Here is a 72,089-nt window from a genome sequence, read left to right on the forward strand (position 1 = left end):
TGTGCGATAGCTTCTTTGAAATGGACGATGCTGGAGTGGTGCACGATCTCAGCAGGAAGATTGTTCCATTCTATTGATGTCTGCGCAAAAAATGAAGAGTGATTGGCAGTGGTATGCGCACGGGGAGGATAAACCGCTTTCGAATCGCTAATACGGCATGAAAGACGATGAGCTGGAATAATACAGGGGTTTAGGTGGAATGCATGATAAAATTCATGAAACAAACACAGTCTTGAAATTTGGCGGCGTGAAGCTAAGTTAACCATGTTAGCTTGAGATTTTAGTTCAGTGACGCTACTTTGATAGGAGTAGTATGAATAAATGAATCTGGCTGCGCGATTTTGGATGGAATCAAGTGTTTGAATAACAGAGATAAGATGGGGATCCCAGATGGCACACGCGTATTCTAGCTTCGGGTGAACCAGTGTTAGATAACTTAAAAGTTTAACAGAAGATGGGGCTAGACGTAAGTTTCTACGGAGATAGCCAAGAACGTGGTTAGCGTCATTAGTGAGGTTCATTATGTGGGGCGACCAGGTGAGATCTGAAGTTAGAGTGATACCAATATATTTACATAAATTTACTGCTGTAATTTCAAAATCAAACAGGAAGTATTTATTGGAGGAATAAGATTGTCGGCGATTGAAAGAAATGAAACAAGGTTTCTTTATGTTAGGGGATATCAGCCATTTTCCCACCATGATTCAATCAAAGAAAGGTCAGACTTTAGGATGACCGAGTCGCTTGCATTGTGAATAGGACGATACATGACACAGTCACAGTGGCACAGAAGGAAAGAACGGATCACGCGCCTCCTTTGGCCCAGAGACAAAGCCGATAACACAGACCGCTGCTGCCGGGCGGCAAAAGCGAAACACAAATAAACAAACCCAATGCCTGGTTCGCGGCCTTACCTCCCTCTAACAGTGCATCGATCCGATGCTAACATAAGCGTCAGTCCGGATAAACAAAAAAATAAAAGTCCGTCATCTTGCGTAGAAAGGTTTTAAGTGAACCACGTGAACGACTTCAGGCCGCGTGCGTCGTCGTGATGTTCCCGAATCACCATAGAAGATCACCTCGCAAGTAAGGTGCCCAACATGTTGTAGAATCCGGTAAGGTACGAAGTACCGTCGTAGAAGCTTCTCACTGAGTCCACGTATTCGCATGGGAGTCTAAACCCACACACGATCCCATGGGCGGTACTCGGTGTCTCGGCGTCGGAGGTTGTAGCGTCTCGCATCCACCAGCTGCTGGTCCGTTGTGCGAACTCGAGCGAGCTGGCGGATCTCCTCTGCACGCTGAAGGTATCCTTGGACGTCAGCGTTCAGGTAGTCGTCTTCCACGTGGGGAAGCATGGCAACAAGCATCGTAGTCGGGAGTATACCGTATACAAGCTAGAACGGTGTAATCTGCATAGTTTCATAGATAGCTGTGTTGGACGCAAATGTGACATACGCTAGGACTCTGTCCCAAGTCTTATGTACAACTTCGACGAACATAGAAAGCATATCCGCGATTGTCTTGTTCAGGCGTTCTGTTAGCCAGTTCATTTGGGGGTGGTACGCCGTCGTTCTTCGGTGATCCGTGTAGCTGTAGCGTAAGATTCCTTCCATGAGCTTAGCAGTGAAGGCCGTTCTGCGGTCTATGATTAGGACTTCAGGGGCTCCATGTCGCAGCACAACTTGGTTTAAGAAAAACTTAGCGACTTCTTGTGCAGTCCCACAAGGAAGAGCGGCGGTCATTGCGTATCCCGTCATGCAGTCTGTTGCTACGACAATCCAAACGTTCTCGCGTCGTGAAATAGAGAACGTGGCCAGAAGGTCCATTCTAATCTGTTGGAAGGGATTCGATGGGGCGGCGATTGGCTGCAAAATTCCGGAGGGTCTCATCTGTGGCGTATTTCGTCGCTTGCAGTGACGACAGCTCCAGACGTAGTGGGTGAGTTCGGATGCAAGGCGGAGCCAGTAGTACTTCCTCTTGATTTTTCCAATAGTGCGAGCTGTGCCGAGATGTCCAAAGACGGGTCGTCATGGCATGCTTCGAAAATTTCATCATGAAGGTGTGTAGAGATGACAAGAATATCATTCCTTCTTGTTCTGGAGCTGAACGTCTTCTTCACGAGGACGGAGTTTTTCAGGCTGAATGCTGTTAAGTTCCGTTTGAAGGCCCTAGGCACGGCGACGTTTTGTCTTTCGAGATAGTGGATCATTACGCGTAACTCGGGGTCGGCACGGCGCTGGGCGGCTAGAACGCTTTCCGTCACGACTTCGAAGAATGCGCTGTCTTCGTCAGTGTCTTGCGGTGGTGGGTCAACGGGGGCATGAGACAGGCTGTCGGCGTCGGAGCGTTTCCTCACGGATGTAAACACTACTCTAACGTCGAATTCCTGCAGGCGCAAGCTCCACCTACCAAGACTTCCAGAAGGGTCCTTCAAACTGGCGTGCCAACACAGCGTATGGTGGTTTGTCACAACTTTGAACCGTCTTCCTTACAGGTATGGACGAAATATTGAAATGCTCTATATAATCGCGACGCTCTCTTTTCCAGGGGCTGAGTATTTTTTTTCTTCCTTGCACAGACCACGGCTCGCTTAGGCGATTACGTCTTCGCCCCTGCTTTGCTTTTGGACGAGGATGGCACTCAAGCTTATATCACTGGCATCCGTGTGAATTTCCGTTTCGGCGTTTTCGTCGAAATGAGCTAGCACGTGCGGGCTTTGCAGGCGTTGCAGTTCGCAGAACGCTTCCCTATGGGCACTTTCCCAGCTGAAAGGTGTGCCATCTTCCGTCAAGCGTGTGGGTGGCTCTGCAATGCATATGAAGTCTGCGATTAAGCGCCGGTAGTATGTGCACAGTCCGAGAAATCGGCGCAGGACATTCTTATCTTTCGGTCTTTGGAAGTTCGCAATAGCTGAAGTTTTCGCCGGGTCAGGCAGGACTCCAACGGCGCTGACGACATGGCCCAAAAACTTGAGTTCCTCGTACGCGAAGGGGCACCTTTCAGACTTCAGCCTTAACCCCCACGTATGGATGGCTTTGATTACTGATTCCAACCTTGCCTGGAGTCCAACCTTGCATGCTACTTGAGGCCAGCTAGCACAGTGTCCATGACTCTTTTCAACGTTAATGGTGCCGTGCATAGCCCTAACGGCATCACCTTATACTCGTATCGGCCTTCCGGGGTTATGAATGCAGTCTTCTCTCGATCTCTCTCGTCCACTTCAATTTGGCGGTAGCCTATCTTCAGATCTAACGATGAGGAGTACTTTGCCTTGCAGAGGTGGTCGAGAGCGTCGTCGAATATTGGCCGGGGGTAGACGACCTTTTTGGCGATGTTGTTCAATCGCCGGTAGTCAACGCAGAACCTCAGTCTGCCGTCTTTTTTATTCAGGAGTACCACCGGCGCATCCCACGGACTTTTTGATGGCTGCATAATTGCGCCATTGAGCATGTCCTCGACTTGCGTCCGGAGGACTTCGCGCTCGTGTGAAGACACGCGGTACAGTGACTGTCGGGTACGTCGGGCTCCATCCTCGATTATTTTACGGTGCTTCACCTGAGCTGTATGATGTACTTTGAGTTCAACAAAAAACACTCGCTGTAGCGGCGAACCAAAGCCAATAACTTGTTCCTTTCTTCTTGCGGTAGCAGCGGATTCACGTCGAAGGGATGCGGAAACGTGGAGGTATCATCGGGTGCGCGTTCAAAGTCGGCGACTGTGATCACTTCACTTGCTTGTTGCGTTTCTTCGAGGAATGCAATTTCAGTGCCCTTGTTTAAATGCTGGTACTCCTCTGTGAAATTGGTGACTAAAACGTGGGATTTGCGGTGCTTAAACCGTGTAATGCCTTTTGCGACAGAAACACCGCGGTCGAGCAGCAACCTTTGGTCACTCTCCACGATAGCGTCTAGGTCAGGAGCAGCATCTTCACAGTATACGGTAATCATCGAGCTTGCGCAGGTGTCAGGGTGACATGATCATCGGCGATCCTTCAGCTGCACGGTGTTCGGGGTTCGAATCCTGCGTCATAGAGTGATCGGAGGAAAAATTCTCAACTTGGTCTGTAAATTGAGTATTGCGCCATTCTCCCTCAAAAAGTCCATTTTGAGAATTACGTCACAGTAGCAGTTAAGCAAAATGACGAACGCCGCTGGGTACGTCACGCTGTCTATGGTTACACGCGATGTGCACGTTCCACTTGGCGTCACGAGGAGGCCTCCGGAAGTGCGTATATGCGGACTATCCCATCTTGTCTTAACTTTTTCAGCTTAGATGCTAATAAACAGCTCATTACTGAGTAGTCGGCTCCCGTGTCTGAGGGCGACTACGTCAAAGCCGTCGGTGGACAACTGGACGTCCGACGCCACCTTCCTCGAGTTCCGGGAGTGCCCTGGCGTCGCATCTCGGCTTCTGCATGTTGACGGTCGGGCACTGTGCGTCGTTTTGTGGTTGTCTTCTCAGCGGCAGCCTCAGTCATGTTGGGTACAGGTCGCGCCGTGTAGCTGTCGCGTGTTCGGGAGTCTCGTCAGGATTTGGTCAGGTCATCGGGATGGGGGAACGTTGTGAATCACGGACTTCAGCGCGCCGTTGCGCCGTTGGAGGGTTTTCTTTTTTCTGCCCTTGTGCAACTGCACCTGCAGAAATTGCCGCTCTTAATTTCCCCAACGTGGGCGGGTGGACCTTCCACGTGCGAAATCAGCATTTCTACGGCGGTTGGGCGACTGGAATGGGTAGGGCGACGGCGACCGGTTAAAAGGGGTTGGTCCGCGGCTGGTGTTGGAAAGGTATTCTTCGATCTCCGATGCGCGCTGGCCAGGTCTTGGGCGGGTCACGTCGACGGAGAACCCTCGCAAGCCGAGCCTCTTGTAGGGGCAGCGACGGTACATGTGGTTGGCCTCTCCGCAGTGGTAGCACAGCGGACGATTATTGGGGGTTCGCCAGACGTCCGTTTCCCTCGGGTTCTGGTTTTGGGCTGCAGGGGGTTGTGCGGGCGACACTGGTTGGCGGGGGTTCTTGACGACGGGTTGGATCAGGGCGGGGTAGACGAACAGCGCAAAGTAGGTCATAGCTTCTGGATCGCGGGGTGCTTCTGATGGCGTAGTAGTCCCCAGTGTATTTTGAACTTCTCGGGTAACATCATTCAGGGAGGCGACTTGGGGTTGCGGCGTTGTTGGGAAACGTTTCCTGAGTTCTTCGCGAACGATGGCGCGTAGTGTTTCCCATAAGTCTTCTGTCACGAATCCAGAGGCATTGACAGGGTGCGCAAAAACGCGTTGTGTGGTCGATCGTACAGCCTCTAACGCATGTCCAGTGTCATCTCGATCATGGACGCCTCGGTCACGAACTGGGCGACGGTTGTTGGGGGGTTGCTTTACGCCTCGCATGAGAAAGCGCAGCTTCTTCTCTTCCGCATTTCTGGGTGACCTCGTCGTAACAGCATCTTCATCACCTCAACGAACACTAAAACCCATACATTGGGGTGTTGGATTCGCATCTGAAACAATAGCTAAGCTTGCCCTTCACGCACCACAGTTGTGAACGTTTTCGAAAATTCTGTTTTAAAGATGCCTCTCGTGATGCCTTTCGAGCTGTCGTGATTTTCAAAGCAGACTCATGCCGGGTCTCCAAGGTAGCAAAACACTTGTCTCAAGGTTTCTTCGTCATCCTATTGGTTGAAATGTGAGACGTGCTCTAGCTTCTCCAGCAACTCTGCGGGGTCTTCCCCAGGAGATCCTCGGAATGATGGGGGCTCCCGAGACTGCTGCAGAACGACGGGAGGATTGGCTTAGTTGACATTGGTGTTGGTAGCGACGTCTTCCCTCACCTTCGTCGGTAGTAGAGCGAGTTCGTGTGGAAGGCCTTCCTGTCGCGGCTGGTACTAGTGGGGCTTGCTTGCCGACTTGCAGATGGTTTAGGGTGCATGTAACACGCACCTCCTCTAGATGTCATGAAGCCAAGGACGACTTGTTTTCTTCAAGGAAAACAAGTTTATTGGAGCGAACCTGTGATCCCCTAACGACTCAAAGAATACAGGCGGCGAAGCAGCACTCAACAAAGTGACGTGCGAAGGCGAGCGCGACGATTCGAACGCCGCGGCATCTGCTCTGTGGGAATTTATCCTCGGCGCAGGGGTTTCTTGAATAGTCGAATTGTATCTAGAACACTGGATATCAACGAAGATTATTCTAAGCTGTTCAAGCTAGTTCAGAACGCTCTTCATATCAGAAGAGATAACGTACATGCTGCACACAAAGAAAGAATGAAACACGCGCCTCCTTTGGGCCAAATAAAGCAAAGCACAAATAAACAAACTCAATGCATGGTTCGCGGCAATATTTTGTTTTCTTTTATGAATTCAGAAGTGCAGGAGAAGATAATTATGAATCATTTTTTTACTATTTGCCAGTACGGAACAACATTGAGATTGCTATGTTTGTCGAAAAGTCGTTGTAGGGCATGATTGGAACACTAACGAATATTTTGCTTAAAAATCCTATATCAAACAATGGTAGAAAATATTGGCCCTATATCAAAAACGTTTTTGACAGCTTTTAATTGTTTGTACTTATTTCTGAGCCGACATAAAAAGTTATATCTTAAGTCAAAAAGTGATGTCAAAGCGTTGGCTCGAACTCTCCAGGTGATTATCCATTTATAGTCAAAACCCTAGTAAATTGACGTTAACATGCTCTGGCGCGGTTTAACCGCGACTAAAATTACTCTAAACCTGGAAATGTTTAAAAGGAGACTTTACAAGCTTCACTTAGGGACCTAGTGACCGAGACAGGCAGATTTTTAAAAAACTCTTTTTAAAGAACTTGTATGACCCACTCCTCTCTGCAACGCCCTCGAGGCCCTGAGAGTATTGTAATAAATAAATAAATAAATTTAGACAGGAGATGAGCATGTGGGGGATTTTTTTCACACTTTTAAATAGAAATCCGCGTCCAAAAGAGGTTTTCTGCCACCCGAATGCTCTTTCCGGCAGGCATGTATTTTTTCTACGCCATTTTTATCAGCGCCGGTCTCTGTAACCCTGCATGTTTCGCGAATATATTGCTGGATACATAACAAAATGACATGGGGATCGGGCTCATCATTTGATAAAAAGTTTGAAGCTGCAGGGCATGCAAAGTGCTTATAGCAGAGTACCTATGAATAGCGCTTAACGCTCACCATACCCGGTTTTTTTTTTGTTTTCCAGCGACTATATTAGAATGACAAATTTTGGGCGGTCCGGTTCGTGTCCACAGTTAAGTTTACAGGGCCTAGACGCGAAGAATGCTGAAAAAAAGGGCACATCAATAGCCCCAATGTGCTGCCTTTTCTTCGTCATTCATGTCTCTGGCGTGCAAACTGTTCAGCTTGTTTGAATGGAGATCTAAGAACGTTCAGCGTGTTTTGGCGTAAAACGCAATTTTTGAAAGATTTCCTTTACGCTATTTAGAGGGCCTAGCCTCAGCAATAGCAATCTCCTATATGCCACTTCTTGTTGACTGCAGATGCTCACTGGCATGGGTCACATTTTCCGCCATAAAAACCTATCACCAACCCCCGCGTACGGCGCTAAAGCTATTATTATTGGTAATATTGTACGGCGTCAAAGTCTTCTTCAACATTAGTTCGATTGACTCAATGTTCTTTCTTTTCGTCTAGCGGAACACCCTGTAACGTTCTGGTATGAGGCATAGATGACCGCCGACTCGCCGGCTCGGGGGCAAAGTAAATACAAAAAATGAACCGCCGCTGCTAAAGCTTTCTTTGACGTTTCCAGCGCTCTCGAGAGGCTGGCGTAGCGTTACCACTATGAAGGCGCACCGATCATTCCAGAAGGAGGAAAAAGAGAAGTTGCACACTCGACCGAGGCGGCCGCTTTGTGTGTTGTTCTGTATGTCTCCGGGCTGCCATGGTTACAAAAATGAGCAGGCGCCGAGAAAAATGAGTTGCGTATAAACTCAAGTATTGATGGGAAGTGGTGATGTCGCGCCGATTTAGTATTTCTCTCGTACTCAACACCGTTGCAGGGGAACTTTACGAACATATTTTTCAGACATGAATACCGTTTGCTGTGACGCTGTAACAGAGCAAACTTCTAAAAATGTTTCACTACCAAAAACTAGCGCCGTATTTACTCACTTTGGTAGAAATGATATCTAAACAGGATTATCTTCCGTCGACGCCCATACATGAATTTCTTTATCTTGTCCCGCCCACATCTCCCGTTTTTTTATTCGCCGTATCAACCTTTAAAAGGTATATTTGGTGGCGTTTGCTCAAGCCAATTCAATTTATCTGCATCCCACTGTTCAAGCGCAAGTACTGAACATTTCGTAATCTTTGGTCTTCGAATACTGCGGCGAAATGCAGATTCTGGCGCGTCCACTTCAACTTTGTTATTTAACGATACATTACGTATCATAACAGAACGGAGAGTTGATGTTACCCCCATCCTCACATATCGCTTACAGAGACCAGCAAGTGAATTATATGCAAATACCGCAAGATCTTTCCACCACCCGTACCTTCAAAACAAGATGTACCTTCAAATGTATAAGGGGGAATGTTTTTCGGCAAGATTGAGGTAGTCATGCTCCTAAGCTTTATTGGAGTATGCTATTTTGTGAAGGCAATCCCCCACTTCTTATATTTTTTAAAACGGTGGCCGATCGCTCATCCTTTCTACCGAGCGATGGGAGAGCTTGCTAACCAGCCCCTGCCTAGAATACCAGCTCCTCCTGGCCTCCAAAGGCCAGGCAGCTTGGGCATCGCATTGGTCCTGTGACGATAGAACCACTTTTATCGACGGCGCCTCAGAAGACGTCGTAGTTATCTTGCTTCAATAAATTTGTAAACAGTGGATCTGTTGTTACGAGACGTACGTTCGGGGTTCGTGTGTGCCGAAAACTCCCCTCGAGGAACGCTATAGCGTAAGCGTCACACCGCAGTGGCAATACCCACTCCACAAGTGAAAGACGCGTGATAGCGGCCGTCGCAGCACTCAAGAGGACCGCGCGCATGCGCTTAGTATAGCAGGAGAGCCCTAAGCCCGGGAGCCAGTGTCGTCATGCGCATGCGCTCACTATAGTACAAGACACCTTACGCGAAGCTTCTTCACAGTTCTCGGTATGGCCCGGCAGCGGACAGTTCGCATGGGCGAGGAACAGGCCGTGGTCTCAAAGGCAGGGCGTTCTACTGAAACTATGTACCCGTCCTTGCTCAGCTACAACAGCTTCGCAATCCAACTCTTCCGCATGAGGGCTAGCTCCTCTACATTTGTTTTCTCTCCCTGTAAAAAAATAACATATCCAAGTACTGTCCTGTTTCTCTTATTTCTTGCATATGACTGCGTTTGAAAAAGACTTACATGCTGGCAAAAATTTGATCTTAGTGAAGCACGATTTACTGAAGAGGCATCTGTATGTTCTTATTTTAGAGGCGGGCACAGAAGCACTTGTTGAAAACGTCTCTGATTGATGTTATGGTACCTGGGGAAAAATGACGTAGCCTATGGTTTCTTTCTTGAAGTGGGAAATTGTTTAAGTGCTCTGAATTCAGAAATTTTTCGTAATTAGTAGTGTAAAACAGTTTGTAGCGGACGAATTGTACCTCACCTGCGTGACAAAATATCTACACGGTCTTGAATTGTACATGATAGCCCTGAGCAGGGTGCAGAGCTATTTTTAAAGACGGTAGTCTTTTTCGAAACGTGGTTCCGCAGAGCTCTATTTTGCCCCCACTTTTGTTTAAAAGTGATCCTAATAATATTGTTCACGTGATCATATTCGATAAAATATATCACTAAGCGGAATATACTTTTTTTGTAACCGCACCAGTAGTTGTAGTATGATTTAAGACCTTCCGAAAGATGCTGTTAAGCTGAATGATTGGTTCGAAGCAAAATTGAACAGAGTTAACTATCCAAAAAGCAAAATAATATTTTTAGCTAACTCCAAAGTTGTCAGAATGACTGTGTTGACACGCACATGTTTCAGGGCAACACATTTTCTACTCTTGCCGCCTGGTAGCATAGGTACATTTGCTAAAATATTTTGTGTGTGCAGCGTGGGTGACCCTCCCTTGAACACAATCATGAAATATATCCGTAAACATTATGAAGCGTGGTGTGTTTACTCAAAATTTGGAAGTTATTAGTGGTTTTCTGAGTTAGCCGCATAATGAACTAATTTATAGGTTACAGTATTGGTTCCTAAACATGAAAAAAGGGTTACTCACAATATAAAAAGATCTTGCAATACTTGTTCCTTATGTCAGTTGAGATGAATCAATCAGTGCCTATATTTCAGGAGGATCGCTTAATTTTGATAACGTGTTTGATGAATGTTTTCTGTATTTTTTTTCCAAAGAGGGTTGGTAACATAATATATCTACCTCTAAGGCATCTGTTTCGTTATGTGATACCACGAATTCAAGCACCCTACTCTAGAGGCAAACAATCATTTTATATGCCAGTATAATTATAGAGCTTCCAGATGATCTGTTTTTGATAGCTTCGCAAAAAAAAAACGAAGAGCGGCCACACTTTCCATTCAAGTGGGGTGGTCTGTAGTGCTCAGTAATATTTCTTTATTGTGCAGCTGTGTTTTTGTTTTTTTAGGTGTATTGTTTGGTCTTTCTTTTAGACCTCCCTACGTTTTTCTTGTTTTGTAATTTCTCTGCGAGTAATAACTGCACATAGTACGCAATCAGAATGAGAACTTATCGCTGCTGCAGGATTTCGCTACACAAACCAACTGAAAGCTGACACTAGTCTTCGACTATAGTGGTGTGCATTGGTGAGGAAAATAAATTTTATAATATTATCATAGTAACCCATAACGTTGACAATAATGAAGCGTGTTTACAAGTGAAGTCGTGCGGAATGGGTTTACTTACCCAAACCTCTCACTTAAGTATTCCTTTTCAATTTGGCCGGTAAGCTCAATCAAAGCAGGAACACAGAGAAAGAGAGTCGGACTGAGAGAACAACATTTTTAGGTTAAACTAGCCCGAGTAAATCCTATCCTCCACAGAGCAGTCAGTGACGGTCCTCTTCCAATTGTTATGTTAAATCTTCAAGCATTGTTGTGATACCTGCCAGACAGTTCAGAAGCTATTAAAGAAAGCCTGAACCTGGACATTGAACCAGGATGTTCTTTGGTCGCATCGTAAACGCCACATGTAAAGCCAAGCGTTACCATTTTGCAGAAAGCCTTAAAGAGTAGCGTACAAACGCTCGAAAAGTTTAGTCTGGCATGCGGACGATGGCCAAGCTGCCAAAGGACGCACGCCAGCGCGATGTATCAGTTGCACCGTGGCCGAGAGCGAGAATCAAAATATGGCTCTAGAACGCCCATCTTGAACCAGTCGTTTGTACATCCGGCTTGAGCGTAGCGGCGCTGGTACTGTGTATCTCACTAGAATGCCTTGTTTGCCTATTAAAAGTATGAACTTCACCTTATGTTAAGCTGTTTTAGCATAGAAATGTTTTTTGGTTCTTTGAATAGTAGCCACCAATTGATTTATGCGTGAAGGTTAAAAAACAATACGATCGCGTAGAGTGGGCAAAACGCTTATATATAAAAGCGAAGTCAAGTTCAACAAGAAATATCTCAAGAGTCCCGATACATAACCTTTACAAATTTTAAAGAAAGATAGGGTTGAATAGGACTTAAAACAATGCAGTAGTTTTCTTCAAGTGCCTGCACCTAGGCAAGGCACAATAAGGCTTAAAATACGAAAGCTGCGTTATGACGCGTTTTACCCACTTTACCTTTTAAGCACACCCCTCATCTGTTTTATTAGTCAACTGGTATAGGTTTTTTTTCTCCTGTGTAAATAAACCAATTCTGGAATCGGCTGGTCAAGCTGGTGCACTTTTTATTTCATTTGAGGAGATATTTATATTAGAAAAGCAATACAGCCAATACACGCAGGCAAGGTTTTTAAGTGGGCAGTTGAGCTAAGCTGTAATTTGCCACACCGTTGATCAATATTTCCACAAGCGTGCATACCACATGCCGCAACAAAATCAGCGCTTGGGGAATTGTGATCTTTGCAGCCACGAAGGTTTTTAGGGAGAAAGCGGAATGACCCCGCCCCTGAGGATCCGACGTTTCTTGTCAATGTGGTTAACAAATGGTGGAATTCCGCATTGATGCCACTCCTAGCGAGAAACATACACAGCTGCACGCCTTCTCCATAGATGGCATGAATGTAATTTAAGACCTTTGATGTGGGCCAGCTGGATGTTTCTACCCCCAGACACTTCTGGCACGCACGATAAAGCAGCGCAAACACTGCTCCTGTGCTTCATTGAACTGTATGTGCTTCTGCGCAGTTCTCGAAAAGACGTTGAACTCCACAAATACTTTAGCCGTGAATCTACATCGGCTTCAGCATATGTCCCAGCGAAGACATATTTCCCTCGCTATTGTTTGCGGTCATAACCCCCGCAAGTTAAGTTGTGGCCAAACACCTGGCTGTTTATTTTGAATCCATCACGTGTCTTCCTCTTGAGCGATGCATAAACACAAAAATTTGGTGTTTTGTTGAAGTGGTTGGCCTTTGGAACACTGCCAGCCGTGCGCCGGGAGCCAAAAAGTGGCGTAAATGTATTGTGTATATATATATTATATATATATATATATATATATATATATATATATATATATATATATATATATATATATATATATATATATATATATATTTATTTATATATTTATATATATATATATATAGAGAGAGAGAGAGTATAAGTAAAAAGTCGAATCTTTTTCCGTTTTTTTTTATCGACGACGCTATTGTGCGAGCCAACCAATTAGACCGTAACGTAATCTGTAAGAAAAAAGCCCCGAACGGGAACACGAAAACTAACTTAGTTTTAACCCACTCATCTTCCGCTCCAAGAGTGTCAACCGTGCTAAAAAAACAGCACAATATCCTAATGCAAAGTGACTGCTTAAAAAGCATATTCCCCGAACCACCACGCGTTGTCTACCGGCGTAATAAGAATTTAGGTGAGTTTCTTACTAACGCTCGTATCAACCGACCGGAAACTACTTGCTGCATGTCCTGCAATAAACCCCGATGTAAAGTATGCCCACACATGACCACAACACCGCGCGCCACCAGCACGGCTTCAGACTACTACGTAAATATAAAAGGTAACTTTAACTGGACTCCGCTAATGTCGTATATCTTCTAGAGTGCACTGTTTGTAGGCAACAATATATCGGCCAAACTGAAACTCCCTTCGAAATACGGTTCAATAAGCACCGCTCTCACGCAAAAAACTGCCCTTATTTGCCCCTGTCAAGACATGTGAACAGTCCCGGACATGCATTTAAACATCTTAAAGCAACGATTTTAGAATCCGCCTTGAAAACGCAGCACGACCGCGATGTTCGGGAATCTTATCCCATTTTTAAGTTTGGGTCAGCCACACTTACGGAAAACTAACGTTACGGAAAACTAACGTGCTTATCCCTCGATTAAAATTGGCGGCTTCATAATTTTTATAACCATGTTCATTATTCCTACCCTTGAGTTTCCCATCAAAATTCACAAAAACACTCCTAATACAGCAGCTTTATTAGCCTAATGCGGCTCAACAATGCCATTTGTCCTGGGGAAGGAGGCCTCGTTCCCACCACCACTTAAGAATGTTTAACTCTGTGTGATCCATTCATGTTTAACCTTTTGTGACCCTACCTATTTCTTTTTCAGTTGCTAGCTTCTGTGAAATGCTCTTTTGTGCCCCCTATCTATTCTCTTCATCCGCGGAGGGCACACCCATCTTCGCTTCCACCCCAACCAATCTCCCCATCTACTGAATACCTTACTGCATACTCTTCCTTTTCTTTTGAAACCGCGGTTGTCCAGTTTCCCGCATTGTCTGAACTTGCAGCCCGCGTGGCTTACGTTCACCCGTCATGGTGCAACCTTGAACGCTGCTTTCTTAACACGACCCCTTTTTTTCTCTCGCCCCCCCCTCCTTTTTTTTTTGTTCTTGTAACATAGTCGTAGCCCGACTGTATGCGTACTCTCCTTTTCCGAAACATTTTCCGCTCGTGCTCACAGTTTTCTGCAAACCTATGTAAGAAATGTGTTCCAAATGTTTGCGACAGCAAAATCATGTAACTCTACTCTGATGAGGGCAAGTCCCGTTGCGGCTACGTAAGTAAACCTTGTTTGTTATTGTTCTTGCTGTGTATCCGACTCTTTACTTATAATATTTCTGCGCGCTTTGTGTGTTTTAACTTTCTCTAGATATATATACATATATATATATATATATGTATATATATATATATATATATATAGATATATATATATATATATATATATATATATATATATATATATATATACACACACACACCCGCCGCGGTGGCTCAGTGGCTAACGCGTTGCGCTGCTGAGCACGAGGTCGCGGGTGCGATTCCCGGCCACGGCGGTCGCTTTACTGATGGAGGCGAAATGCAAAAACGCCCGTGTGTTCGAGATTTTGGCGCACGTTAAAGATCCACAGGTGGTCAAAATTAATCCGGAGCCCTCCACTACGGCGCGTCTCATCGCCTGCATTGCGTCGGCGCATAAAACCCTACAATCAATCTGATATATATATATGTATATAGTCTGGAAAGATAAAACCTCACACAGAGCGCGAAAAAAATAAGGCTAATAGAGACAGAGACAAACGGGAAAGACGTAGAAACTAGAAATATGTTTACTGACATTACAGGGAGAGGACTCCCTACTCTTCAGAGTACAAAATAAGTTCGTCTGATTGTTATATATATATACAGAAAATGTTGCTAGGCCCTCGCCCTTGCCCTCGTCCTTGCTACATTTTCTGTATATATTTAACTCGGAAACGAACCTATTTAGTACTCTGAAGAAAGGGAGTCCTCCCCTGAAACGTCAGTAAACTTACTTCTATTTTCTACGTCTTTCATGGTAATGAAATCATGTTAATTGATAATTCACCATGTCTACCATGTGAGAAATGTTCCTTTCCGTTCTGTCCCAATGCTTTGTCCTTAGACGGCTGCAGTTTATACTAAACATATAAATGAATAAACTGGGGCGCGTTCACTTTAGACTTCGAACAACTCATGAATATGGTTGTTGAAACATCCGTGAAGCTGGCTTTTACACTGTTTGTGTGGCAATTGATTTTTATGGTGGTACATTTTATTAGGTACAACGATTTCGATGAGCAATTCTATACTACCTAATTTTCATACGCCGTGGTACCAAACACACTACCAATTTTTTACCATAACATTGTCACCTCGCCTGCAAAGCATTGCTCCTGGGTATTTTTTTACGTGTGGCAATAAGTGGTTCCTTCTAAAAATGTCTCTATTATACGACATTCCTACCTTCAGTTGCTTGATGGCTCGACTTCAGTTTTTGCCCGCTCTACTCTTCTACCGAAGCCGGATTTGCTAGAACGCCTGACTTTAATGGGCAAGTCGAACTATACCTCAGTGTTTTGTTATTCGGCCATTCCATGTTCGTTCGAGATGTCTCGTAGTGCTCGTCGAGAATGACCGCTGTTTCTTTTTTTCGATGATTACTGATGGGCGAAGAGAGTAAACGTCAGAGATGTATAAGCTTTCCATGAATATATAACCCGCCTTAACTTTTCGCAAAGCAGAAAAATCTCCTCTCTCAATTTTCGCTCAGGGCACTGTGAGGTCTACTAGACAGCTGCTGAATATGCAAAACGACTTTCTTCAACCTTCACATCATTTACGTATTGTAATTTATGCCGCTCCGCTTCTGCAGAAAATACTAAACATTGTAGCCGTAAATGTACGATGCTCTCTGTATACTCAAGTACTATACGCACCTACGTTATCGGGACAAAAAAGGCGATAAATTACGCCGGTTGTTACGTATGGATGGGGTGATCAATAAACAAATAGGCGAACTCCGTGCACGACGACGTTTGCGTACTTCTGAACCTGTTAAATATAACAATGACATGATTAGTTTTATTGCTAATTTGTACACGAGCATCGTCACATGCTAGTATATAACATTGGTCCTTATTTAGCTGTGAGTTTGCTAAAATATGTAATGGCACTAGCGGGGCCTCTACGCACCCTAACTGACACATTCAATGGTAGCTGTTGACGTAATCTATGTGTGTCATAGCAGTATACGGGATGCTCTGCGTGCAACACCATAATTGCGCATTGTCTGTATACCACAACGCAATAGAGCCACCTGTCCCTAATTGTAAATTGTTTTATAATACGATCGGCTTTATAGATAGCGGCATTCCCACAGGCCTCCTGCAATGAAGGTTTGGTGACATGTAGCGCCCCTAGTGACCGACGCCTCTGGGTAGTACAAAACAGACGACCCTCGCCGCCCTCCATGCGTTTTCAATTACTAGGCCGAGTGAAACTTGGGTGTACTTAGTTTATTCTCTTTGTGGCGTGTTTAAATGACTGCATACTGTATGAAATAACCTTTAAAGACGTTGTAGGGGCTAAAAAAAATATCCGCTCAAACATGCCGATCTATCAGCTTTCCTTTTAGCGAGCTGTCGTGGTTGTCGCGGCGTGGGACAGTATCACAAGGTTGGTGGCATAACTTTCTGACGACGATTACCGTTCTTTATTCTTGCGTGCGGTCAACAAAGGAAAGTTCAACAGTAGCATAAACCCATAACGCTGTTCATAATATAACCCGAGGTAACTGCACAAGGTTGCTTCATCGGAGCATGCAAGCAAACCCAGAATTGCGCAGTCGACTCAGCTGACACTGATGGTTTGGCACCGCCATGAAAAGGAGTAGAAATTGTATTTTGTATTTTTGCAAACTAGATTACTTTTGCGTAACCTTTCACCCCGCACAATCTACCAACGGCAGAGTACATGTATACTAGCGAGTAGGTCAGGCATTGGGTTAAATAAACAAATGAAGCGCTAATAAAGGAAGCAAAACAATCACAAAATCGCAGGCCCGCTGCCTGCAAAAATGTGTGCTTCTATATTTGCATAACAAAAAATAACACAGCTGCATATGCGCGCGGCCGCGAATATTTACATGCGATCATGACTGACTCTGTTGGTTATCTTTGTCGCTAACAATCTGAACGCCCACACGCCAGTTTTGTCCTCAAATGGAGTTAGACAGCGCGACAAGAACAGAAAAGTGGTCGCTTCCAGTTTATTTGCCCCCATCTTCACACTTCGCCAGAATATTGCCAAATATTATTGGCGGTTCGCTGAATTTTTTCGCTTTGCATTCAAAGCCCCCCTCCGCATCCCACCCGATTTGCCGTCCAGCCCTCCATCGTGTCGGCTCCATTGTTGTCGGCCCTACACTTCAAAATGTTGCTGACCCTCATTCTAGCCTTTTAAGTGCAAACTGGGAATATATGATGCAAGAGCGTATTAAGTAAAGTAAGCGCAAACAAGAAAACCGAGCGACCTCTTGGTTCGCCCGACCACTTTCTTTTACGGCCACTAATTTCGGAATCGCAAAACAGATTCACGCTTCTTACGCTCGCTGCATTTGGTCACTGAGACACGCAACAAAAGGGCAAGCTGGTGCTGCCCATGTATTTGTAACTGCGACGCAAACGGGCACTACTGAATGAAAGCGCACGCAAGTGTACAGGTACGCAAAAAAGCGAGCCGCGGTATGCCGGACTCGCTGGCCTTTAAAGCGCCGTCATAGCCGATTGCGTCACTGTTTTCTTTTCATCGGCTGTTGTTGAAAATTCCTTATGACCTGGAGCAGTAAGCAGTTTAAACTGGAAGTTTCACGGCAAATTTCACTTCATACGACCATCGATCGGTGAATCTGCGAGCGGGAGAGCGGCGTCACCGTCCCGGCATTTTCGTCGGCGCTGTAAACGCATTTAGAGCTGCAAAGTTTTTTCCCCTAATGCCATGTTGACTGCCAGAAGAGACCCGACTCCTCTGGAATAGGCTTGTGACCATGTCGCAAAACAGTCAGGAGCATCAAGCTAATTTGCTTCAATAAACACGGGATCCTATGGGACCCGCGCAGCTTTGTACAACCAAGAAGTACTGCCCCAAAGCCGCTTGCGCAGCGCCCCCTGGTCAGCGCAGGAGGACTATACACCTTCTGCAACGACGGCGACGGCAACAGAATGCGACGGCGCACTCCATCGGGTGATGCTAACGCGGGCCTCAAGGGAATTTGAGCACTCTAAATGAACAAGCGGAGTCGTAAGGATGGATGGCCAGCGTGATCTGTGCCAAGGATAGTTTTACTTTAAAGCGCACCCTTTCGTTGAAATGCTTGCTGCGACGTTCGTAACCTTGCTTACGTATTAATGGCTATGCCATCTTCCAGCATATTTGTCATCGATTCTCCCTTGTGCGTGACGGGGCAGAAATGTTCCAATCGGATGGTTTTGCTCTCACTTCCAGCGCAAAACGCCTTCATCTGCTCAATTTCGACGGGTCGCGTGGACACCTTTTGGTTAATTAGCAGTTCCTGTAGCCCGCGTGACTCTACCGTATTGTTTCATATTTATCTTTTTGGCTCTATTACCAGGGTTTTCGTTGCACGTTGGCAAGACCGACACCATGACGGCAGGACCGCTACACCCACTTCCGAGAAGAGAGACCTCCTTTTCAAGTGACGCCGATGGCGACACGAACACGTCAGTTTATTGAAACTCCGCGTCGGGTAACTGGCTCGCAACCAAAGACGCCGACAGAGCCGATCAGCCAAACGGTCATCGGGTATTCATCGAGAAGCTAAACCCCCATACCGACAACATTCGTACCACAATAAGTGCGGGTATGTTCTGTTACTTCCCATACTGTAGTAAACATAGTACAGTTGATAAACTTCACACAACCCCACAATAGCACTAACGCCGTATGACTTTTACCTGATGACGCTTCGGCCATTAACTCTGGCGACAATTCGTATCCCGGAGTTTCAAACTGCACATTCGTGTGCCCCCAGGGAAGCTTGAGTAAAGCCTTTTTATGTGTCTCCTCTTCTGCTCAGGTAAAAGAGTAGTACGGAAGGTTTAATAGGTATTAAGGAACCAATGTACACTGACGTACAGTGGGGTCCACTCTTAAAGGAAACGGCGAGCGCGTGGAAACAGCGCACCGCGAAGCGCCGGCGCACTGAAGTGGCGAGAATCAGAAGCAGCCGGCACATACGCGCTGACCTCAGGAGGAGGAGCAACCGTCTGTCGTCTGCTACGGCGCGCTCCTGCTGCCGAGCAGGCGAGAGGCGGGAAAAGCCGCTGTGGAAGGCTTCGTGAGACGGGGAGCGCGCCAATCTTCTCGCTTGAACTAGAGCGCGGTTCCTTCCGCCCCATATTTCTTGATAGATTGTACTCACTAACTAGACCCCCTTTTAAACAGAGGAGCTGCTCTAGAGGTGGCCCTGGCATCGGGGCATGTTCTCTGGAGGCAGTTTTTCCGCCGCCCAAAAGCAGGTTCCCAGCATTTGAAAAAAATCACAAAAAGTAAAAAAGAGGCCCTACGGCACTCCTTTTTTATTTGATTTTTTATTTCTTTGCAAAAACCAAGGGGAGGCTGACACGTAAGGCAAACGTGCTTGACAGAGGCCTCAGCCACCCGATTTACACCGTACATAACAACACGTCTGTTCACAAATTTAAGAATGATAGCACAATCGTAATAGAGAAATAGCACAAAGCAAAGTCATAACTACACTTCTTATGTATTATACAAAGCATATTTTTCAAATTCACAAGGGAATCACAATACAAGAGGGCTCATATGTCCACTGTAGAATGTCTTCCCGGCAAACCATTGAATATTTAAGGTGAAGCCGACTTTAGGGTGATCGGTGAAAGCTTGGAAGCTGGCTTTTCCGCATTGCCTTGTGCGCAGTGAAGCATGGCCATCTACGGAGGGGGCATATTTGCAGAAAACGGCTGTAACTGTTGTGTTAACGAAACCATGCGTAAATAAAATGTTTGAAAATCAGCCGCCAAGACGACTCTACCTTTACCCACCATAGCTTCGCTGATCACCCATTTTCACAGAGTGAAAGTGCACTCATTTTTTTGCCGTAACCGACATGTGTGAACCAGTCGAAGTGCCGGTCAGGCAGAACATCTGCATTCCTTGTGCATTTCGATTATCTAATCTTTCCGTCATAGGTCACGCTATCCCGGGGGCAATAAGCCCTGATGTGAGTTTGGTCTTTGCTCATTTGATGTGAGCAATACTCTCGTTTTGAATGTGTACATGAACCAACATTCACACAGAATACAAACTCATGATCCAGCATTGCTATACGAAGCAGTAGGTGTGTGCGGGCTAATTATTTTGGTTGTACCGACTCCTCCGAGGGGCCGATTTTGCCGCAAACCCAGCCAGCGCAAAATGTTTCTGAATTGCTTTCACCTCAGGCTTATAGTAAATTAACACCGGCTCTTACACTCTATAAGCAAAATATGCGTTTTAGAGGGACACTGAAGTGAATTTTTCAAGCTCCCGTTTTTGCTTGCACTGCGTAGACTGGCTCAAATTAGCACACTTTTCATCGTTTATCCGGTTGACAAATCGGTAATTATTTTACAAAGCGCGAAAGATGAAAAACTACCATGCGCGGTTTGCGGCGGCAGCACCAACTGAAGCTGTGACGTTGGGAGGAGCGGGCACCGTGATTGGACGATGCCCAAGGTTAGCAACCAAACAAGTTTCTGTTTTGGTTTCGGTTCTGTAAAACACAACCGGTGGCGTTGTTGTTTGGGAATTCTCAATAACTCAGTAATCATCGTACCGCGCTTCTGCCATGTTGTCAGCTGTAAAAATGCATAAAGGTAAGCCGCCCAGGACGGCTGGGAATCGTAGCATTCACTAGCCGAGGCCTACGCAGTGCATGGACGCCCTCCGCGTACCCACAGACGCCCATATGTCATGCGCTTTTCCTATATATTTGGAGCTTGCCTCACTCATGCCTGTACCGTAAAAAAGCGTGTTCGCACCAGGCCAAGGGTCTGTTCATTCTTGCCTGTGCACACTACCCGCAATCAGTAGGTGCTTATGGCAACAGCACGCCAACGAGAACTCGCTAGCGTGCCAGTGCCAGCCTGCGCGCATTCTGTGAACTAGTTAGTGGAGCCATGAACGTTGCGGCCCCAAAAAAAGGTGAACTCAATGCAGAAAACATCGGCAGAAAACGAAAAAGTTAACGTACAAAACAAAAAGCGTACCCGCGGGGACTCGAAGTCGTGACTTGCAAAACACTTGCGGCAACATACCTAGCGCCCCAAACCACACGGCTACGGGACGGGCTCCGCTGACCTTGGTAATATAAGGTATATATTGTACAACAAGTTTACACTTTTCTTTAGTTTTGGCATTTCAAGCAGCTTAGGTGATTATTTGTTGTATTGCGCTCTTTCAGTAAGCGTCCCCCGAGTTTCCAAAATAGCTCACGTCTAGCAATTGCATTTCGTAGACAGAAAAGCATTCGCAGATGCGTAGTCGTGCTGCTGACCGCTGTGCTTGTTCTCCAGCGCAAAAAAGTGCTTCCCGCACCATATTTTTACGCTGTACGGTAAAAATCTCAGTTGATTTTATTTCCTTAGTACCTATATTGACTTCGCTGACTCTTCTCCCGCCTTCAAGAGGCCTTATATTTTGCTTCTGGCGTACCAGTCACCGAAGCGTCGCATGTGCGCTTGTGCAGCGCTTGTGTGAAGCAACCTTGACTTGGAGCTGGATACAGTGTACAAACTAACCAAGTAAAGAAAGGCCATTCTTCCATTCACAAACGTGTCCTGGCTTCGTTTCTACTGAGCGAACAAATTGCGACGACCCGTCGGCGGTCGGCAGACGAAACGCTGGGCTGACTGACTCTGTCTGAAGGCCGGGGAGCCGTGCAGTAGCGCAGCCAATTACGAGCTCGGCTCCTCCCGACGTCACACGAAAACGCCACAGAAAATGGGACGAAAGACAGTAGGACCGCATTTTCGAAATAATTTTTCTACTAAATAAAATCGCGTAAACGCGCCCAGAGTGGTCGAAACATGACCAGGGGACTCCGGACTACAATTTGATCTAGTAATCACGCAATGTTTACATATCACTTCAGTGTCCCTTTAAGGGGCATCGCAATGGATAAAAACACGAGTAAGTAGGTAGACAGGAAGGGTCTTTTACCCCGTCCAGTCTGCTTTATCCTGTATTTCCCATTGCAGTACTGCCAAAAAGCTTTCTAGATGACCTAAAACAAAAAAGGCACCTGTTCCTGTTATAACAATTAGTTTCACACTGATGGGGTATTCCGATTTAAAATAAGCAAAACTGAAATGTAAAAGACGTGAAGCTTGATGGTAGGCACGCAATGCACAAAGTCACCTGAGGCCTACGTTTCTTGCTGGCTTCCACTTCCGCTTGAAGAACTTCGGGATCCGCATGACGCTCACGAGCACACCGGCGTTCAGGTTCAAGAATACGCTAATGATTGTTCTCTCGAGTGCTGGTCCACATAACCGCATGCTCTGCAGCCGAACGACTACGCGTAGCCTACCCATAGTAGGCTGAATGTGAATTCAGGTCAATAAATCTTCAGAGCTCCTTAAGATGCGCCTAATTGCATGGCGTTTACATTACACTCGGCACGTTCAAGTCAGTTATTTCCAGCATCGCTTGGAAACGTTGGAATTTATCCTTTTGCGCAATCTCGGCATTAAGCGAGAGATGTTTTTTTGGCAACCTGCCTGAGATAGTGTAGCTACTGTTTATCACTAACGGGTGTAATGGCTTAGAGCACTCTAAAAAAACGAAAAGATGCGAATGGAAGTAAAAATGGGCAACGAGTAAGCCAGCTCGGAAAAAGTGCGTTCAGCGATATTTTGGCCGAACATGTACAGCGATAAGATGGTCGTAATAGGAGGCTATTCGTGTGCTGCTACTTTCATTTTTCCTGCAGCCGCGAGTTCGTCATGACCAGAGTGCCGTAAAACAAGCGCTGCCAGATTCTAAGGCTGTTCAAGCAAGGCATCAAACAAAGAGACATCGCCAGGCTGAAGAAAAGACGTATGAAAACTGTCAATCGCATAACCCAGGCGCACAGGATAGAACGGCGTATCAAAGATGCGCCACGAAAACCGAGGTATTGAGGGTGATAAGTTTAGATGAAGACTTAAACATCGTTGCCATCGCCGCTGCCTCAAAGCCAGGGGTGTCCGTCCACGAAATCCGCCAAACAGTTGGTGTCCAGGCTTACAAAACGACCATCAAACAGCGGTTGTTGAAGCCGGACTGAAGAGTGGGATTGCAGACCAAAAACCCCTCCAGCGGGTTGGGAACAAAGAAAATAGGTTGAAGTTTGCTCGGCAACAGTTGTTCTGGGCGACACAAAACTGGGCAAAAAAAGTCTTTTCCGACGAAGGCACCTTCACGACGTCCTGGGACCAGAAGGTTCGTGTTTGGCCACCCGCCAACAGAAGGTAAGGTACTTGTGGCTAATCAACTTGGTTATGCAGAAAACAAAAGTTTTTAGTCACCGGCACATCACTGAAGCATGTTTACCTGCAATAGGTAATACATGCGTGTAATTTTTGTACAGTGGACTCGCGATAATTGTAAGTCACTTAATTGCAATTTTTCTTTTGGGGTGGTGCCGTCAATTTACATGCTATTCGATGGAAGAACTTGCTGCATATTACGAAGCTAGAACCTATAAATGTGGAAGGGCAGGTTACATTGAACAAAAAGCGTCAAGGTAACCATCATTTCTGGATAAAATTCAAACTTTTATGTGCCCGAACAACACCCTGTTCTGCACTCTGTCGCCGCCATTGCAACTGAGGTAGCGCACAGTCGATAAAATAGCAGGTCAGTTGAGACTCCGGCAGCGGACGTATCTCTCTCTCTTAAGTCCTAAAGTTTTTCTTCGTGCGAAGCTCCGCGTGAGCAGTGTGCGTGGCGGACGATTCAGGTTTTGACTATAACGACAACTCTCAGCTGTCACGGCCACCGGTGTCGTAAGCTCAAATTGGTGACAAGATTTGATTTTCTAACAAAAATCAAGAAGGGAGACGTTTTCATACTAATGGTACGTTTTTTATTTACGCCTAAATTCGGCTAATTCAAAGTTTTTGATGTCCCCATAGACTCGTGTTAAAGGTATAAACGGGAAACGACTGAAATGCCTTTCCGGTGTTCATTTTGGGGGTTACGCCGGGTAAATTCCTTTAGTTGTCTCCTTTAGGACAATAACATGGACGGTTTAACTAAAATTGCTTGTTCACAAGTAAGCGAATATTAAATCAATTCACATTTTCTAAATGACGACATAAGTTTATACTGGCCATTTTATGCCATTGTGTTGAAACAGCATTGTGATACACTTTTCTTTATTGGCATTTGGTATCAGCCACAGTTCGTCCAAGGAGTAGTTGCCAGTGTCCGTACTGCTCTGAGCGTGTCGGGCTGCATTACGAAGGACGGATTGAAACACTTGCGCAAATTCAGAGAAAGCTGACTGCCCAGCGGTACAGTGAAATCTTAAAAATTGTGGCTTTCCCCTTAGTCAATGGCGGCCAATCTCGTGGAAAATATTACGTGTTCCAGCAGGATTGCGCCCCTGTGCACACGGCCAAAAGTCCAGGCACTGCTCCTACAACAAGGTGTCACCATTCTCGCATGGCCTCCCCAATCACCGGACTTGAATATCATCGAAAACGTCGGGGGTAGAATGAAGACGTCGTTTTCGTGGCAATTTCTGGACGGACTGTCTTCAGACATTTTGTGGACAGCAGCCCAGCAAGTGTGCGACCGACTCAAACAAGACTCGACGCTAGCCACTGCCTTGTATGAGTCACTGCACGCTCGTATGACCGCAGCGAGTCCGTGCCACAGTGATGTCACCTGGTACTAACCACTGTAACCGAGCGGCGAAGAAAAATAATTTTGGTTATTAAAATCAGAGTAAGCCACCCGAACCCCGGATATTTACACCATGTCTTCTTTTTTCATATCATATCAAGATTTTCAGAATATTGCACCTTACACTAAGAGGCTTTTCGCTTTTTAAACTTATCAGAACCCTAAAAATAAAATGAAAGAAAATAATACATTTAAATTACTCAATAAAATACGCGCGCTACGTCTCGTAGAATATGGAGGCAACATTAGTCTTTCGTGATTCTCCCATAACCGCCCTGTATAACTTGTCGAGGTAATAGGTCATTGTTGGCAAAAAACGTTGAAGGCATTTTGTAACGTAGAAGATGTGATACCTATTCTTTGTGCTGATTTCCTCGATAGCTTGCGCCATTGCGTAAAAATACATAAAAATGCAGTGCCATTCCCGTTTTACAAGGTCGATGACCAGCGAAGCTGTTTGTAGGTAATTTGTTGACGACAAGCTTCTCGCTGCCGTGCCAGGGAAGGGTTCAGCGGGATCGAAGTAGGCTTCACTGTCCAACCCTTCATTTGGAAGACCCTGCTTACACAGACCTCCAATCATCATCCTTTTTAAACATCAATGAATTGTCGCAATGGCAAATTTCTAGGGGACATAACGTCTACTTATATCAAACTATGATGCTCCGGTGGCACGAAAGGGCCCATAGGGATATCTTGTGTGAAATGGCAATGAGGTGGGCGTCTTTTATCGTTCTAAGTACAGACGAGGATAAGCCTACAACAGATCCGCTGTAAGAAAGTGCCCAAGGAATGCAAGTGTTCTGCCTGACGGGCTTTTGGAATGGTTCACACATATTGGTTACGGGAAATAAACTGAGTTCCCTTTCACTCTGTGAAGAAGGGTGTGCAGCGACGCTGTGGTTCGTAATGGGAGAGTCGTCTTTGTGACTAATTGTCACACATTTTATTTCCACATAGTTCCGATAAAACAACAGTTACAGCCGTTTTCTGTATTTATACCCCCTCTGTATATGGTCATGCTTCACTGCGCACCAGGCAATGCGGAAAAGCCAGCTTTCAAGCTTACACTAATCGCCTTAAAGTTGCTTTCACCTAAACCACCAATGCTTTGCTGGGACGACCTTTTACAGAGAGAAATGAGCCCTATTGTACCAAAATATGAATGCCCTAGGGCCTTTTTTTACATTTCGTGATTTTTTTTTCAAATGCTCGGAACCTGCTTTTGGGCGGCGGAAAACCTGGCTCCTGAGAGCACGACACGATACCAGGGCCATCTCTAGAACAGCTCTACTGTTAAAAAGAGGGTCTAGGTAGTGGGTACAGTCCATCAAGAAATATAGGGCGGAAAGAACCGCGCTCTAGTTGGAGAGAGAAGATTCGCGCTTCCCGTGTAACGTAGCCTTCGACAGCGGAGTTTCCCGGCTGATACCGCAACGTAGCAGACGACAGGTGGTTGGCCCTCATCCTGAGGTCAGCGCATATGTGCCGGCTGCTTCCGATTCTCGCCACTTCTCGGCGCTGGCGCTTCGCGGAATGCTGTGGCCACGCGCTCGCCCTTTCCCTTTAAGAGTGGACTCCACTGTACTTTACCCTAAAGGTTAAAAGAAAAGTACGACGAGCAGTAATCGCCCCTGCCGAAACAATTCAGTTGCTGAAGCTCACTTATGGGGGGTATAAAATATTACTCCGCTATTGTATTGACGAAATTTTCAGTCAACCAGCCAGGAATCCTTGAAATAAAATAGAAAAATTTGAAGGCTGTGTCTCAATGTAGGGTGGGTCTCTATTGAGACGGGTTAGTTTAAGTTGTGAATACAAGCCATCTCCACAAAATCAGCATTTTCTTTGTGGCGTAGTGGAATAACCCTCGGGCTGTTTCAATCAAACTCGCGAAATCAAATTCATGCAGTGTGCTGCTCTGCTTGTTTTTTCTGTATCGTCTTCCAAGTGGCATGATTACGGAAGGTATTCGCATATCCAACAAAAAAACTAATTGGTAAAACAGTGGAACAACCATATGTTACCTCAAAGCATTGTTCACGCCATTGGCGCCATTTCTGCAGTTTTAAGCTCGTCCTTTGTATATATATATATATATATATATATACATATATATATATATATATAAATATATATATATATATATATATATATTTATATACATATCAAGGTTGCAGTCGTCATTGCCAGTGCTATTCGGCTTTTTTCTAAATATATAATAGGGCCGAATGACGTGTGCTTGTCACGTTTCTTTGATTCATTGATAAATAAGCGAAAATATAAGTCGAGAAAAAATCCGCCGTTTTCCGGGAGCGGGACTCGAACCCACATCTCCGCATAACCGGTGCGGTGCGTTAACCAATTACGCTATCCCCACAGCGGCTTCTCTCTCGACTTTAAAGCGGGGGTTTATATTTACAGGAGCTCTGAGGCCGGTCAACTAGCGCCGCCCCTCGACTACCGCGGGAGACGTAGAACGTCTTCTTTCCCAGCGGCCGCCACGTAGAACGTGGTCGGAGGTCGGGGTTAGCAATTGGCATATCCGAACTGCTGGAGCCAGTGCCTCGTAATGCATGTAGCAGAACAGAGAGTCCCTCGTCCCGTATCTCTCTGTTCTGCTATATATTTATATATATATATATATATATATATATATATATATATATATATGTGTGTGTGTGTGTGTGTGTGTGTACAGAAAAAAGAAAAGAGTGGCAGTCAAAAAAACCTCGGAAAGCGAAACGGAGAATTTGGTAGGAGGTCATTGAAAGAGAAGACAAATACTTTCGAAAGACCCAAAGAGAGAGGAGAAAAAATGCCCGCATTAGAAATCCAAAACCACAACTTCCGGAATACTCGTCTGGGGTGATGATCACTACGCTACCGGCGGAGTTATTTTCTCCTGCACTTTCTGGTGTATTTCTTTTCGTGTATTTTCGTTTTCTGTGCTTAGGGGTGGTAGCCGGCGCCACTGGGACTATTCAGCGAGAAGGGAACCTTCTTTTCAACCCCGGACCATTACTCGAGTGTCTACGACATGTCGAGAGTGGTTGACCAGCGTTGAACCCATTTATGCTACCTTTGGCACCAAGACTGCCAGAACAAAGGCCCTCGCTAAGCATGTCACCAATCAGAATTGTCAAAAAAGGGCTCATTGCATGAAGCTGGAAATGAAGGTTGGCACTCAAGAAAACCTCAGAAAGCAAATGGGAGAATGTATTAGCTAATTTAAACAAATAAAGAATTTGGAAAGACAAAGAAATTGCACAAAAAATGCCCGCCTGAAGGAAACCGAACCTACGCCCTCAGGATACGCAGAAGCTGTGAAGACCTCTATGATACCGGCGGGGCTATTTTACTCACCACTTTCTTGGGTATTTGTGCTAAGTAATTTTCATTTCCGGTGCTTCGGGTAGTAGCCAGCGCCACTCTGACTACTCGGGGTAAAGGGGACCTTCTTTTTACCCCAGGGCCGAGAATTTAATGTTTACGACATGTTGAAGGTCGTTCAGAGCTTAACAGGAAGCTTAAGAGGGTTCAACACTGGTCGGCCACTCTTGGCATGTCTTGCACTCTCGAGTCATGGCCCGGGGGGTAAAAGAAGAGCATCTTCACCCCGAGTAGTCCGAGTGATTTTGGATACCACCCCCAAGAACATGAAACATAAATACCCCAGAAAGTGGACGGGAAAATAGCCCCGCAGGTAGCGCAGTGGTCATCACCCCAGACGCACCAGACCACTACGCTACCAGAATAGCTTTTTTCCCCTTCACTTTCTGGTGTATTTCGGTTTGCTGTGCTTGGGGGCTGTAGCAAGTGCCACTCGGAATACTCGGGGTGAAGGGCGCCTTCTTTTTACCAAGGGATCGTTACTCGGAGGCCTACGACTTGTCGAGAGTGGTCGACCAGCGTTAAACCGCCCGAACCTCCCTATGGAGGTAGCCTAGTGGTCATCACACAAGACGCATATTTAGGCGGTGGTTGCTTCGGACCCCACCTTGCGGGGTTTTCTCTAAACTTCTTTTTTTTCCTAATTGTTTTTCTGCTTCAATAACCTACCACGTTCTCCGGTTTGCTGTCCGAGGTTTTGTTTGACTGCCAAGCTTAATTTAGGTCATATAAATCGATATCACCATCATCAGCAGCCTATGTAAGCCCACTGCAGGGCAAAGGCCTCTCCAATTCTTTTTCTGCTTCAATGACCTACCACATTCTCCCGTTTGCTGTCCGAGATTTTTTGGACTGCCAACCTTCATTTAGGTCATATAAATCGACATCACCATCATCAGCAGCCTATCTAAGCCCACTGCAGGGCAAAGGCCTCTCCAATTCTTTTTCTGCTTCAATGACCTACCACGTTCTCCGTTTGCTGTCCGAGGTTTTTTTGACGGCCAACCTTCATTTAGGTCATATAAATCGATATCACCATCATCAGCAGCCTATCTAAGCCCACTGCAGGGCAAAGGCCTCTCCAATTTTTTTTCTGCTTCAATCCTACCACGTTCTCCCGTTTGCTTTCCGAGGTTTTTTTACTGCCTACCTTCATTTAGGCCATATAAATCGATATCACCATCATCAGCAGCCTATCTAAGCCTACGGCAGGGCAAAGGGCTCTCCCATTATTCTCCAATCACTCCAGTCCCGCGATCAAGCGACAAATGTTTTCCCCGCAAACTTCTTCTTGATCTCACCTGCCCATCTAACTGTCTGCCACCTCCTGCAATGCTTGGGTTCTCCAGGGATCCACTCTGTTACCCGTAATGACCAACAGTTAGGTTGCCTTCGCATTACAAGCCACGCCAACGTCCATTTCTTCTTCCTAATTTCTATTCATACGTCCTGAACCGACATTTGTTCCCTGACCCACACCACTCTCTTCTTGTCCCTTAATGGTACACCTATCATCTTCCTCTCCGTAAAGGAAACTTCGACATCCACCTAAATGCAGCCATACGGCTATAAAGGAACGCTATACAGCTTTCTCAGAAACTCCGCAGTTGAAGAAAAATTTGTCCCGGTCCAGGATTCGAATCCGGGACCACTGCTTAACCGGAGCAGTCACTCTACTAACGGAGCTAACCAGGAGGCTAGTCGTTAGTAGCGGGAAAGCGCATTGATCAACAACTCGAAGTGAAGGACAGGTGTTAATCGACCAGATTTAGGGGAAATCCCCAAGGTTGAGTAAGTTTTTCTGTAAAGGAAAGTTTGAGATCCACCTAAATGCAGCCATACGGCTACAAAGGAAAGCTATACAGCTTTCTCAGAAACTTCGCAGTTGAAAAAAAATTCGTCCTGGTCCAGGATCCTGGGACAAAAAACTTACTCCAACCAGGATCCAGGATCCTGGTACAGAAAAACTTACTCCACCTTGGGGATTTCCCTTAAATCCGGTCGATTAACACCTGTCCTTCACTTGGAGTTGTTCAATTCGGTTTCGCGCTACTCACGACTAGCCTCCTGTTTAGCTCACTCGGTAGAGCGACTGCTCCGGTTAGGCAGTGGTCCCGGGTTCGAATCCTGGACCAGGATGAATTTTTCTTCAACTGCGAAGTTTCTCAGGAGCTGTAGAGCTTTCCTTTGTAGCCGTGTGGCTGCATTAAGGTGGATGTCAAACTTTCTTTTACAGCGAAACTTACTCCACCATGGGGATTTCCCCTAAATCTGGTCGATTGACATCTGACTCTGCATTGCCCCCTGAGTCTTTCTCAATTAATTTTGAACCTTCTTACTGAGCCTCCAGGTTTTTGCCCCGCAGGTGAGTACCGGTAAGATGCAGCTGTTATACCCTTTCTTCTTCAGGGAAAATGGGAGGCTACCATTTAATATTTGAGAATCCCTGCCGAATTCACTACATCCCATTCTTATCCTTCTAATTATCTCGGCTTCATGATTGGGATCCGGGGTCAGAACTTGGCCTAACTAGACCAATTCGCCTACCACTTCCGCTGCCTCGCTACATATCTGAAACCGCTTTGCTGTCTCGAGGTTTTTGATCATGACTTTGGTTTTCTGCATAATTATTTTCAGGCCCAAGGTTATACTCTGTATGTCCAGTGCGGATAGCAAACTTTGAAATTCGTCCCCCGAGTTACTTAGTAATACAACGTCATAAGCAAATCTGAGGTTACTGAGGTATTCTTCCTTAACCCTTACTGCCAGCTGTTCCCAATCCAACGTCCTGAATACTTGTATACGTGAAGTGAATACCATTGGAGAGATCGTAACTCATTGTGTGACACCCTTCCTTATAGGTATTGTACTGCTCTCCTTATGGAGGATGGTGGTAGCTGTGGACCCATTGCAGATATCCTCTAGTGTTCTTACACAATGCTCATCTACCCCCTGGTTCCGTAATGCCTGAATGAGTGCTGAGGTTTTGACCGAGTCAAATGCTTTCTCATATTCTATGAAGGATATATATACGGCTTCAGTATACTCAGCACAATTCTCTATCACCTGAGAGAGAGAGAGAGAGATTCTTTATTGCATGATCCTGCGTGGGGATGGGGAATCAGGAGACCCTGTGAAGTAGGCGGTGTCCTCTTCCCATTCCTGCCTTGGTTAAGGCCTCGAGGGGTATTGGGCGGTCCATTGTTGAATAATCTTTACGAAACACTGCTTGTTCTTTAGGTTGACTGAAATCTAAGGCGGCAGAAATTCTGCTGGCGATTACCTTGGTAAGTACCTTGTAGACGACTGACAGTAAGCTGATCGGGCGGTAATTTTCCAGTCTTTCATGTCACCTTTCTTTTGGATTAGGATGATGTTCGCATTTTCCAAAGATCCCGGTACACTTGCCATCATTAGGCATTGTGTATACATGTTTGCCAGTTTTTGAAAGTAAAACTTCTCCACCATCCTTCAACAGGTCTGCTGTTATCTGATCCTCACCAGGTGCTTTGCCTCTTTTCATTTCTATCAAAGCCTTCCTTACTTCTTCGGGCGTTACTGGTGGGATGTCTATCTCCTCTGGACTACTGTACTGAGCCCAGCTACTGTACTGATCTCTATAGAACTCCTCGGCTACTGCGACTAGTTTACAACTATTTGTGATGACATTGCCGGGCTTGTCTTTAGGTGCATACATCTGATCTTTCCCCAAACCAAGACGCCTCTTCACTGCATTCAGGCTGCCTCCATTTTTTACAGCGTATTCGACCCTCTCACTATTAAACTTGCATATGTCAGCTGTCTTACGCTGATTGATTACTTCGAAAGCTCCGCTAGTTCTATTTTGTCTGCTGGGGTGGAGATTGTCATGGTTTGCCAATTCCTAATTAGATATTTCGTCTCCTGTGAGAGTTTGCCAGTATCCTGTCTAGCCATCGTGCCCCCGACTTCTACTGCACACTCCGTGATAATACGTGTAAGGTTGTCGCTGGCTTCCTGTGTCGGAAGCTCATCTTCCTCGTTAAGAGCTAAATATCGGATAGAAGAGAAGAGAAGCGGAGAAGCAAGAGATAGTAAGCAGAAACCAATACAGGTTTTGATAAGAGCGAGTCGACTACCATATCTTGGAGAATTTTGTCAGTATGAAGGTACAAAAACCTATTTCGTACAATAGCCCTGCTATGTTAAACGAGGTCAACAAAGATCTTGATGCTGCCGTCTTTTTTGTCAATCACAAAAAATGGGGGCACTCATTTATCAGCATCAATGTGCTCGATGATGTCAAGCCTCAGCAACCTGTGAGCTTATTTGGCGCTGGTAGCCGAGAAAATATGGCAGACCACGAAGCTTCGAAGTTACAGGTTCCTTGTTGTGCCACACTTTACGCGATAGGAGCACACTTAACGAGGACAAACGCCGGGCTTAAAAGCAAATATTAGTGGTGCGCCATTGCTGACGGAAGGTTTCTTTATATCGGTTTTGGGCTTGACTGGGTTGGAATGTAAAAAGGTTCGGGGTTTCGACACGCGGCAACGAAGACACGGACGTGTGCACTAGCTCGTGAGCGGGACCCTGAATGCAGGATTTACTTCTTTAATCCTGGCAAGGCCAGCAACACTGGTTTTACTCAGAACAACACCTTATGGAAGTGATGCAGTGCGCCCTTCAAACCAACCGTATACGTGAAAAGGAATTCGCAGGAAAACTGCGAGGTAAAATACACGCAGGGTGGGATGCGGAAAAGGCACATCCGAAACACCTTGGCATTACCGGCGAAATTCGTGCGCCTAAGAAATTGAAACGGACAAAGCACAGCCCAAATGCGTACCAACGTGGCATTTGCTCCCGACTTCTACGTGAATTCAAATACGAGACGCATTCTCCACGGTCGGAATATGGTGAGCGTTGCCAGGAAACGAGGAATGGTTATAGAGGCTAGCGTAGCAAATACTGCCTCTCATTTGTCGGTTGTGGTTCCAGTAAAAGTAAAAGTTGCACTTTCAACCGAAAAAAAAAGTTTCCTGTCTTCTGCTGGGCAGTGCGACGTTGTCGCATAGTGATCCCGCGAGCCTCAATGGCAAGAGCGATGTGAAACCTAGCGCCAATCTTTGTTCAGCCAAAAAGGAGGGGTTCTCCTCTGGTGCACGCGACGCGATGCTGCTCGTCGGAAGTTTCTGCTCAAGAAAAGAAGAGAGCGATATAACACACTTTACTGCAAATCAGTTGGGAAAATGATAAATGGTGACCAGCGGTTGCACTGCGCTGATGATCTGGCGTGCTCGTTTAGCGAATCCTGTCTAGAGCCACTGATCGAACCGCATAACACCGCCTCTCCGTTCTCCACAGGAAAGATGAGGGGAATTGATCTGTGAGCGTACTTTGGAACGATATGAGCAGCTGAATCGTGGGCTCCATATGGTTTAAATAGGTAGAAGAAAATATAGAAGGATAAACTGCGTGTAGTCTGGGGTGACAAAGCAAGATATTTGTTTGAAGGCGCAAGTAATGATGGAGAGTGGTCAATGCAGTTGAGGGTACAGGAGGCGAGAGGGGCGGTACGGGAGAGTGATTTTATGAAATGTGAGAAGGCTTTCGTTGGGTGATCGGGCTGAATATATGCGTTGGAGCTTGTCCCGGCTGGGCGGCAAGCTCTGGAGCGGCAGAATTATCAGCTTCATTGCTTCGCAGCTACAAATGGGCAGTAGTCCAAATCATCTGCGTGTGGGAAGTGGGAGGCTCTTGAACGAGGATGGTGAGAGCTAGCGAGGAAATAGTCCTCGGGACAATTTTAGAATGGCCATCTTCGAATTGGAGATTAGAATTTTAGGGGAAGGCAGATGACTGGGCGCGAGCCAAATTGCGGAATCTTGCCCAGTTGCAGGAGAGCGCGTTCGCAGAGTGAGTGAGAGGTAATTGTTTGCTTTTGGATAAAATGCGGTGGTGACTGCGTGGTAGCCTTGATGGGTATAATTAGCCGTGGCCACGTTGTCGGTGGACTCCCCCACGTGGTATTTCAAAGTGCCTTATTTTTCATAAAATTTACATATATTTATCATGACTTTGTCGGAAATAAAGCTGCGTGCGCGGAATTCACTGCGTGTGATATTGTGCACCTGGAGCATTTTAAGGGGAATTCCCCACACGAGCAGGGTGGCTCACGAGAATTCTTTCTGCGTATTTTACAAGCAGGAACTTGACCGTTTAGAAAACTCTTCTTTCTTATAATATTGTGTTATTTTTTGTTCTAATCATATCCACGTGTAATTCATTTTTGCTTGAATGTTCAAAAATGATCCGACCGGGTTGAGTTGGTAAATCGCTTGATTACAAGCACTAAACGTAAACAGGAAACATTAAAAATTCGAGAAAAAGCTGTTTACCACTTTGCTGGAGACAAACAACGCGGGCTAATATTTACCCCGAAGTGTTTGTTGTGTCCTTCGCAGGCAATGCAGGGCAGGGCTGGCAGTTTGAAAGCTTATTTTTAAACAAGAGTTTTACACACTCTACGTCTCAAGCAGGCCCGCTCATATATCCTCTGAGGTAACTAATTTAGGTTTTACACCTGTGTAAATAAACCAAAGTAGGTATCTGCTGTTCAACCGGGTTACCTATTCAGTTCAGATGAGTACGTATTTCTATTCCAAGAGCAATGAAGCCAATACACGCAGGCAAAACTTTGTGTGTTTTGTGAATATTGAAACATGTTTGAGTATTACGCGGTCACTGGAAACTGACGTCACACATCAGCGAACAAGTGGAAGGCAAGGAAGAAGAAGACGAGTGGCACTCCAGGTAAAGAAGAGGAGGTAGACGACGTTCCAGCTCTGAGTCTACGAGCAGCGCATCAATTCTGGGCACAAGTTCGCCTTGTAAATAAACCTTTTTCCAGTCCTCATTCGTAACCATCGTTACAGAAGCGGTGGAGGTGCTGGGTAAATGATCCCTGGTCTTACGGACGCGCCAAGCACCCGTCAAGACATCCCGATCACTCCTGTTCACGAGCGCGCCAGTCGCCGACTGCAAGGACTACCTGCGGAGTGCGAGCCGTTGCTCGGTCGGACACACAAGATGAGTAGACGAGATGCCAGCGCAACACTCACACCTCCCATTGAGGCGATTCTTCAGTACATCTTCCAGCAACCTCGCACACCAAAGCCTTTCTACGGGGAAGCCTTTGAAGATGTGGTGGACTGGCTGCAACAGTTTGAGCGTACCGCCAACTTCAATGGCTGGAATGAACAGCTCAAGCTGCACAACGTTTATTACTCCCTGGAGGAAGCGGCCAGAACGTGGTTCGAGAACAACGAAGCCGACATGTCTACATGGCAGGAGTTCCATCAGTGGCTACTTAAGACCTACGTTAGCATCGACCGCAAAGAGAATGCTGAGGCGGCACTACACGCGAGGATCCAACGTCACAATGAGTCCGTCGCCAATTACCCAGAAGACATGGCGCGCTTGATTCGACGCACAGACACATCCATGGCGGACGACAAGGTGCGGCACCTAATGCATGGTGTGAAGCAGATTTTCGACGGGCTCGTGACGAACCCTCCGCGCACGACCTCCGAGTTTATTGCTGAGGCCACCGCAATAGAACGGGCACTTCAGTTAAGGTCACGGCAGTACTACCGAGCTGATGCCACCATCTCCAGCGCAAATTGCATGACAGGGCTGGGGAATAACTTCCACGACCTTCGCGAACTGGTGAGGAAAATCGTGCGAGAAGAGCTCCAGGCGCTCCGTGCCAACCAAGCTTCACCTCCGACAGTGTCCATTGCCGAGATCATAAGGGAAGAAGTAAAGCAAGCGGTGCGGATTCCTGAGCCGGCGGAGGAACCGCTGCCTGAAGAACCGCGGTGTTCGTACGCAGCCGCCGTACGGCATCCCTATTACGGCGCACCCCCGACCGTCGCGAGCTTTGCGCCCAAGCCGCTATTCAACCCCAGGCCTTGTAGCTACCTGCCGTACCCGCGGGAAATGCGCCCACGCAAAAGTGACCTCTGGCGCACTCCTGACCACAGGCCACTTTGTTTCCACTGCGGAGAAGAAGGACATGTCTTCCGCGCATGTCCCTACCGCCGTGCCGGGTTGCGAGGATTCGCACCGAATGCGCCGCTTCCGAGAAATGGTGAGCGCCCGCCGGAGATAGAAAACTACCTCGCCGAACGCCATGAACCCTTCACGCCACGACGCTCTGAGTCCCGTTCGCCATCCCCTATGCAACGCAGATCCCTGAGCTCACGCTTTGCCCCGAATTCCACCGACCGTTCATCGCGCAGCCCTGGAACACGGGGAAACTGAGGTCAGCGACCCCGGGAGGTGAGGCCGCTGGCGTCGACATGAATAAAGATCCTCCATTGCGACGACGACGACGACAACTGCAAGATTCGGCTGGCCAAACGCATACCGGGAGTTGCACCACTTTGTGTGTTTTGTGAATATTGAAACATGTTTGAGTATTACGCGGTCACTGGAAACTGACGTCACACATCAGCGAACAAGTGGAAGGCAAGGAAGAAGAAGACGAGTGGCACTCCAGGTAAATAAGAGGAGGTAGACGACGTTCCAGCTCTGAGTCTACGAGCAGCGCATCAATTCTGGGCACAAGTTCGCCTTGTAAATAAACCTTTTTCCAGTCCTCATTCGTAACCATCGTTACAGAAGCGGTGGAGGTGCTGGGTAAATGATCCCTGGTCTTACGTACGCGCCAAGCACCCGTCAAGACATCCCGATCACTCCTGTTCACGAGCGCGCCAGTCGCCGACTGCAAGGACTACCTGCGGAGTGCGAGCCGTTGCTCGGTCGGACACACAAGATGAGTAGACGAGATGCCAGCGCAACACTCACACCTCCCAATGAGGCGATTCTTCAGTACATCTTCCATCAACCTCGCACACCAGCGTCGACATCTCGCGAAGAACACCACTATCGCGTTCATCGAAGAGGCCGCCGACGTCACGCATCTAGCCACACTAGGAACGGCGCCACCGGATTCAGTGACAGCGGACGTCATGCTACCGGTCGAAATTACCCCAAACCTCTCAGCCACTCAAAAGGATGCTTTGATGAGTCTGGTGCGCGATTTTTCTGATTGCTTCGCCACGACGTCTAAGGTTCGCCCGACTCGCGTAGCAAAACACCGCATCATAATGGATGAATCCGCCCGGCCTGTTCATCAGCATCCATACAGGGTATCTCCAACGGAGCGTGAAGCAATTCAAAAACAAGTGAAGGAGATGCTGAATGATAATGTTATTCAGCCGTCTAAAAGTGCATGGACCTCACCCGTCGTGCTCGTCCGGAAAAAGGACAACACGCTTCGTTTCTGTGTCGATTACCGCAAAATTGAACAGCGTGGCAAAACGCGACCTGTATCCACTCCCAAGAATTGATGACACATTAGACCGCCTGCGCGACGCCAATTTTTTCTCTTCCCTGGACCTGAAATCTGGATATTGGCAAATCGAAGTTGATGAACGGGTTCGTGAGAAGACGGCATTCGTGACACCGGACGGCCTCTACGAATTCAAGGTGCTTCCTTTCGGGCTATGCTCTGCGCCGGCTACGTTCCAGCGCATGATGGATACCGTTCTCGCTGGGCTAAAATGGCAGACGGGTCTCGTGTATCTCGACGACGTCGTTGTCTTCTCTAGCTCGTTTGAAGAACACCTGTCACGGTTGAGACGTGTTCTAGAGGCCATCCGCTCTGCAGATTCAACAATCAAGCCTGAGAAGTGTCACCTGGGCTTCGATGAGCTTAAATGTCTCGGCCATGTTGTAAGTGCGGCCGGGGTTCGGCCGGACCCCGAGAAGACGACTGCCGTCGCTTCTTTTCCTCGACCTACCGATAAGAAGGCCGTGCGACGCTTCTTGGGACTTTGTGCCTACTACAGGCGCTTTGTGGAAGGTTTCTCAAGAATTGCGGAACCCCTCACGCGACTTACAAAAGATGACGTTCTATTTCTCTGGGGCAAAGAGCAGCAGGAGGCATTTGACACGCTGCGTAGCCGCCTTCCAACTGCGCCAGTTTTAGCTCACTGCGATGATGCCGCCGATACGGAAATTCGTACAGATGCCAGCAACGTGGGAATCCGTGCTATCCTTGTCCAGTGGCAAGCTGGCGTAGAAAAAGTTATAGCTTATGCGAGGCGCGCCCTTTCCAAAGCGGAAACAAATTATTCGGCGACCGAGAAGGAATGCCTAGCCGTCATCTGGGCAATCAGCAAATTTCGTCCATATTTGTACGGCAGACCATTCAAAGCAGTGAGCAACCACCATGCCCTCTGCTGGCTCGTGAGCTTGAAGGACCCATCGGGGCGACTAGCTCGTTTGAGTTTAAGGCTGCAGGAGTACGACATCACGGTCGTATGCAAGTCCGGAAGCAAGCACAGCGATGCTGACTGTTTGTCACGGGCACCAGCTTCCGCGGGTTCGTCCGAAGAGGACGAGGACTTTCCCTTCATCGGGATCATCCACAACACGGATATGGCTGACTGCCAGCTGGCCGACGCGGACCTGCGACCGCTTAACGAATACCTGCGAGATGACACCATGGTGCCACCCCGCACCTTCCGTAGGGCAATAGCTTCGTACTGTCTACGTGACGACGTGCTCTATAAGCGGAGTTACGACGGCAGTAATGAGAAATTCCTGCTCGTCGTACAATCAGCACTACGTAGGAAAATTTTGCAAGCGTACCATAACGAACCTATGGCTGGGCACTTAGGCGTCACCCGCACGTTTGCCCGAACTCGCAAGAAGTACTACTGGCCAAAACTGCTGGAATCGGTCAAACAGTACGTAAGAACATGCCGTGATTGCCAGCGCCGGAAGTCACCTCCGGTAAAACCAGCAGGCCTACTCCATCCACTAGACCCCCCCGACGCGCCGTTTTCGCAAATTGGAATGGATATACTTGGCCCCTTCCCGACGTCAGCCTCCGGGAATAAGTGCATCATCGTGGCCACGGACTACTTAACGCGCTATGCCGAGACAAAGGCCTTTCCCCGTGAAACCGCTGCAGAGGTCGCTACTTTTTTCCTGAGCAACATCGTCCTCCGACATGGTGCGCCTGCCATCGTGTTGACCGACAGAGGGACCTCTTTCACAGCCGGATTCCTACAAGAAGTCTTACGCCTAACGCACACTACTCACAGCAAGACGACCGCCTATCACCCCCAAACAAATGGCCTCACTGAGCGTCTTAACCGAACATTAGCTGACATGTTGTCTATGTATGTGAACCTGAATCACAAGACATGGGATGAAATTCTCCCGTATGCGACATTCGCTTATAATACAGCTGTGCAGGAAACGGATGCTCGACAATACAACTTGCGACGACGACTTGTGGAATACCGACCCGGCGATCTCGTTTGGGTGTGGACGCCTATTCGCCGCCGCGGGCTTTCAGAGAAGCTACTTCGGCGCTACTTCGGGCCTTTAAAGTTATCCGCCGTGTGTCAGACGTCAACTACGAGGTTCTACCAGAGAGCGAGGCACCTATTTCCCCTAGACGGCGGCCACATGCTGAAGTCGTTCACGTGGTGCGCCTTAAACCGTACCATGCCCGGACTTTTGACACTACCAGTTGAGCTACTGTGCATGCACTTAATTTTTTTTTCGTTGTTCCGGTCCCCGACTTGTGAACCTGCGTTTCCTCCCCCGTCCGTTTGTTCTGTGAACTTCTTTTGTTCCCTCGTGCCCAGCGTGCTAACGGGATCGGGTCGATGCCTACGGGGAGGGGGGAGTAATGAAACATGTTTGAGTATTACGCGTTCACTGGAAACTGACGTCACGCATCAGCGAACAAGTGGAAGGCAAGGAAGAAGAAGACGAGTGGCACTAGATGTAAACAAGAGGAGGTAGACGGCGTTCCAGCTCTGAGTCTACGAGCAGCGCATCATTTCTGGGCACAAGTTCGCCTTGTAAATAAACCTTTTTCCAGTCCTCATTCGTAACCATCGTTACAATATCATCTGAACTCTGGAAACGATTGCCCAATATTTATAAACACGTGTATTCCACATGCCGCAACAAAATCACCACTCAACGTGTTGTGAAACGCAGAGCCAAACAGGAATTAAGTAGGAAGCGGTAAGAGTACTCTGCTGGCGGCCCCAGTTCCCTTCACAACTGCGGAACAAATGCTCGCATTAAGCATACCACTCATCGAAAGAAATATACGCAGCAGAGCTGCATTTTTTCAGATAGCTTGAAAGCAAACTAGTAGCTTTGATGTGGGCCAGCTGGTTGTTACTACTCTCAGACACTTCTGGCGCGCATGTTTCAGCAGCTCGGTCACTCCTCCTGTGTTCCGTTGAACTTTTGGAGCTGCTGAGAAATTTTCAAAAGGTTGTTGGCCTCCACAATTACCCTTGCCGTGAACCTAGATCGGCTGCAGCATATGCTTCAGCGAAGACAAAAATTCCTCGCTTTTGTTTGCGGCCATACCCCAGCAATGTGTGGCCAAACACCTGGCTGTTTACATTGTCTTCATCAGGGGCCTTTCTCACGAGCAATGCATAGAAACAAAAATAGGATCTTTGGTTAAGTGTTTGGCATTTGGAACACCAGCAGGCGTACGAGAGCAACCAAACTGCAGCCATAGCCGCACCGCAGTAACATGATATTATAAAGAAACGGGGGTGGTTTGACTTTTGTCTACAAACAGCTCATGATAACGGTTTCTTAGATCCTCAATGCTGGCCTCAACCATGTTCGTGTTTTAATTTATCTTTATCGTGCTATCTTTTGGTGGGTACAGTGATTTCGACGAGCAAATCTTTTTAATTCTGTTACCGGGTGGTACCAACACAGCTACGCAATTTTCTACAACATTTTTGAGCTGACCAGTAAAGCAGGTCTCCTTCACAGTTTTGTTCGGTGGTAGGATAAATGGTTGCTTCTAAACTTGTCCCTTTTATACAATATTTCAATCTTTGGTTAGCTTGAAGGCTCAGCTTTAGTTTTTCCCCTACTATAAGAATAATGTTGCTAATAGGCTTCTAAAGGATATTTTAGGTTTTGGATTGGAAAATTGGATATGTTAGAATGTCTGATATTCGATGAGCAAGTCGAGACTATACCTGAGTGTCTTGTTATTCAGTTATCCACTACTCGATGAAACTTACTTGTCGTGATGGCAAAGAACGATGGCTTTATTCTGTTTTTCAAAGATTTCGACGCGAGCTGGGAGTAAACTTCAAAGATATATAAGCTTTTCCCTGAATATATACCGCCCCTTTATTCTGTGTATGGCGGATAAATCTTCTCTCGCGATTTTCGCTCAGGGCACTGTGAGTTTTTTAATCCCGTGTTGAACACGCGAAAAGACTTTGCTCACCCCACACCATATTTACGCATTCCAATTTGTGCTGGTCGGCTTCATCAGAGAATAGGCGACATTTTAGCCGTGAATAAACAATGTTCTCATTATTCTTGAGTACCATATGAGCCTACGTTATCTTCATAGTAAAGTGTGGTAAATTATGTCCGTCAATACGAATGGCTTACAGTGACCAATACACAAACATTGCAATCCCTTTATCCCAAGCACAACAATGATTGCGTGTTCCTTCACCAGTTAAATATACATTTGACATGATCAGGTTAATCTTCACCTTGTACACGAGCATCGTCGTTTAGTAGTAGTGTATGATTGCCGCCACTTAGTGCCACGGCGCCACTTAGTGCAGTTGCGGGGTCACTACGCACGTTACCTCAGGCAATTGTTGCCAGGTGATGGTGTAATTTGTGGGTGGCAGCAAATCACGGCGTGCTATGCATGCAATGCAAGATTTGAATATTTGCTCTTTGTTTCAGTTTACCACTACCAATAGAGCAAGCTTTTTTTCTGTTGGTTGAATATATTCGACGCACACCCGGCTTCGACATGTGCCCATAGCTGCTCTCGACAAAGTACAAGGCAGTAAAGGCGCGCTTCATTAGGGGGGTTCAATGGGGTCTCCAACCACGAAATCTACCCATCGCTGACTATATCACCTGTGAGTTCTACGATACAACGCAGCAATAGTGTCCACGAATACTTTCTGTTCAAATAACTACGTATGTAGCTTGCCTACGTATGTAGAATATAAATGCCCGTCCGCAGCCGGGTCTCGGGCATGCGCAAGTTACCAGCACACCTAAGGAACAATAGTATTACACATGCCTCCTCTACTACCATATTCTAAAGTGGAGCATCTTTATTTATTCCGAACAACAGAACCTCTACCGCTTCGCTTCACATTGATAAGCTTTTTTAGTGGAGAACCTCGTTTTTCATGGAGTAAAATTGCGAAGAAAGGGTTCGTAGTTTTGCAAAGCAGCCCTAACTAGGCAATTGTGAGCTTGGCATCACTCTCATTCTTCCGGTAAATAGCGCGTGCGAAGGAAGAACTAGACGACACAAACTGCTTAACAAGATGCGGGTCTTTGAGAATAATTGTACCAATATTACGTGTAGGCGCTTCCTCTAGGTGGCTTGCCAGCCCTCGAAATTGAATAACGACTGTGAGGGCCTGTGACTGGCCTTCACAGTCGTTATGGCCAGTCTCGCCTGCCATGGCTGGCCAGACTGGCCAGCCATCACAGTTTAGCCAGCCATCAATTAACTGGCCTGTGATGGGCAGCCCTCGAAATTGAATAACGACTGTGAGGGCCTGTGACTGGCCTTCACAGTCGTTATGGCCAGTCTCGCCTGCCATGGCTGGCCAGACTGGCCAGCCATCACAGTTTAGCCAGCCATCAATTACCTGGCCTGTGATGGCCGCCCTTAGGGCGGATTAAGAATTATATTAGGGATAGCTATTTGAGCCACTATGTGCGTAGAAAACCACAGGAATCAGATAAAACAAAATAGCCTTTGCCGTGTGCTGCTGGGCGTGCTCAGCTGTGAGCACCAATATAGAAAGAGGTTCAAATAAAGTGTTACGCAAAAAAGGTTCAAGTATCACTAAGAATATTCTGATGAGGTGAGGGCACGAAAAAATTTCTTTTGGCTTGGTTACCTACTAAGCCATCTTACAATGGCGACTGTAGCCTACAGCCCCGAATGGGTAATCGCTTCTGCCCTTTGTTGCATAGCACTAGCAATGCTGTTGCGAAACATCGTCGACTGAAGCAGTAGAATAACCAATCCCGCGGCCGTGATTTCTTCGCAAGCGCATTCCTTTCTGGGGATTTTTATCACAGGAAATCTTTAAGTACTCACACTCTGATGATAGTTGTGGGGTTCAACGCTCCAGAACTACAGAGATGATGTAGCGCGCTGTAGTGGAGGGCTCGGGTATAAAATATATCTTTGGATCTTTAACATGCGCGGAAATATTGAGTACCACAGCCATTTGTACTTTCGCTTCGGTTACAATCGCTGCCACCGTCGGCAGCTGGCAATGCCCTTTGATTATCCCTGTCACGCCGGGCGAAGCTGATGAATATCACGCCAGTCAAAGATACCCTTCTTGGCCACCAGACGGCGTCACCGCCTCGACGGTCTTCCAGGCTGAGGCACGCAATAGGCTGACACACTTCGCCACTGCCTCGGTGGTCTATCAAGCGTAATCAGGGCACGCGGAAAGGTCCACTTTGCTCCGATTCAATAAATGGCCTTTGTAATGGACCTCGAGGTCCACCGGCTGCCAAGCCGTCGAGAGAGAGCAGAGAGCGCACGTCTGATGAGAATGAGGGCTTTAATGGAACTTGGTCGCGTGGAGCGCGAGCGCGTGCCTCCGCTCGGTCCGTGCTGGTGAGATTGATGATAATGAGTGTCATCTGCTACAGCGCAGAAGAGAAAGAAGTTCCAACACTCTCCCCCGCCGACAGATGACGTAAGTGGGCCAGAGTTGAACGTTCTTTGTAGAGCCGAGGCGTTTCTTTTACTCGGGGCTTTGAACCCAAACGTTCGTAAGGAAAGCCTCGTCGAGTCTTCTTGTTAACTAGTTTTTGGGTGCGTGTCGTTCGAAACCTGCGGTGAGCATGGGCCAAGAAGTCTGGTACTCCTTCATGTCGAATATGTTCGTGGGCGTGCTGGGTCACGATTGTTGCAAAGTGTGCGTTCTTCGGTAGAAGTGTCGGGAACTGCGCTCCGTATGTGTCGCAGGTGGACGCCTTTCGCCGAACTCGCATTAAATCGTCGCCGTCAACGAAGAGTCGCAACTTCTCGATTGGAGTATGCGAGAAAAGATGCTTCTTGCTTATAGAGTTCGCCTTTACGCCAATATGATCCTTTTCCGCTCCAACGAGATGATGCTCTGCAAGCTGCACTTCAGTGGTTCTTTTATCTAAGGATGTTAGGGTCGTTTCTTCATCATTCTTTGTGGGCTTGGCATCTTTGCTCCAATGATTTGTTAGGGTCTGGAGCCCCATCTTCGTAACGCCAAGGTGATCCGCCGGGGAAACCGCTGCTTTCCGCGGGAGCGCAATCTCATGTCCTTCGTCCATGTTTGGGAGTGCTTTTCCAAACCGTGCCAATACCGGTTCGGTGTCCGAACTTTGTTCATCCCACTACTTTATGCCGATGCTTTTAAAGACTGAGTCACGGTTTAGAACTTTCAACTCCTCGTTGTCTTCCACCGTCGCTGTAAGCATGGTAACGCTTCCACAGGGAGTACTGTTGCCTCCTAATGGCATTGGTCCTTGAACCGCCCAGCCTAGCAATGTTTCCGCTGCTTTTAGCGTCGTGGTCAGTGACTTTACATTGCCGGTTACTAGACTCCAGTAGTAGTCCGCACCAATAACAATCGATGTTTTCATTTCGCCGAGTCGTTGTGCGCTGATGGCCTGTACGTCCAGGTGCATTTCTCTCATCACCTTGATGATTTGGTCATTCGGTGTAGGAATATGCTCGTTGCATAGCGCCTCAATTTCAAGGGCTTCGATCTGCACGGACGTTTCTGTACTTTCAACAAAGATCACCAGGCGTACTTTTCGAAAGGTGCGCATCAGTTTCTCTCCTCCAAAGACAGCCACAGTCAAGGTTTCCTCATCTAAAAACTCGCATCCTAGTTTCTTGGACGCCTCTGCAGTGATGAAACTGCGTTGACTTCTGCCGTCGAAAAGAATTCGGTTGCGTCCCGAGGATGCGGAGCCTGCTACTGTTGCGGTCAAAGTTTGGAGCAGTACCGTAGAGCCAGTTTGTAGGGAAAAAAGGCTGACGGGTGTAGAGGTCACGGTTTTGCTGCTTGTCGCGTCTGACATGCACATGGTCGTTGCATGCTTTCGAGCACACTTGCCGCACCGTAGTCGACCTCGGCAGTCCTTGGACAAGTGGCCTTTCTTCAGGCATCGGAAGCATCGACCTTCCTTTGTGAGCAGCTGTTTTTTTCGCATGAGGTTCCATTCATCGAAGTCGCAGACCTCTGAACGATGCTTTCCGGACTGGCAGAACAGCCACCGCTGAGTGTTGTTCGCTGAAAGGTGTAGAGCCGACATGGTGTGTACGTCACAGCGTTGCTGCTTTCTAGGTGGCTCTTCTGGGGTCAGAGCGACGTCTGAGGTCCTTACTATTGTATGGTGCTCCACGGCTTCTCGACACTGAACTTGATGGTCGATGAACTGGAGAAGCAGCTGAAGTCCTTGTTCAGGCTGTGCCATCTGGTTTTGACGGTCCCTTATTACTTCAGTTGAGGTGGATGCCGTTGTTAAAGGTGTCGATGGGCTGAAGCGCTCGTGAAACTTCAGAACCATGTCGCATGGTAGTACTCTGAGGAGGATCTCCCGTAGCATTAGGCAGTAATTGCCAGTACTAATGCCAAGTGCCTTCAAACTTCGTACGTGTACTTGGACCTCGTCGTATAGCAGTCGAAGTTGATGCACGTTCGAAGACGACGAAACTGGTCTCAAGTCCAGAAGGCTTCTGAGGTGATCTTGTACGATGAGCCTTTCGTCACCGAAGCGCTTTCTTAAAATATCGATGGCGTCTTTGTAGCACTCCTCGTTCGGCTGGAGTCCAGAGATGGCCGATGCGGCAGCTCCAGTGACGAGGGTGTTCAAATAGCTGAATTTGTCTGCACTGCTCAGGTCGTCATTATTATGCACGGCCGACGCGAACTGCATCCAAAAGCACTGCCAGTTCTTCCGGTTCCCGACGAACTTTAGAAGGTCAAGCTGAGGCAACTAAGCCTTGCTGGCGGTCGGAGTCTGGGAACTCGGCAGTCGTGTAGGTCTGGATGCGAGAGCGTCTTGCAACCTGTAGCGCAGGGCCGCTGCCGTGTTCATAACATTATCGCCGTATCTCCCAGCGTCCGGCGTCTCATTATCCAGCAGGTCGTCTGGCGTCTCGTGGAAAACACGGTCGTCGAGCTTCCTTATCTGCTGGTGGAGCGCTTCGGTTCGTTCCAGCAGAACGCTCCCCTCGGACGCCGAAAGTCCAGGCTGCCCTCGCAGTGCCTCTTCCGCTTCGGTTATTATGCCGTCCAGCTGAGAGCGGAGGCTCTGGCGACGTCGGAGTAGCCGTTCCATGGCGGTCAGCTGGCAGCCGGGGTTTCTGGGGCCAAGGTCGCCGGCGTCGCGTGGGTTCAAAGGACTTGCACGGCTCCGGGCGTCGATGAGGTAGGCCTTGTCGCGAGATCCCGGGTTTCGGCACCATGTAATGGACCTCGAGGTCCACCGGCTGCCAAGCCGTCGAGAGAGAGCAGAGAGCGCACGTCTGATGAGAATGAGGGCTTTAATGGAACTTGGTCGCGTGGAGCGCGAGCGCGTGCAACCGCTCGGTCCGTGCTGGTGAGATTGATGATAATGAGTGTCATCTGCTACAGCGCAGAAGAGAAAGAAGTTCCAACAGCCTTCATGCGCGAGCTTCGTGTACGTACCGGTCTGCGCAGAAAGAAACGGAGCAGAGATGCGGTGGCCATAATGCATCGCTGCGCCACGAAGAAGCAATATTGCGCACCAAGGCCGGTGTTATGGAGTGTGTTTATGCTGCTCCCGTCACCCTACCTGGTCTATTCAATCGTGGCTCAGCTGGTGTGTCAGACTGGGCGTGAATTTTTCAATTTTCCTCTAATATCGTACTAGGTTAAAAATTCGAGACGCGTTTGGAATGATGCCCTGCTTCTGGTGGCTGCGGTTATTTCCTTGTGTGTTCCCGCAATGAAATGCGCAAGACTGGAGTATCAAAATTTGTTTCAAACCAATGACATATCGATGGTAGTATGCATACAGCAAACCTTGCATACTTCATAAAACAATAAATATTTTATTCGTCGAGTTAGAATGCAGTTTGATTGCGTAAGGCTCAGAACCACTCGGGGGCGTACTTGCGGCTCGGCAAGTTTATTTTTTTATTTAATTATTTATTTTGTTTGTTTGTTTACTTATTTATTTATTGATTTATTTATTTATTTGATGCCGGCCTCGCCTTTGCAATCATTGCCGCAGGGACATAAATAACACTAAGCGTCAAATTAGAGGTCAAATAACAAAACAATTCTACAAAGAGTCGGCGCACGATAAAGACCTTCAGGTGGTCAAAATTAATCCGGAGCCCTCCACTACGGCGCGCCTCATCGCCTGTGTTGCGTCGGCGCGTTCAACCCTACAATCCATCAATTCTACAAACAGTGCTGAAAATCGTCATTATTAACAGTGGATGCAATCATACGTGGAAAATAATTACGCTCTCGTATTGATCTAAGATGAAGTTAATCGCGCAAGCTGCGACTTTTAGGGAAAGCTAATAATTCGCTCAAAGATTTCGATCCCACTTTGGGATCTGTAGAATGTCGCTTGGATATACTTCTTACCTTCGATTCAAGTGTTCGAATGATATACATTATAAAATTTTCAGGTTTCGTCGGTGATCTTTCACGTCTTACCATTTAGGTTTACTTTTACTGTCTCTCATGCTAAGATGATGGTACCAATTACCCAAAACAAATCGCACTGCCTTCTTCTGTATGTTTTCGAGCGTATCAACCAGCTCTTTGATGTAGGGATACAAGCAAACACATCCTACTTCAAAATTGAGCGCACATAATTAAAACACAATTGTTCTTTTAGGTTAGATCGATCGTTGCTGAAAATTTGTCTCAGAAAGCCACAAACACCTTCTGCCGTAATTTTTTGTGTTGTGCACGTGCCTAATTCACCTCTAACCACTCGTAAATGAAATCCTTATATATTGATATTCTCGGGCATTTCTTAAAGCAGCGTAATTAGGTATACTTATGCAATTAGAATAAAGGTTTTCTTGTAAAGGTGACGTTAACACACCTTTTACATTCAACGACTTTTCTGAATCAGTACACTAGGAATGAATTAAATTCGAGTCATGCTGCAGTTATTCGGAATCACATTCATTCGGTATAGTCCTATAACCTACACAGTCATTCGCGAACATTTTGAACAAAGATTTGATGCCAATATTAAAATTCTTTATATATAACAGAAACAAAAGAGGTCACGCAACTGAGCCTTGGGGAATCTCTGAGGTCACAGGAACATATCGGGACGAACAACCACTGAGAGCGGCTGACTGCTTTCTTGGAGAGAGATACTGGCCTATCCATGCAATTACCGATTCATTCAGTTTATAGTCCGCAATGTACTAACAATAAGGGCATATGGAGAACCGTCAAATGCTTTTTTGCTGTTCAAAAAAATACAGTGATCTACTTTAGGCTTATCTATTGCTAGAGCCAAATCGTACGTGAACTGAACAAGCTGCGTTGCGCAAGAAGAACCTCACGAAATCTGTATTTGCTGGGATGCTGGCGATTATGTTCAAGCAAATGAGTGATATCCCAAGTGTAGGAAAGCTCACCTTCAAACAAAACCACTAAATTAACATACAGGCTTCGTTATTGGCAAGGCTATGTCGTTATCGCAACCTAAAATAACACTTTTTTCTAAATAGCCAAACAGCAAATCCGATGAAATAAAATAGTGCAGGGCAGAAGGTCGAGCTAGAAATGGACGAGCTTAACCTCTTCTACGTTTAGCACCAACGAAGTAGTTAAATATTGTTTTTCGCAGTAATATTGTTAGAAGAATAGCCGAAAGCTTGCGCTTCTGCGCTCCCTTGCCTTTCTTTTGTGGGGAGTCCTTGACATGGCGCAGGTTGATATCCTGCGTCGTGGTCGTTTGCTCGACAACCTTTAAGGCCAGTTATTTTGGGTGAACCGCCGGAATCTCGGGTCGCACATCTCTGCCGGGCCGATGTCTTCAATGCTGTGTATTTCTTGAGGGGGCGAATAGCCTCGAGTTGACGCGTCGACAAAGCCGGCGGGCAAGGCGTGTTAGAGAAATTGGCTGGTGAGGCTTAGCTCACCCGTCGATGCGACACAGTCTTCTTGTGGCAATAAATGGCGTTCCGATGTTCTAAATGATCGAGTGGTAATGTCCAGTCGGTCTTTATAACTTGCCGGTTCCCCTAGTACAACTAATTAGGGTCGGAAAAACGAGGTTCGTTCATTTAAAACGTAGAAACACCAAGCGGTTCAAAAACGCGTATGCTTCGTTCGGCTCCCTAAGGACTTTTAAGTGCGAATGCACTTCATAAGCGACCCTGAATTCCGTTGACCGCCGTCCGTCCACATAGCAACAGCTGCGGGTGCGCGCGCTCCTCGTCTTCCTTGGCAACGGGGAGAGACGGCGACATGGCACATACCCACGTGGGGGATTGGCCAGGAATCTCCTCGTCTTCCTTGGAAACGGCGGGAGATGGGCGCGCGCTGCCTGGCCGCTGACATCGCACATACCCACGTGGGGGATTGGCCAAGAATCGGGCGTCAGAAGGGCTAATGCACCCGCTTAAAGGAGTACTGACACGAAATTTCAAAGCTGAGATCCGCTCTAGCAATCAAGTACAACGACAACACAAATAGGTGTCTGTGCATGGCACATACCCACGTGGGGGATTGGCCAGGAATCGGGCGTGAGAAGGGCTAATGCACCCGCTTAAAGGAGTACTGACACAAACTTTCAAAGCTGAGATCCGCTCTAGCAATCAAGTACAACGACAACACAAATAGGTGTCTGTGAATTAATGCATGTTTCTTTCTTTGTAGTTGTGTGTGTGTGTGTGATCTCTCTTTCGCGAGCATTACCGAACCGCGCAAATTCAACTCCTGCATTCGCACTTTCACATTCTTCACCTCGGGGAAATGCGGGTAAATTTTTCTTCAAGCAGGGAAAACATGGTCCAACAACCGCCGGTCTCCTTCGAACCAGTAGTGCATGAGCTTCACAACGCGGACGCATGCCGTTATTTGACCGTATGCCACTTACCGAAGAAATAACGTACAACGTGCGACCTCACGTCGCCTGGTCTCCTCTGGAACACGTGTTGCAGAATATTCTGCGGCAGTTAACTTCGGCAATACGGCCAAGAACAGCTAAAAACGCACATTCCGGGGCCGTATATCGGGCGGTCTCTTTTATAACACCAGTTGCCCGAAGAAAACGAATATTCTTCCGCCGGACGCGCGGTTCACCGTTAGAAGAGCGAATGCGCGGCAGCCGCATTATGGGCGGTCTCCTTGCTAACACCAACTTCCACAAGATAACGAAGATACTGTGGCCGGTCGCTTTCCACTCTTCGGCAGAACACCGCTTAGTGAAGGAAGAATGGATGCCGTAAGGTCGTACTTCGGCCATTTCCTTTCTAAACATTGGCAGCCGAAAGTAAACTGAATATCTGGCAGTTGTGTGTCTGAACACCGGTGGGCGGAGAAATACGGAAGCGCTGGTTGCAGAACGTTGGGTGTTAAACGTATGATTAGTGGCTGCCAGACCCTGGATGCTGGCCGGACATGCCAGAAAGCGGCATTGACGGGCCGGTCTTCGGACACTTTTCGTGCCGCCAGGGCAGGACTCTTTGAAATGTTCCTGGTATCGTGCACAGTCCAAACGACATCACTCGAACTCTTAAAGGCCGCACGGGGTTACGAATGTGTCTTCTCTCGGTCTCTCTCGTCGACTTCAATTTGTCAGTAGCCTGTCTTTAGATGCTTTGACGAGAACAAGGAGGTTGTGTCAAACTTCTGGAGTGGAGATGGCGCACGAAAACTGACGCTGATGGCCGCCATCTTGCCGTGGGCAGAAAGCTCGTTCTTTCGTAGCAGACGCATTGCACCCATCGCATCATGTAGATGGTTTTGCGACAAGGTGCGTTATAGTTTTGTTTCCGTTCTTTTTTTGTTTTGTTCTCTTTTTTTTTGCATGTTTATTCTCTCATGCAGCAAGCTGCATGGTCGGCTCGTGCGTAGCATTCGGCTGCGCTAATCGCACGACGAAGGCGTAGGGGATCGATCACCTTTCATCTGTAAGTACTGAGGGTCTCTGTTGTTTTGAGTCTCGATGGCATTACTGGCATTTAACGTTATAAGTGCACACTTGCCCGCCGTTTTTGCGTGATATAAAGCGAAAATTCGCCGTAGCACCTGCTGACCGCTTACTGAGCATTCTGTACGCGCTTGTTTACACAGATATGCCAATGTTTTCGCTCGTAGTTCTGGTGGTCCTGTTGTCGCTTGACTGCGCAAAATCACATGTTTGTAAATATGTGGGCCGCAAATTGTTTTTCCACACTAATTAAAATGCAGAGACAGTTACCGTTAAAAATAAAGGCACTCTTATTTATTATATTTCATTTGCATCCGGCCTTACGTGAATATTCTGACGCTTTTCGTTAGCGCTGTTTCATATAAGTCTTTGATGCACCGCAATGCTCTACCGCGTTCTTCGTCAGCGTGATTTTCTTATCAATGGCACGGTGCTCGCGACGAACGTGAGCGGTCAACAAGGTTGTGAATGTGATTGAGTAACCTCCTGTGGGTAATTTTTATAAACAGCTCGCTACTATCGTGCGAACGTGCGCGGTTAATGTAGTCGTGCATTCAAATAAGTAACATTCTGAATTTGAAAAATAAAGTCAATGCAAGTGAGACATGTACGTGCGACGATCATGCTTTCTGTAAACTAAAGTCCACAGAAATAAAAAAACCTTCTGTATTGAGCTTCAGTGTGTGCCTAATCTATTTTGCAAAATACGATTGAAAAGCTGGAAATAGACCCCCCGCGGTGGCTCAGGGGCTAAGGCAATGTGCTGCTCATCTCTTGAATCTTGAAAGTGAGTTCAATTTCAGGCCGCGACGGCGGCTTTTCTCATGAAGGCAAAAAGAGAAAACGCTTGTATGTACGAGATTTCGGCGCACGTTAAAAATCTACGGCGCGCCTCATCGCCTCCGTTGCGTCGGCGCGTAAACCCCACACTAAATAAATAAATAAATAAATAAATAAATAAATAAATAAATCATTTTATCAATCAATCAATCAATCAATCAATCAATCAATCAATCAATAAATCAGTCAAGAGCTCGTGCTTAATTTGGTCTTGTTTTGTAAGGGCAAAAGTGGGCATGGTATTTGAACTAGAAAACGTGCTTGTGCAGTACATACAAAGATTGCATTACCCTGAGGCTTATGATTCCTTGCAGTACTGCTTAAAAAAACATTCGAACCGCTAAACTATGTCAAGAGAGCTTGCTCGGGTATGAGAGCTGCGTTATTATTATTAATCATTAATAAATAAAAATTACAACCCCAGAAATGCCGCTGAAAGAAACAAGCGCCAAAATATTGCGCTGTCGTGTCCTTTACTTTCAGTGTGAAATCACGGCCAGCAGTTAACTTATAACGCGGCATTTCTTCTGATGACGTGTAACATGAGGTACTTTTAACGTTAAGGGGGGTGGCCTATAGCCTTAGATATACAGAATAAGTGTTTGTTGAAATAAAAGCAGGGGTGGTGTCTTTAGCCAAGCGCTATATGTTTTTCCGCGGCGACAGCTCTGTTCACCAACTGTAAGATAGACACACGTGATCTCGCTGCTTCAACCATATCTTACGTCAATACCTTCCGCGTAAGGTTAAATTTAGGCTGCCGTAAAATACCGTAATCGATAAGCAAGCTTACCCGTCGTTTTTTTTCTTGTAAAGCCAAAAAAACGTGACCGCACTTCAACGTCCCTGCCGGCTCAGCAGAGCCTTTTCTGCCGACAGCAATATGGCCGCCTACCGGTTCACCCGGCCTCACCTCTCCGCGTTGCCCGCTTTTGGCGGCCTTTACTCCAGAAGTTTTATACAACCTCCTTGGATGAGAATTATTTCGCGTGGCAGTCGCCGGTAGTCAACGCAAAACCTTTAATCTCCGCCTTTTATCTTCAATAATACAACTGGCGAAACCCAGGGGCTTTTCGATGGCTGTGTACTGTCGTTGCTCAGCATGTCTCCCACTTGTGTCTAGATGGCTTTCAGCTCGTGTGAAGACACGTGGTACAGCGGCTGTCAGGGAGGTCGGGCTTCATCTTCGGGTATTACTCGGTGCTTCGCTGGGGATGCCTGACGTAACTTCAAGTTCGAAGAAAAACACTGCCTGTAGGGACACAGCAATGCCAATAATTTGTTCCGCTTTCCCTGCGGTAGCACCGGATTCACGTCGAAGGCATGTGGAAGGTCGAGGAGAACTTTACATGCACGTTGAGAGGCGGTGACTGAAATCACCTCACTTGATTCTTGCGTTTCTTCGAGGAACGCAATTGCAGCGGCCTCCTTCAAATGGTGGTACCCCTCAGTAAAATTAGTGACCAAAACTTGGGATTGGTGTTCCTAAAGCGCGCAATGCCTTTGCGAGAGACACACCGCCATCGAGAAGCAACCTTTGGTCACTCTCAACTAAAGCGTCGACGTCAGAAGCGGAATCTTCACAGTAGGCTGTGATCGTCAAGTTTGCACGAGGCGGCAGGGCGACGTGATCATTGGCCATCCTTACTGCTGCACGATGTGCGGGGTTCGGTTTCGGCTTCCTGGAGTGATCAAAGAAAGACGTTATCGACTTGTTAGGAAGATGAAATGTTGCACAGTTGTCCGTCAAAAAGTCCATTCCAAGAACCACGTCGTGGAAGCAGTTAGGCAAGTTGACGAATGCAGCAAGTACATCGTGCCATCTATGGTAAGGCGTGATGTGCACGATCTACTTGACGTTACGAGATGGTCTCATTCTGTGAGTATGTGTGGACTGTACCAGTTGGTGGTAACTTTCTTCGGGTTACAGGCGAATGATCCGCTCATTACTGAGTAGCCGGCTCTCGTGTAAATGAAGGCAACTACATCGAAGCCGTCTTTGGACAACTGGACGCCGGACGGAGCCTTCGTCGAGTTCCGCGTGCGTCGGGGCGTCGTATCTCGGCTTGTGCGTCTTGACGGTTAGGCACAATGTGTCGTCGTTATCGCCGTCTTTTCATCGGAAGGTTAGGTCATGTCGGGTACCCGTCGCGCCGTGTCGTTGTCATCGTGTTCAGTAGTCACGTCCGGCTTAGATAGGGTTGTTCGGCTGAGGGCATGTCGTGATTCATGGTGTTTGGGGAGTCGTTGCGTCATGGGATGGTTTTTATTTTTCCGCCATCGTGCAGCTTTACCTTGAGAAGTTGCTGATTTATTTTCCCTAAGTGGGTTGGGGGACCTTCCAACGCACGATGTAATCATTGCTACGGCGGTTCGGCGATTGGTATGGGTAAAACCATCCCGAGCCGTTCAAACAGGCTGGGCCACGGCTGGTTTGATATACGTAGTGGTTGACCTCACGTGGTCATTTGCCAGGGACAGGGCGAATGAGTAGACTGAGAAACCACGCAGTCCGAGTCTCTTATATAGGCAGGAGCAATAGATCTGAACGCCTGTTGGCCGTGGTAGCACAGCGAAAGATCATCGGCGGTTTTTCATAAGTCCATCTTTCTAGATGTCTGATTTTTGGCTTCAGGGGGTCGGGGGGCGAAAGTGGATGGTGGTACAGCTGGATATGTTCACGACGGGAAGAAGCAGGGCGGGGTCGACCAAGAGCAGTGGAGTACGTCATAACTTCTGGTTCGCGGGGCACATCGGATGACGTGGAAGTCACGCAAGCGAGTTCACTTTCTTCACGGATCAAGTCGCGCATAGAGGTGCGTTGGGGTTTCGGCGTTGTTGGGAAGAGTTTCCGCAGTTCTTCCCAGATGGCTGCGCGGATTGTCTAGCGTAGTGTATCAGAGCTAATAGCCCCGGCATCGATGGTCTCCGCAACTAGCCCAATAGTGGAACGGTCGTGCTGCTGCGTACGAATATCCAACTTCTTCTCTACGGCGGCCGCCTGAGAAGGCAATTAGGACACAGTTTTATGGAAATTGCGGAAAAGACAATCAAAACGTTCTTACTTTACTCTTCGCATCAGAAACCTCAGTATGTTTTCTTCCGTCATTTCTGTGACTGCACGACGAAATACTCGATTCATTTCCTCAACGAAGATGACGACACCTTCACTGGGGTTTTGAGTTTGAGTTTAAAAATAAAGCGCTGCTTGTTCTTTTTACACCACGGCCGTGAAGTTCTTAAAAAACTCGCTCTTGAATTGAGTACAGTTGGTCAAGGAGCTCCCGTGGTTATTGAACAAAGTTACACCTGCATCTTCCCAGACAAAAAAACATGCCGGAAAGTTTGTTCATTGTCGTACCTGTTAAAGATGCGGATGGGTTCTAGCTTTTCCAACCATTGCTCTGTGTCTTCCGCGGGGGCTCCCCCGAACGATGACGGTTCCGGGGTTGCTGCAGCACAATTGCCGAGGTTGCTTCTTGCACCATGGTGGCGGTTGCAACATTGCTCTCTTGAGTATTTCTGGCAGGAGGCGGGACTCGGGTAGCAAACCATGCACTCGTCGGCTGGTTGTAGTTAGACGCGGCTTGGCAGCTTCAAGGGATCGTAGGGAGCATAGAGGTTGCGCTCCCAGCAGCTACACCACGTGTCACGAAGCCAAAGAAGAGGCAGTTGACTTGAAGGAAAAACAAGTTTATTTGAGTGAACTTCTTCTCCCCTAACAACTGAAAGAATACACAGGCGTCGAATGAGCGTTCAACAAACTGACGTTCGCAAGCGAGTGTCGGTATTCGAATGCCGCGACGTCTGCTCCGCGGGAATATATCTTTGGGCGCTAGTGTTTCTCGAGCCGTCGAATTACATCCAGCACACTATAGATCAAAGAAGATTATCCTAGGCTGTTGATGTTAGTTTGTTACCCTCTCAGCATCAAAAGAGATAACACATGCGACATAGAAAATAAAAATGAAACACGAGCTTCCCTCGGCGCACAGATAGCAGAGATAACACATACCGGCACAGCCGGGTGGTAAAAGCAAACATAAATAAACAAACTCAATGCATGGTTCGCGGTAATATAAATATATCAATGGCCAAAATGACGATATTACTGCAAGTGGTACATAAGCGAAGTAATGCAAAAAGAAATTAGCAGAATGGCCTCGTATCTGCTCCTCTCTTTGCAAATGTCGACGAAAGACGATTTTGACAGATGCGTTTGGCAAGTATTTGCCGCCCTTTTCTTTCCCGCTCACCCCTCATGCTGTTCATATGCAGTCACATTATTCCAAAGTACACACGCTAGAGGTTTGCTGAACTCAATTTACATTTTACCACATTTCACTGCTCTAAATCATGGGCCTTGATGCCAGTGGTGTCGTACGGTGGAGACGCACGTAATTGAAGCACCCTACTACAACGCTTGTAGAACCACGATTCCCTGCATTACAAGCGTGCCAAGCGAACCGTAGAACCTACCCAGTGGAACCTCTCGTTCTGTTTGCAATTGATTTCTTGAATGCCTCCAGGAGGTTTAGTAGCCTTGATAATAGCAGGTTACCATTTTCTGCAGTTGATATATTTCATTTCTTACGACAAAAACCAAGCAACCATATTTTCAATAAACTCACACTGCAAATTTATATTAGTTATTTATTTTCTGCAGTATATTTGCGTAATTTCTTGTTCAAGAGTGTTGACAAGTATGTACAATAAACCGGATTTGAACGTTTGATTCGGCTGTGGGTATATGAGATTGTTGCGCAGTTGGGGCTTTATTTTGGCTAGGTGGCTGAATTGAGTCATAGACTGACGGACAGATAAAAATTCCGCTTTAAGGTAACCAAAAAAAACTATCGTCTTTAAATGGGTAAGAGATGTTCACAACGCATGTACAAGGAGAAGAAAGGAAGGAGCTTAGCAAAAACTTCAAAGCGCACTTCAAAGACACAAATTAAGAAAACATAGAGACAAAAATTAACGAAATTCCAATGAAAGTGTTAAAGCTACAGCGCACAGATAGCCCGTGCAAATAAGTCGACACAAAAAATCCTGGAATGACAAGGCACATTGGTTTGTATCAAGAAATGTATAAAAGAAAAATAAATAGGAAACATCTTTGCTAACGAATAAACATGGTTCAAACGTCGTTTAAATTTAGCAAATTTTTTTCAATGCGCCCTTATTGTGCTAGGTCGTTTCACTCTGATGCTGTTTTGGAAATACAGAACTACAAATATGTAGCATTGCAGCAAGGGGAAACGTCACATGTTGGCAAATGATTTATGTGTAGTTAGTGTGCCTAGAGAAATTGAAGTTCTATGTCGTAGTAGTGTGTTTTTTAGATCTTTGGGTGGGTGAACAAATGAAGGTGCTGGAAAAGACAGGAAACATTTTGGCGCAAAGGTATATGGTAGTGAAAACGTGTTTTCTTTATGTGGTATTAGATGGACGGTCGTATTTACCAAAGATACCACCAGCTGTATCGTGTTGGGCCACTTCATTTCTTCTGTTAGTAATTATGAGTTCCTCCAGCAGCAAGATGGCATCAGATCGCTACAAGGTCGTCTGCTTGATTTTACAGGTTAGTACAGTTACTGACAGTTCCTGTTCGCAAACAACCTCTCTGAGGTTGCTCCAATCAAAGCTTTTCCATTCTTAGGCCATGCACACCTCGAATAGTGCTGCTTTTTATCTTTCCATTTATAATCACAGATTAGTACGGGCGCTCTGAAGAGACTACGGCGTGACTTTTTCTTCTAGGCATACCACAGAGAAGCAACGGTATCGGCAGCATCAGCGTGGAATACTCCGCGGCACCTCGGCAGCTGCTCTTCCTTGGTCTACATTTCGCTGCATGGAAAATGTAGACTAAGTTGATCCTGACAAAGCACTGTATCTTCTTAGCACAAGTGGAGCACAGTCTTCTCTCACCGATGCCATCTTGCCGCCCCAAAAAGTCCAAGTAAACATTATTCTAACATACAGAGTTCACCTACACAGTTCACCACACAATTTAAACACACAGTTCAATGTCCGTTGAGAATAAACACAGCACGAGTTCAATGTCCATTTATAATAAACCCACAAATTCCACGCTACATTCAACCCGTTTGATACTCTAACCGCTAAGTAGTGAGTACACCTTTTCTTAGGCAGCTACTTTACTCATAAAGTCCGCACCCAAATTCTCTCTTCCCAGTGACATGGTCCCAGTAATTACACTAAGCAGGGAAAATCTCGCCGTTGTTCTTCTTGAAGACGCGACAACTTCTTGCACTGTATTGTCCACTCGTATGAGGCTTGCTGTACTCCGACAGCCGCACGGGGACCACCTCTCCTCGATCCGCGTTCCTTGGGCTAACACGGCCTTTGGAAAAAACTTGCTTGCAAACCTTGCTGGAGTTGACAAATCTTCTTGCGTCACTTTGCATGCCTGGCCAAAAGAAATCTTCAGCAATTCTCCTGATGGTTTCACACATCCTTCGATGGCACGCCACAATGTTTATCCGCGCTAATGCCAAGAGCTTCTGCCGTATATCTTGCGGTGCCACAAGCTGCATCACTACTCTTCCTGAGCTGAATAGGCATCTTCGGTAAACAAGGCCATCGTGTATTTGGAACTCGTACACGCTAAGGTTTTCTGGCCATTCCGCTCCTACGTGTCGATAGCACACTTCCAGTGAGGGATCTCTATCCTGTTGATTCGTTAACTCCCTAGAGGTATCTTGTAACGGTTCAATAGTTGCAACTTTAAGCGCGGGTTCCTTAGCTTCTACCCTTGTCCCACGTTTAACGATGGCTGTTTTTGCCTCGATGTTCCCTTTGTGCGCTGAGCTCTTAGTTTTCTGTTGTAGTTCTTCTGCACCGAAGTCAGAACTGATTGTTTCTAGAACTTGTGCCCTGTCTGTTCATTGCGGATCCGGGCTCTGAACGTTTTGGACACCCGGAGCGTTTCCCAGTATTAGATCATATAAGGGTTTTCTAGGCACTTGGCGCTCATCTTTCCAGAATGATAGGGCGTAGAAATTTTTATTATTGATTCTGGCACACACTTCAAAGTACTGTCGACTAACATGATCGTGGAAAACTCCCCCGTCAGGTCCTCATTGCGCACCAGGCTTCTTCTCACCAATACAGCTTTGGCTCCACTGTGCCGAAGCACCGCAATCTTTTGACCTCAAAGCTCTCCTACGACCGGCATTCTTTCGAATGGGTTAATGATCGAGCTTGCTATTGTGACCAGCGCTTCCTCTTTTTTATTTTTTGTCCTCCCGTTGTGGTCCTTTTGTTCTTTCCTCAGGAGAAACGATGCTAGCTGCTCTGTCTTGCTGCCTAAATCTACAGTCCTCCGTTTTGTGTCCTCTGTTGAGACAGACTTGAGAAGTTAGGTTAATGTTGCCAGCCCTTGTGTTACTGCGGCTGTCTGCTGCTAAAGGCCCCACGCGGTTGCTTAGGTAACATTCCCTCGGTGCGTGCTGGCCGGCGCGAAACTTTCTCGGCTCCGACGTGTTTGCACTTGGGTTGGGCTGCGGGTCCATCTCGTCTTTGGTACTACCCAAGTTTTTTATGCCCTGCGCCTCGAGAAACACCTCGGTCGACTCGGCCAGGTCGTCAAAAGCGTGCAGTCGCTTTTCTATTAGAAACAGTACTAACGTCGGATCACAACAAGTTAAAAATTGTCCGGTGACAACAGGATTTTTGATCGCTGCGTAAGTTTTCTCACTTCCGGGAAGCTCTATTCACCTGTCAAAATAGTTACTTAGTCAGGCAGCAAACTGTCGACTAGTTTCCCGATTCTCTGGCTTAGACCGTGTAAACGTTTCTCGAACACCTTCAGCCGTCAAGCTAAATTATTGCACTAGTGCGATTTTCACCTTTTCACATCCATAAGAGTCAGAAGCTGGCATTCGACCGTAGACGGCTAATGACTCCCCAGCCAAGCAAAAACTCTAGGCTATAGCACATTCGGACTTTTCCCAGGCCTGGCCAGTGGCTATCCTCTAAACCGCTGCAGGTAGGCACCCAAGTTGTTTTGCTTCTTATCAAAAGGTGCCATCAATTTTTTGGGACAGATCTTTGGGCTCGAGGTGATACGGAACCTGATGCTTCTCCAGTCTGCACTTCTGCCCCCTGCGAAACATATTCAGCGAGCAGCAGATTAGATTCCAGTATTTTCTGTTTCCTCTCTGCTCTTTCTTGCTCTTTTTCGGCTCTCTTCTGCTCCACCGGGGCTGCTCTATCGTAAATTGCCAACGCCTCCTTCTTTGTCAACCATAGTGCTTTCGTAAGGGCGACCAGATTTTTTGGGTCCATGATCCACCTGGCTGAATTGACAGTGACAATAAAAAATGAAGGATCGTGGCAGGCTCGCCAAAATTGTCACGTAAATTAGCCGGGCAAACCAGATGCAGAAAAACGAGACGTTTAATATGCAGCAATAACGTGCGCGACTCCCCACATCACACCGCTCCTCAGTGTAGTTGTGTAAAGCGTCCTAGATGCAAGCACAATATACAGTTATCTTCCGCTCACTTTCCAATTAATGTCCGTTCCTGGGGTTAGCTGTGATCAGTAGGGTGCGATAGTCGATGACCTTTTGAGAGGCTTGCAGTACACGCTGACGGAGACCAGAGTGCGTAGCCCCGGGTTCAATGGGGACCTTGTTTTGGGTGCGCAGTCCGAGCGTTCAAATCAGGTAGCCCCGCTAGTGGTTATCTCTGAAGCCGCCAATGGTGCGCTGTTGCACTCAGGATCTTTGCCGCGCTCAGAAGGCTGGCTGGGTGTTTTTCCAGGTTCGGTGCCTAGAGCTTCCGCGCAGGCGTCGCCATTTCTCGCTCTCTTCGCTCCAGGAGCCTATCTTCTTCTTCCCCTTCTTCCAGTCCCCTCCTTGAGGGGTGCCCATGACATTCTCTATGTCTCCTTTTTCCTCTTCTTCTTCTACTAGTCTTCTTCGGGAAGTTAGTCTCTTGGGGGATCGGTCATGACACCGGCGTTGAATTTCCGTCTGATCGTTACACCTGATTTCGCAGTACAGGTACGCTACGATTCAAGCTAATAAAGAAGCAGTGCTAGTTTCTCGTTGTGGTTGCCTCCACCCATGCATTGTTGGGGCATGCGCTTCATGGTCTTTAAATGTAATAATGTTGTTGCTAAGAACGTTACGGCTGCGTGCTGGAGACATTGATCGTGAATCACCACAGTTCGTTAAAGCCATGCTGAAGGATTGTCTTTATGGAAGAAAAAAATTGCCAGAATTTTGAAAGGTTTACTTAAACAGTACCGACTGTCCATAGTATGTTAAAAAGTTGATGAAAATGCCTACGCTTAGGTCTTGAGATGAATGATGCAATAGCGCTATTTGGGCACGGAGGCATCGTTTTGGAATGTTGGTACGTCTATCATAGCAACAGTGCTGTGCACAACTGTTGTAGCCTGCCGGACAGCTGTGCCCCGCTGCGTCGTTATTCTTTCGCCTTTCACCATCAAGGAAGCACGTTCTGTCGAAGCTCGACCAACGTGGGCAGCTAATGTGCAGAGAAACATAGTAGCGTCTTGTGGCTCTTCGTACTGGCTTCGGCACCGTGAAGACTTGGCGTAAAATATAGCTAAATCCTTGCAATTGATTGTTTGCAGAAGGAACGCTGTTTCCTCTGCAGTTCTTCCGTAAACTTACCAGTAACTTTTACAGTTCCACAGGCGCTTAACGGAATGATGCAATTCCTATTTTCCCACCTCCGCAAAATAAATTATTTCCAGAAACGCCGTTCTGTACAACACTACTTTTTTCTAAGACGACGTGGGTATTAGTTGTTTCGGTGGGTTGTAAATTTAACAGCCTGTGTTGGAGCTTGTTTCTCGTGAGCATCCACGACAACCGCGATGATTCATCGCATTGACCGAAATGTGATACAAAGCATAATCCCGCGTAAGAAGTGTTGATCAGATTACTGGGGAGGGGGAGGGTTCCGAGTCCAAGTATTGTAAAGTAGCTTGATGTGTTAAATTTCTTTCATCACTGAAAGATAACGACAGCCACGGACTGACCACAGAAGGTCGATCTTCTGCGGCCGGTGGAATGAAATGCGGAGATATTGTGAAAAACTTTTTGTGACAACTGCTCCCCTTCCAAACTCCAATCATACCCAAAAGTGATGTTGTACAGACATGGCATAAAGAAATACCCTATCCTAATTGACACGTTACACAAGGAGGTGTCGCCGTGCTTTAAGCACACATGTGAACATTAAAGGATGCTTCTAGGCAGAATTTTCATTTAACTTAGAAGTCAGAAGTGAGTAGTTGAGTGGCACTAGTGTATGGTAAGGGGAAACCATAATTATCAATTATTTAAATTGCGCAGTGAAGCCAACTGCTTCAGGATAATGCGCTACAATAAAAATACTGCGCGAGTTACGACGACGATGATTACTTCCTGAGTTTAATCCTTTATATCAATAACTGAATACATATAAAATATAGATGAAGTTCGGCCGCAGTCATTTTTGGAATTTATCTTGAAAAGTGAGAAGTGAGTAGTGGTGAGGCATAAGTGTAGGGCCCGGCGACACCTTATTGTGTATTCTTTGAATTCTGCCTTGCAGGCAACTGCTTCTGAATGGCGTGGGATATTAAAAATACTGCGTGAATTGTGACGTCCATAAATACTTCCAGAGTATTTTTTGATATAACGACACGATTACACCAATAATATGAGTTAACTGCTGCCGCATAAATTCTATTTATACGTATTTAACTGCGAAGCTTCGAATTATGATTTATTGCAAAAACTAACTGCGAAATGGTTAACCAGAACACAGTCAGATGAGGGGTTACAAAAGCATTCGAGAGCAACTGCTCTTAAGACTGGAGTGGGTGCCTTCATAAGGCGTTTTATTTTCTCCTTGAATATTTCCAAAAGAAATAGGACAACACAAATAGCCGGAAAATAACGGACGACTTATTATGTCGTGCAAACGCAGCCACGCAGACGCATTGAAACGCCGGGAGAATACAAAGCAAAGTAGGGCACGTAGCACACAGCGCAAAAAACGACAGGTGTTAAAACGCTTTGATTCCTGACCTTTGTTTATTAAATTCGTTATAGGCTCAATCAAATCCCGCAGACAATCAAGCCCAACAGGGAAAATTTTGTAACCCGTTTTTTTCCTTGGCTAACTTATCACTAGGTGAAGGTAAAATGTTGATAATTTTAACGCACCAAAGGAAATGTGCCAGGCGAATTCCACGATTACGATTTGAACTCCTTTTTGAAAGTCCAGAGGTTTAAATAACTTACACTTAGATGACCCCCGTGATATGTGGTGCAAACATGCACACGGTCACTGAACGCTTGTGCTTGCTAGATTCGCGTCCGTGCTCAAAATAGGATCAGAGCAGTTGCTCAAAATGCAAGTTAAAGCACATTTTCTACAAAGGGACGTATAGGCGGAAATTTCAATTTCGAGGAAATGCCATTTTTTTACATTAAAATGCAACCCCGAAAAACCAGTCAGATGGCTGTCGATTGAGCAAAATGTAAAGTAATTGTAACAATGTGGGTACACGTATTGTCCCGTTTTCTACGTGTACACTCACCTGTTTACGACTAGCCCCACCTCTGGTATAATCTGAGGGTCTTTTCTTTCTTGCAGTAGCGCATACCTAAGAATCTTTTTGATATCTTCTTGCCCAGCCTTTTGGTTCTTCATCACGCCTGCATAATTCTACTTTACCCTGACACATGCCGACTTTACCTTTATCTATCATACAATGGACGCTTCCAGTGGACACTGTTCGGTTTGGAGCACAACAAGCCAGGTGTGTAAATAAAAGTCTGGCGCAGCAACTCTCATACAAGGTTGTACCTCCGTAACCTAATTTGTTATCTCTAGAAAGGAAACGTTGTCACAAACGGAGTGTTTAAACTGCAGAAGAAAGAAAATTCTTTTGGACGCAGACAGCATCCAAATACAATGCAGGATGAGTTGAACTGTTTTCTGTTCTGCCAAACCCTCAGTTTATATCAAGTGTTCTTGGGGTATTTGTGAAATATTTTTCTGCCGTAATATCGGTGTTTTCGGGTACTAGCAATTAGGTTGTGTGCAACAAGGAAGCTCCCACCCGTCTAGAAATGGCCGACCCCAATGTTCCAGCACAGTCACCCAATCGCTCATCTTTTCCGAGGAAGATGGTAGTAGGGACCATACCATGATTGCATTACAATAGTGGGCCTTCCTGTGTTGCTGTTGTTTTTGCACTTGATGTGTCACGGTTATCTCTCTCTCTTTTACAAAGGTCCTTCAACAGGCTGTTTAGGCTTCATAAGTACTTTAGGGTGAGTGCATTTTTAAATTCACTTTTTGGCTTGTATCACGTCTTGATTTATTACTTGTTGTTGCCCAGGATCAAGTTCACGTTGGGGGGTAGTATTTTTCAAGTTTGGATTGAAGCATCATGCTTATGTCGCTTTGGAATTTAATACTGCGATATCTCTAAATAGTGTGCATTGTAAATTGTACGAGTCCTCATCGTTCTGTGGAAACCTACCCGGGTGTCCGGTGACTTTTCCTCCGGTTCTCTACTTACCGGGAAGTTGTTATCACAGGGGAAGTATGTGTTATCGGGGTACTTGGGTCCCAGCATTTCGGTGGTCTACGTGCAGCGGCTGCACCGCGGCTGTAAAGACTAAACGCAATTTTGAAATAAACTCTTTTGTATTTCTTTGTGGACATTTCTGTTTGGCTCCCTCGTTCACAATTACAGGCTGTCACCATCGCGAAACGAAATCTTCCTTTAGTGCAGTTTTTATTACTTGCTCTACTGCTATACCCAAGTGGAACAACATTTTTCACTATTCACTAATATGCTTGAACTAGATAACACTCGCAAATGGTACAGTAAAGTATACAGGCAACCTAACCGTGAAGCGACCGGCGCTTCAGAAGCCATCGGGTGCCATGGGGTGTTCACGGACGGATGCAAGTAGAAGGGGTCAATAAAAACCCCGCCTTGATTCCGGAGAATCCTGCGTGAAACAATAACAAGCGAGCAACACAAAAAGTCGCACCTTTTTTGTAACACAAGGCAACGGCTCTTGGGGCACCCGGAAGGCAGCTCGTCACTGAGCTTAACATGCAGAGCTATTTAGAAGGGGGGGATATACGTCAATCTTGCTGACAGACTCGTTTGTGTTTGTTTTATGGTAAGTGTCGCGTGACCGCCCCTGTTTACTTCTGCATGCTAGGAGGTTGGGTTTCAGGGCTGCAGTTATTTGTGCGACGTATCTCCGCCTCATACCTGAGGTAAGTGTAAAGGTATAGGATCGTTCTGTATTACACATGAACACTTATAGTCATGTTATATTTTTACCTGAGAGCTAGGATTTGTAGACTAACATTTTTGGTTTCCTTCTAACGATTTGTATGCGTTAGGTGCTCCTGTGGTTTAACAGTAAAGGTTGTGCGCCTAAAATGCACACGTACTAATTATTGGCTTGTGTTATGTCGCCTCGAATTCGCATATGCCTGAGTGGGGTTACAGAACTGGAAGAGGATTAAAACTACAAAAAGAAAAACTTACCTTTCGGGAGCACTCCTTTTCAGAATATTCTGAATACAGCCCCAGGAAACTCTTCCAATTTTTCTTGATGCGACGAATTTTCCTGTCATATATTAACACTGGCACACTCACGCCTGCTGCACTCATTTGGAGGAGCGAGACGAAAATATTTTAGCGGACTTGTAATTTATTTTGTTACATATATTGTAAAAGATCAGATGGACAAAGACTGTTGATTTCTTCAGGTGTTCTTGCTTACATTTTCCTCTCCAAGTACGTTGCGTTGCACTCGTGTCTGTTGACAGCGCATGCAGCTAATATAAAGGTTCGCTAAAACAGGCCACAAAAAGCGTCAATCAGTATGCGAGTCTCTAGAGAAAACTTTTGCACTCTAGGATTTGCATACCTATTTTACACCAAAAACGCTTCGCTTCTACCGCTTGAATTAATGAACGGTAACATTGACAATCGCCACCTCTATTGCAACGATCGCCATTGCCGAACTAGTCAAAAACAACTTCAGCTTGATAACAATCGCCAACACTGGTATTATCGTCGTCATTATGGTTAGCCTAGTGAAGCCCACGGTACTATAGGCATCCGTGCGGATAAATTCATGCTTCTACCCAGTGCTTTCCAAATTGATTTTTTGCCCCAAATACTCTCATCTGAACATTGAATCGAATTACTCCCCTTCCATTGGTGGTTGGCCTGTCACTTTGCGGTCACTATATTACCATGGTGGTCCACCGGTTTCACGAAGCCGCGTTGCAAGACTATGCCCAGGTCTGGTTCATTGTTTTAAATTCAACATGAATAACTTTACCCAGAGTGTGCTGGGTAACCCAAGATACTTGTTGTGAATATTACGCCGTTACTGCTAATAATATTTTTCGTAGAGCTTGTTGGCTCAGCCTATGTTTTCTTGCAAGGGGCTAACCAGTTTCTTATGCACAATTTCACCCACTTTCTGTTCGTTCTAGTCAACAACTATTTGATAGTTTCTTGCGCAACGTAAAAAAAAGAGTGTGCAAGAAAAGTTGACCAGATACTTATTTTTGCGTTTCAATTTTCCTTGTACCTCTTTGCCAATATTTCCGTAGCGTCTGAAACAGCTCGGAACATTATTCTGTGTGCAGCCGAGGGTTTTTACTTCAGGTTTTGGGGAAAAACATTGTTTGCCTCCTCTCTCTCGTCTTGTTTTTCTATCGCTACAGACAGCAGTGTCCCGGCAGCTTCGTCTTGGAAGCTCGAAGATGGAATGGCGCGTACCATTTAGCATTTCCTCGCCCTTCATAACAACACGAGGGCTCTCTTTTTCGCTCGACAATTCAGAGCAACCACCATCTTTTGGATAAGGCGGTGGTGCTACGGCTGGATTTGCTGATCTTTCTCCAAACAATTCTGCAGCTCTTTGCGCCTCCAAATAGTACTTTGGAAATAAAAACATCTGGATGCATAAAAAATAGACAACCAAAAAGAGGGAAGAAGAAGTAACATGGTGACACAAACAAGTTCGGAACTTCCAACTAGATATAAATAATAAAAGGCGATGCTCATTTACACAAAATAATAACATAGTAAGATTATTGGGTCGTCAATGTGCATCACGTTTCTAAAAAGGCTACTTCTTTATCTCACAGCGATATCGATGGAGTACTAAACAGTAATCTTCTGCATGACTGATGAAACCTGCCTCACGAATTTCGCGCATAAGTTCTCCACTTGCCCTCCTCAATACTTTTGTGCAATCTACCAGGGGGCTACACTTGTATATGTTGCTGGGCTGAGAACTGTGGCCACCAGCATTATTTACAATAGTTCAGTTATGCTACCTTACCTTCTCACTGAAACACCTTCCAGTTTGCTGTACGTACTTTTTTTGCAGCTCAGAGGAATTTCGTATACTACACCCAAGCTGCAGTCTTTGTAGCGAACAGCTGGGTTCTTTACTTAGGTTCCTGGTTTTTTTTTTTTATTTTCTACTCATCAAAGAGCATTTGTTTTCTTTTTTCACCTTTCTTGTTCGTCAGGGCTTTCTTTTTGGCTCAACTGGTGGAGAATAGCTTCACACCCGCTCAAAATCTGAAAAGACGGGAATCGCGCCTGACTGAGGCTCGAAATCTGGTCTAAGAGATACGCTCAAATTTGTAGATGCACAATTTTTTCAAGTCTTCTTAATACACGTCATCGCCCCACCCAATTTTACTAGTTTTGACAGCGCGCTGTTGAAGGGAAGAAGGTGTATTTGTGTCGTCGTACTGCACCGCATGCATATAAGTGTGCCACCTGTGAACGAAAGTGGAAATCCAGGAAGAGGATTTCATTATTTCATCATAATTGTCTGTAATTCGCTTCACATTGCTATTTGTACGTATGTTGATAACTGTCTTGTGGTGGTGAATTGGGGAATACCGCAGCTAGAATCCATAGTAATAAATGTGATTTACACCTTCAGTCAAGCAAAAAAATTGTTCAATTGTAACTGGGAGTTTGCTACCAATAATGAAACCCGCTTCCTATATTTGCAGCTTTCGTTCACAGTTGGTACACGTGAATGCTGGCAGCACATGTGTGCGCAAGCAAAACTGATAAAAAGGGATGTGCCGCTGACGTGTCTTAAGGGGCTAAGAAAAATTGTGCATCCGCATAGTTGGAGGTTGTTTCAGACACCAGATGTCGAGGCTAGGCCAGGCCCGATTCTCGTCGTTTCTAATTTCGAGCAGGTGTGAAGCTATTCTTTTTAATATGAGGCAAAAACAAGGCCCTGAAAAACAACAAAGACCGAAAAAGATAAAGGTGTGCCCTTTGATGAGTAGGAATCAATAGAAAAAAACTAGAACCCTGTGCAAAGAACCAGCCGGTTCGCTGCACAAACTGCAGCATGGCTGTAGTATACGAAATTCCCCAAGGCTGAAAAAATATGTAAATAGGGTAAACTGGAACGTGTTTAAGTTAGAGGGTGGGGTAGAGTAACTAGGCAATTGAAAAAAAAGTGCTAGTGACCAGCTTTCTGAGCACTGAAAAAGATGAATGCATATCAACCTGCTAGATTGCAGAAATGTTTTGAGGAGGGAAGCGGAACGCTTGAGCGTGAAATTCTTGAGGCTCATTTACCAAACAGGGAAGAGATAGCTGTGTCAGTACTTTCTCTATATCACTGTCAGATAACGAAGTACCCTTTTTATATACGCGATGCACTTTGGCTTCACAATGTTCTTAGAATTTTTGTTTTTTGTGGATGTAAGCAGCGTCTCTCTTCAAACAAATCTAATTGGAAGTGCAGCCCTTTCTTGTGTGTACGCGCTTGTTCTTCCCTGTTCTTGTCCCGTGTAATTTAAAGCATAGTTCACTTACTAATCGATATGAAGCATTTGTCTACATGCCACGAAAAATTCTTTCGCCACAATTTTATGTCTTTCAAAAAATTTATAGATCAAAAAGTAATAATATGAACTGTGCCATATCCACTGGTGTCGGGATGCTGCTAACTTGTTTTTGTCGAAACACTGTCATCAGTAACTGATGCATGAAGGCAAATCAGTTTCGCAGTGAAGTTATCAGCGCTTTCACTACTTGTGCATCACCATACAAATCACGAAATCAGAAAGCGGCCATGCTTCACAGTGAACGTCGCGCTCGAGGAAACGCTATCTAATTCAGGATGCCCTTGCGGAACATGGTGCTGCATCGCAGGGACAAAAAAAGAAAACTTGAAGAAACGCAGTTAACGTATTCTTTGAGAGATGCCCCATTCTTTATAGAAACAATAGAGCACATCGCGCTGAGAAAAAGCACGAAAGTTAAATATGAACACCGATGTCGGTAGTACCCGAAGTGTGGACCACAGTGGCCTGGTTGCGTTTTCGGGTAGGGCTTGATATCGGACTGCAGAGAGTATGGGGGTCGAAGTTCGTGCACCACATTTCCCCACAACATATACGCATTGATTGTATGCGTTTTCCTTACTTTAACAAGAGAGCTACTGTCGTTAAGCCAGTCAGTAGCTTTCTGCCTCTACTTTCTATGTTGTAATTTGCATCTCAAGTAACACGTGTTCGCGGTATGCTTTGTCATGCCTATAAGCCATTCCTTTCCTATTTCTTATGTTCATTGTTATTCCTTACTAGAATGTTTCGTTATACCATTTCAAAATCTTCTCTCTGCAGGTCACCTACTCAATAACTGAACAAGAAGTCGTTATGTGTAACTCTTTTTTTGCTCACATATTGGCTTCACTCGCATTCATACTTGATTTAAACAGACGTACTTTTGGAAGAGAGTGCGGTGTTGTCGCCTGGCCATTCTTAAAGGATCATGTAAATTTCTTATAAAACTTGTTTGGTTGTATACAATATGAAACATGTACTCTACGGTTTGTATGCATCCCTGCACTTATTGTTCACCCGAAATTTCGCTATCACATCAGACATTTTAAAGAAAGTGCAATTTTGTTCCTCTATTTGTATATCTTGCTAAGATAGCGCAACATAAATGCGGCAATTTTTTCTAAACTATTTATTAAAATTTGGGTTTTTTGTTTCTCGTTCATCCCTTCCTAACCAATGGGGGGAACATTTCCTAATCCAGGCTTTCCTTTTTGTTGAGGAAGTGATATTGTGCCATTTCTGTGATAGCATGAATGTCCAGGGAAATGGCCCCTACATAGTAGACTTTACCTTTTTTAGTACTTCGAGCCTTCTTTATTCACTCTGCTATTTTAAAAGGCCGTGTTTCTGATTTAAAAATAAGGGGGAGTCTACACGTGTATGTAAGACGTGAAGTATATATTGTCGAAATTTTCAAACGCAATCTCCAGATCGAAAGCTCCAGAAAACAGGTAGGGACGATAAAGTTCGGGCTCGACATAAGGAGCAGAAAAGCATACTTTCTGATGCTGCCATTCGTGTATTCTATATTCTTTGCGGACGTGCCTTCGGTGCATGTTGATCATGCCTGTCACTTCCTCGTCCTCGGTGTTCGTATACATCCATTCTCTAGAATACCCTCCAGCGACGTAGGGCGATACAAAATGGTAGGTAACAACCTTTCATAGTGCACAGGATTAAGAAAGTCAAATAAACGACAACGAAAAGGTAACCTTTGTTTCACGCTGGTCGACCAGTCTCGACATGTCGTAGACACTCGAGTCACAGCCCAGGTGTCACATAAAGAAGGTTCCCTTCACCCCGAGCAGTTGAAGAGGCACTGGCGACCACCCCCAAGCAGAGGAAAAATTTCCTTGGCATAAATACCCACGAAAGTGGAGGGAAAAATAGCCCCACTGGTAGCGTAGTGGTTACGGCACCCGACACGTATTCTGGAATTCCTGGGTTCGGATTCCACCCGGCGGGCATTTTTTCTCCACTTTCGTTCTGTCTTTCCAAATTCTTTATCTGTTTGAATGACCTACCACATTCTCGCCTTTGCTTTCCGAGGTTTTCTTGATATCCAATCCTTATTTCTGTCTCTCTCTCTCTCTCTCTATGTGTGATGTATATATATATATATATATATATATATATATATATATTTGTAGCGAATCAGAATAGGGTATGAGGGGCTCGTTGAAAATAACACAGAAATAAGAGTTGGCAGTCAGGAAACCCCCTGAAAGCAAAGTGGAGGATGTGGTAGGTAATTGAAACAGATAAAGAATTTGGAAAGAAAGAAAGAAAGTGGAGAAAAAAAGCCCGCCAGGGGGGATTCGATCCCACGACCTCCAGAATACTGGTCTGGTGCGATAACCACTACGGTACCGGTGGGGAGATTTTCCCCTCCACTTTCTGGGGTATTTATGTTTAGGTATTATTGTTTCCTGCGCTTGGGGGTTTGTAGCCAGCGCCACTCGGACTACTCGGGGTCAAGGGGACCTTCTTTTAATCGCCCGAGCCGTGACTCGAGTGTCTACGACATGTCGAGAGTGATCGACCAGCATTGAACCCTCTTAAGCTTCCTATGGCACCAAGACTAACAGAACAGAGGCCCACGCTATGCATGTAGCGAATCAGAATAGCGAATGAGGGGCTAGCTCAAAATAACACAGAAATAAGAGTTGGCAGACAGGAAACCCTCGGAAAGCAAAGGGGAGGATGTGGTAGG

Source organism: Haemaphysalis longicornis, unplaced genomic scaffold (genome assembly GCF_048455015.1).
Source record: "Haemaphysalis longicornis isolate Haplotype H1 unplaced genomic scaffold, Haemaphysalis longicornis Haplotype H1 scaffold_6, whole genome shotgun sequence".
NCBI classification, from domain to species: Eukaryota; Metazoa; Arthropoda; class Arachnida; order Ixodida; family Ixodidae; genus Haemaphysalis; species Haemaphysalis longicornis.